At 32.7% G+C, this 72,089-nt stretch overlaps 1 protein-coding gene across 1 annotated transcript; it reads left to right on the top strand.

Annotated features, from left to right (window-relative positions):
• The first annotated feature begins 23,661 nt into the window (after window positions 1-23,661).
• On the top strand, window positions 23,662-40,615 carry LOC130975536 (LOB domain-containing protein 18-like). The gene is made up of 2 exons (XM_057900321.1): window positions 23,662-24,012; window positions 40,226-40,615. Exons 1-2 carry the CDS (start codon window positions 23,662-23,664, stop codon window positions 40,613-40,615), a joined length of 741 nt encoding a protein of 246 aa, XP_057756304.1.
• Window positions 40,616-72,089: the final 31,474 nt, after the last annotated feature.

Here is a 72,089-nt window from a genome sequence, read left to right on the forward strand (position 1 = left end):
AAATATTTCGTACTTCTGTTTTCAAAATTGATAAAAATTACAGTGGAACATCTGCTGCCAATACATCTCTTCTTAGATAGCAATAAACTCATGCTCTTTCCGAAACTCTTTTTGGAGGTCTTTAAAAAAGTAATTTTGGCTTGAGAATAGCTTTGTATTAATCCCTTTTAATCTTTTCAAGATCCATTTTTTCTTTTTAAAGATATTTCTAAAGACCTCTTTATTCCACATTTTAATATTATTGATAAAGTTGACAATATTCTGCAGAAAGTTATTGTACTTATCCCAACTATTCTTCACCAGGTTGTTGAATTCTTTGTGAAGGAACCAAGATGCTAAAAATCTAAAAGGTCTTTCTATTTGGTTGTTAATAGTACCTCTAAAATCTAGAAAAAATAGGAATATGATTAGATTTTAATTTAGAAAGATGTCTACTCCCAAGATCTAAGAATTTATTTGCAAACTTAAAATTACTTAAAAAATAATCAAGTCTTCTTTTACTATTTTTTTGTAGCGTTGTCAGATAAAAGGAGGACCGAAGAAGTCTAAATCTTTTAATTCATAGCAATTTAAACAATTAACAAACTTAATTATGAGTATCTTAAGAGAGATGATGAGAATCTCCCTAATCATTAAGAGAAAGGATAGAATTAAAATCGCCTCCCAAGCACCAAAAGCCATTGATGCTAAGATAAATTTCTTCAATGTTTCTCCATAACAAATTTCTATTTTTCACTTAGAAACTGTCGTAAATCGCTATAAAATTCTAAGAAATTCGGCTTTCACTGGATTGCCATGTGAATAAATTATTTATGCGTAACGAGGGTCCTGATATTTCATGAATCTTTCATCCATAAACACCAAATTTCTCTTAAAAAATCTTCTGTCTCACTAATGCTCGAAGAGTCAAAGCCTAATTTTCTAATAATATTCTCCACTTTAATTCCTGAAATGTGAGTTTCAAGTAAGATATAAAACTTAAAGTTATATTTAATTCTGAGATCTTTAATAATGATGTGGAAAATTTTTGACGAGATTCCTCTACAATTCCAAATAAAAATATTCATAATAACAAAGATAAAATAAGGAGAATCCTAAGGATAAAAATTCTCTATCCATAGTCGAAGTAGTCAAATTTTTATAATATTGGTAGACAAATTTGTCTGCATATCTTCCCTACTTGAGAATTTTTCTTTATGGGTAGAGTAGCTCTCGTTCTTTGTGCACTCGCCTAGGTTGTTTTTCTCTGGTTCTAGTGGTTTGTCTTTTAGAGATCTCATATCATGAGCCATAGGACCCTCCCATCATTTTAGCAATGATGACTTTAGTTTGGTTGTCTAAACTACCATCCATTGGAATGTACATTCCATCATGCTGCTTATTTTTGTATATTTCTTAGTTTAATCTACTAAACTAACTCCAATATTCTTTGTATCCTTCACATTCTTTCTCCAAATTCTCATTGATTTTTTAATTAGCAGCTAGCACGATATTTTTTTCTTGTGATTCTGACTTAGAAATTCCTTTTTTGATCTGAAATGGTGACTGTACTTTGGTAGTGTCTACCTCTTTTCCTTTAAAAATTTTAATGCTAACAAAATTTTTCTGTTGTATTGGATTGTTATTTGCATTACTATTTTTAATTTGCTAGAATCTTTCCGTAGATTTTCTTGTTTTTTTTCTCTTGAAATCTTGACCTGCTAAATATTAACTTTGTACTGTGATTCTTCTTTAGGCTGATACTATTTTTCTTTTTCATTATTTATGACATTTAAGACCTCAAATATGGTGGAATAATTTTCTTTCTTTTCGGTCTGTTTTACCTCCCCTAGTTTTTGTTTATTTTTTTTATTGTTGCCTCTTATTAACTATCCATGGTCCATAAAGATTTTCTTCCTTTGATTCAGGAATATTATTCTGATTTTGTGCCTTGTGAAAGCTCCTAGTTCCATTAAGCATATTCTACAGAATAGAATTACCATTAATAGGATTAATGACACCATGTGTGAATGCTGATCCAGATTTTTTGCCTTCTATTGATCCAGATTTTTCGCCTTTGTTTTTTTCTTTCTCTTTTTGGCCTTCATTTACGTCAGCTGTTGCTGGTTCTGATAATCAAAATGAGTTTCGTTCATAAAATTTTGATTATCAACACCAATAATCACACATTTTTTAGATAAATTTTCATGATTTTTTAGACAAACATTCACCTTATTATGATCATATTTTCAGTAATTGAAACAAATTAGATGTAGTCTCTCGTATATTAATATGAATTTTTTTTCAAGACTGAGAAAATTGTAACTAATTGGTTTAAAAAAATAAAGAGAATTTAAGGCAGAGAATTAGAGGGATTCGAGTTTTTCATTGGATTGCCACGTGAATAAACTATTTATGTGTAACGAGGGTCCTATATTCCATGAATCTTTCATCCATAGACACCAAATTTCTCCTAAAAAATCTTTCGCCTCACTAATGCACCAAGAGTCAAAGCCTAATTTTCTAATAATATTGTCCGCTTTAATCCCTGAAATGTGAGTTTCAAGTAAGATACAAAACTTAAAGTTATATTTAACTCTGAGATCTTTTGACGAGGTTCCTCTACAATTCCAAATAAAAATATTCATAATAACAAAGACAAAATAAAGGAAATCTTAAGGATAAAAATTCTCTATCCATAATCGAAGTAGTCAGGCTTCTATAATATTGGTAGACAAATTTGTTTGCATCTCTTCCCTACTTGAGAGTTTTTCTTCATGGGTAGATCAGCTCTTGTCCTTCGTGCACTCACCTTGGTTTTTCTCTAGTTCTAGAGGTTTGTCTTTTAGAGATCTAATATCATGAGCTATAGGACTCCTCCCATCATTTTAGCAATGATGAGTTTAGTTTAGTTGTCTAAACTACCATCCATTGGAATGTACATTCCATCATGCTGGTTATTTTTATATATTTCTTAGTTTAATCTGCTAAACTAACTCCAATATTATTTGTATTCTTCACATTTTTTACCTAAATTCTCATTGGTTCTTTGATTATCAGCTAGCACAATATTTTTTTCTTTGAATTTTGACTTAGAACTTCCTTCTTTGATCTGAAATGGTGACTGTACTTTAGTAGTGTCTACATCTTTTTCTTTGAAAATTTTAATGCTAACAAAATTTTTCTGTTTCACTATTTGATTGTTATTTGCATTACTATTTTTAATTTGCTAGAATCTTTCCTTAGATTCTTTTCCCCCATTTTTTTTGCTCTTGAAGTCTTGGCCTGCTGAATATTAATTTTGGACTGTGATTCGTCTTTAGGCTGATACTATTTTTCTTTCTCATCGTTTATGACATTTAAGACTTCAAATATGGTGGAATAATTTCCATTCTTTTCGGTCTGTTTTACCTTTCCTGATTTTTGCTTATTTTTTCATTGTTGCCTCTTAACAACTATCTATGGTTGATACAGATTTTCTTCCTTTGATTTAGGGATATTATTCTGATTTTGCATCTTGTGAAAACTGCTGGTCCCATTAAACATATTCTACAAAATAGAATTATTATTAGCAGAATTAATGACACCATATGTGAATGCTGATCCAGATTCTTTGCCTTCTACTGATCCAGATTCTTTGCCTTTTATTTTTCTTTCTCTTTTTGTCCTTTATTTACATCAGCTGTTGTTCGCTCCAATCATCAAAATGAGCTTCGTTCATAAAATTTTTATTGGTAACACCTATAATCGCATCCTCTTTAGATAAATTTTTATGATTTTTCTTTGGACAAACATTTACCTTATTTTGACCTTATTTTCAGTAATTAAAATAAATTAGATGTAGTCTCTTATATACTAATATGAATTCTTTTTCCAAGATTGAGAAGGTTGGAACCTATTGGTTTAAAAAGTAAAGAGAATTGAAGACAGAGAATTAGAGAAGATGAATGAGATAGTAATTATATACTCAAATCTCTAGTAAGAATTTTATATTCTACAAAAGATTATTGCATAAATCTGTCATAAATTAAACTAACATCCGCTTGACATATAAAACAATATATTAGGTTCAAATTAGTTCAAATTGAAAAATTATAAGAATGAGAAACTATTATTCAACCAATTATTATTATTATTATACTCTCATATGCAATTTTTATACACAACTTTCCATAGTAAAATTATCATTATATTAAATTACCAAAACTAAGAGAAGAAAACTGCATATTGAATTGAAAATAAATTCTCTAACTACCATAGCTCATTATTAGATATGATTTTAATTAAATTTTTGACATTTTGTATTGAAGAGAGGGAAGACAAAAAAAATCAGTCACTTTCAACAAATTCTATTATATACTTTTTCCAGGTCAATTTTGATAAAACCTTTTTCAACCTTCTTATTTTTTACGGAGTTAATAACTTTTTGTGCTATTAGAATGTTATTTGCACTTATTTTGTTAGTCACAAAACTAGATTGAGTGTTGAATATGATACTAGACATAAAATATTTTAAATGACCAGCAATAATCTTAGTAATAATTTTATAACAGACATTACAAAGTCTAATAGACCTAAAATGACAAAAATTTTCAGAAGAGTGTATTTTTGGGATTATAAAAATAAGAGTTTGATTAACCCTATCAATGCTATTTGGATCCCGAAACACCAATTTAACCCATTCAAATAAAGAGTCAACCATACATTCCAAGATTCTTGGTAAAATTTAGCTGGTAACCCATCATTCCTGGGAGCTTTCTAACTTTTCACACACTTCTTTGCCAATTTAGTAATAAACACACACTTCTTTGTCAATTTCAATATAGTCATTGTCCTTTAGTATAGAAAATATTTTTTAAATAGAAAAAATATATATAATAATGTCATTAGTATAGAGATTTTTAAAAAAATTGACTCCCCAATCTTTAAGCATATCTATATTATCCACCCAAACCTCATCTTCAGACTTAATTACCATGACTCTATTTCTCTCATATTTTCTATTGGCTTTTTGATGAAAATATTTTGTATTTCTGTTCCCGAAGTTGATGATACTGCAGTGGAACATCTTCTGCCAATTCATCTCTTCTTGGATAGCAATAAACTCATGCTCTTTCCAAAATTCTTTTTGGAGGTATTTAAAAAAAGAAATTTTGGCTTAAGACCAATTTTGAATTAATCCTTTCTAATATTTTTAGGATCTATTTTTTAAGATATTTTCAAAGACCTCTTTATTTCACATTTTGATATTATTGATAAAGTTGTCAATGTTCTGCTCGATGTTATTGTCCTTATCCCAATTATTCTCCACCAAGTTGTTGAATTCTTTGTGAAGGAACCAAGGGGCTAAAAAACGAAAAGGTCATTTCACTTGGTTGCTAATAGTAGCTCTAAAATATAGTAAAATAGGAAGATGATCAGATTTTAATTTAGAAAGATGTCTAATTTCAACATCTAAGAATCTATTTGCAAACTCAAAATTATTTAAAAAATAATCAAGTCTCTTTTTACTATTTTTTTGTAGAGTTGTCAGATAAAAGAAGGACGTGAAAAGTCTAAATCTTTTAATTCAAAGCAATTTAAACAATTAACAAACCTAATCATGAGTATCTTGAGAGAGATTATGAGAATCTCCCTAAACATTAAGAGAAAGAATAGAGTTAAAATTGCCTCTCAGGCACCAAGAGCCAGTTGCTCCATAACAAATTTCTATTTTTCACTTGGGGGCTGTCATAAATCACTGTAAAATTCTAAGGGATTCGACTTTTTTATTGAATTGTCATGTGAATAAACTATCTATGCGTAACGAGTGTCTTAATATTCCATGAATCTTTCATTCATAGACACCAAATTTCTCTTGAAAAAATTTCTGACTCACTAATGCTCCAAAAGTCAATGACTAATTTCCTAATAATATTCTCCGCTTTAATCCCTAAAATATGAGTTTCAAGTAAGATACAAAATTTAAAGTTATATTTAACTCTGAGATCTTTATAATGATGTGGAAGACTTTTGACGAGGTTCCTCTACAATTCCAAATAAAAATATTCATAATAACAAAGACAAAATAAAGAGAATCCTAAGAATAAAATTTCTCTATCGAAGTAGTCAAGTTTTTATAGTATTGGTAGACAAATTTGTCTACATCTCTTTCCTACTTGAGAGTTTTTCTTTATGAGTAGAGGAGCTCTTGTCCTTCGTGCACTTGCCTTGATTGCTTTTTTCTGGTTCTAGAGGTTTGTCTTTTAAAGATCTCATATCATGATCTATAGGACCCCTTCTATCATTTTAGCAATGATGACTTTAGTTTGGTTGTCTAAACTACCATCCATTGGAATGTAGATTCCATCACGCTTGTTATTTTTGTATATTTCTTAGTTTAATCTGCTAAACTAACTCCAGTATTTTTTGTATTCTTCACATTCTTTTTCCAAATTTTCATTGGTTCTTTGATTAGCTACTAGCACGCCATTTTTTTTCTTGGAATTTTGACTTAGAACTTCCTTCTTTGATCTGAAATGGTGACTCTACTTTGGTAGTATCTACCTCTTTTTCTTTGAAAATTTTAGTGCTAATAAAATTTTTCTATTTCACTATTTGATTGCTATTTGCATTACTATTTTTAATTTGCTAGAATCTTTTCTTTGATTTTCTCCTTTTTTTTCTCTTGAAGTCTTGGCCTACTGAATATTAACTTTGGATTGCAATTATTTTTTAGGCTGATACTATTTTTTTCTCATCATTTATAAAATTTAAGACCTCAAATATGATGGAATAATTTTCTTTGTTTTTGGTCTGTTTTACCTTCCCTGATTTTTGTTTATTTTTTCGTTGTTGCCTCTTAATAACTATTGATGGTCCATACAGATTTTCTTTTTTTGATTCAGGGATATTATTCTAATTTTATGTGTTGTGAAAGTTGCTGGTCACATTAAACATATTCTACGAAATAGAATTATCATTAGCAGAAATAACAGCACCATGTGTGAATATTGATCCAGATTCTTCGCTTTCTATTGATCCAGATTCTTCGCCTTCAATTTTTTCTTTCTCTTTTGTCCTTTATTTACTTTAGCTGTTGCTGGCTCCAATCATCAGAATGAGCTTCGTTCATAACATTCTTATTACCAACACTTATAATCGCACCTTCTTTAGATAAATTTTCATGATTTTTCTTTGGACAAACATTCACCTAATTTTGACCATATTTTCAGTAATTGAAATAAATTAGATGTAGCCTCTTGTATACTAACATGAATTCTTTTTTCAAGACTGAAAAAATTTAAACTAATTGATTTAAAAAATAAAGAGAATTGAACACAGAAAATTAGAGAAGATGAATGAGATAGTAATTATATACTTAAATCTCTGGTTAGAATTTTGTATTCTACAAAAAATTATTGAATAAATCTCTCTTAAATTAAACTAACATCTGTTTAATATGTAAAGCGATATATTAGGTTCAGATTAGTTCAAATAAAAAAATTATAATAATGAGAAACTATTATTCAACCGCTTATTATTATTATTATTGTTATTATTATTATTATTATTGTTGTTGTTGTTGTTGTTGTTGTTGTTGTTGTTGTTGTTGCTGTTGTTGTTATTGTTGTTGTTGTACTCTCATATGCAACTTTCATATATAACTTTTCATAATAAAATTATTCTTATATTAAATTACCTAAATTAAAAGAAAAAAATTGTATATTGAATTGAAAATAAACTCTCTAATTACCATAGCTCATCATCAGATATGATTCTAATTAAACTTTTGATATTTTGTATTGAAGAGAGGGAAGACAAAAAAAATAAGTCACTTTCAACAAACTCTGTCATATACTTTCTCTAGGTCAATTTTGATAGCCATAAAACCTTTTTCAACATTCTTATTCCTCATGAGGTTAATAACTTTTTGTGCTACAAGAATGTTATTTGCACTTATCTTGTTAGTCACAAAATTAGATTGAGTGTTGTATATGGTACTAGGCATAAAATATTTTAAATGGCCATCAATAATCTTAGTAATAATTTTGTAACAAAAATTATAAAGACTAATAGACCTAAAATGACTAAAATTTTTAGGAGAGTGTATTTTTGGGATTATAGAAATAAAAGTTTGGTTAACCGTATCAATGCTATTCGGGTCCTGAAACACCAAGATTGTTGGTAAAATTTAGCCGACAACCCATCATTCGTAGGAGCTTTCCAGTTTCCCATATTAAAGGCTGTTGTTTTCAATTTAGTCATAAACACGCACTTCTTTGTCAATTTTAATATAGTCATTCTCCCTTAGTCTAGAAAATATTTCTTAAACAAAAAATAGATATAATAACGTCATTAGTATATAAATTTTTAAAGAAACCAACTCCCCAATCTTTAAGCATATCTATATCATCCACCCAAGCCTCATCTTCAGACTTGATTTGCATGACTCTGTTCCTCTCGTGCTTTTTATTAATTTTTTGATCAAAATATTTTGGAATTTTTCGAAGTTGATGATATTGCATTGGGACATCTGCTGCTAATGCATCTCTTCTTGGATAGCAATAAACTCATGCTCTTTCTAAAGCTCTTTTTGGAGGTCTTCAAGAAAGAAATTTTGGCTTAAAGATAGTTCTGTATTGATCCCTTCTAATCTTTTCAGGATCTGCTTCTTCTTTTTAAAGATATTCCTGATGACCTTTTTATTTCACATTTTAATATTATTAATAAAGTTGACAATGTTCTGTAGGAAGTTATTATTTTTATCCCAACTATTTTTCACTAGATTGTTAAATTCTTTGTGAAGGAACCAAGGGGCTAAAAATCTAAAAAATTTTTCCACTTAGTTACTAGTAGTAGCTCTAAAATCTAGCAAAATAAGAAGATAATCAGATTTTAATTTAGGAAGATGTCTAATTCTAACATCTAAGAATCTATTTACAAACTCAAAATTACTTAAAAAATAATCAAGTCGTCTTTTACTATTTTTTCATAACAATGTCAGGTAAAAGAAGGACCTGAAAAGTCTAAATCTTTTAATTTATAGCAATTTAAACAATTAACAAACTTATGAGTATCTTGAGTGAGATTATGATAATCCCCCGAATTATTAAGAGAAAGGATAGAGTTAAAATCACCTCTCAAGCACCAAAAACCATTGATGTTGAGATAAATCTCTTTCAATGTTGTTCCATAACAAATTTCTGTTTTCCACTTGGGGGATGTCATAAATCACTGTAAAATTTTAAGGGACTTGACTTTTTCACTGTATTGCCATATGAATAAACTATTTATACATAACGAGAGTCTTGATATTACATGAATCTTTTATCCTTAGACACTAAATTTCTCCTGAAAAACCTTCCGCCTCACTAATACTTCAAGAGTCAAAGTCTAATTTTCTAATAATATTTTCCATTTTAATCCCTAAAATGTGAGTTTCAAGTAAGATACGAAACTTAAAGTTATATTTAACTCTGAGATCTTTAACAATAGTGTGAAAAACTTTTGACGAGACCCTTCTACAATTTCAAATGAAAATATTCATAATAGCAAAGATAAAATAAATAGAATCTTAAGGATAAAAATTCTCTATCCATAATCGAAGCAGTCAAGCTTCCATAATATTGGTAGACAAATCTATCTGCATCTCTTTCCTACTTGAGAGTTCTTTTTTATGGGTAGAGCAACTCTCGTCTTTCGTGTACTTGTCTTGGTTGTTTTTCTCTAGTTCTGGAAGTTTGTCTTTTAGAAACCTCATATAATGAGTCATAGGACCCCTTCCCATCATTTTAGTAATGATGAGTTTAGTTTGGTTATCTAAACTGCCATCCATTGAAATGTACATCCCATCATGCTAGTTGTTTTTGTATATTTCTTGGTTTAATCTGCTAAACTAACTCTAATATTTTTTGTATTCTTCAATTTTTTTCCTGATACTCATTGGTTTTTTTATTAGCAGCTAACATGACATTTTTTTCTTGAAATTTTGACTTAAAACTTCCTTCTTTGATCTGAAATGGTGATTGTACTTTGGTAATGTCAACTTCTTTCCCTTTGAAAATTTTAATGCTAGTAAAATTTTTCTGTTTCACTTTCTGATTGTTATTTGCATTATTATTTTTAATTTATTAGAATATTTTTTTTAGATTTCCTTCTTTTTTGCTCTTGAAGTCTTGACCTATTGAATATTAACTTTGGACTGCGATTCCTCTTTAGGCTGAAACTGTTTTTCCTTCTCATCATTTATGACATTTAAAACCTCAAATATGATGGAATAATTTTCTTTTTTTTGGTCTATTTTACCTCCCCTGATTTTCTTCCTTTAATTCAGGGATACTTTTCTGATTTTGTGTCATGTGAAAACTGCTGGTCCAATTAAGCATATTCTATGGAATAGAATTATCATTAATAGAATTAATGTCACCATGTGTGAATGCTGATCTAGATTCTTTGTCTTCTATTGATCTAATTTCTTCGCATTCTATTTATTCTTTCTCTTTTTGACCTTTATTTACGTCAGTTGTTGTTGGCTCCGATTATCAGAATGAGCTCCATTCATATGATTCTAATTACCAACATTTATAATTACATCCTTTTTGTATAAGTTTTCATGATTTTTCTTTGGGCAAACATTCACCTTATTATAACCATATTTTCAGCAATTGAAATAAATTAGATATAACCCCCTTGTATACTAACATGAATTCATTTTTCAAGATTGAGAAGGTTGGAACCAATTGATTTAAAAAGATAAAGATAATTGAAGACAGAAAATTAGAAAAGATGAATGAGATAATAATTATATCCTTAAATCTCTAGTAAGAATTTTAGATTCTGCAAAAGATTATTGAATTAAATCTCTCATAAATTAAACTAACATCCGCTTGACATATAAAACGATATATTAGGTTCAGATTATTTCAAATTGAAAAATATAAAAATGAGAAACTATTATTCAACCACTTATTATTATTATTATTATTATTATTATTATTATTATTATTATTATTATTATTATTATTATTATTATTATTATTATTATTATAGAATATACTATACATTTTTTCTCTGATACTCATTGATTTTTTAATTAGCAGCTAGCACGATATTTTTTTCTTGAGATTTTGACTTAGAACTTCCTTACTTGATTTGAAATGGTGGGTAGTGTTAACCTATTTTTCTTTGAAAATTTTAATACTAGCAAAATTTTTCTGTTTCACTATTTGATTGTTATTTATATTAGGTTTAATTACTCTGTTAGTCCCTATAGTTTCGTAAAATTTTTAATTAGGTCCCTATATTTTTTTTCCTTTTAATTGAGTCCTTGCACCAAAATTTTTTTTTAATTGGGTCCCTACACTTTTTTTTTCCTTTTATTTAGGACCCTATACCAATTCTTTTTTTTTAGTTGGGTCCCTATAAAATTAAGCCAATTACTACTAAGAAGGACTTAATTGAAAAAAAAATTAGTGTAGGGACTCAATTAAAAAGAAAAAAAGTATAGAGACCTAATTGAAAATTTCACGAAACTATAGGGACCAACATAGTAATTAAACCTTTATATTATTGTTTTTAATTTGTTAAAATCTTTTCTTAGATTTTTCTTCTCTTTTTCCTCTTAAAGTCTTGGCCTGCTTAATATTAACTTTGGACTGCAATTTCTCTTTAGGTTGAGATTATTTTTCTTCTTCATCGTTTATGATATTTAAGACTTTAAATATGGTGAAATAATTTTCTTTATTTTTGGTCTGTTTTACCTCCCCTTATTTTTCTTTCTTAAGAACTATCCATGGTCCATACAAAATTTCTTCCTTTGATTTAGCGATATTATTCTGATTTTGCATCTTGTGAAAGCTACTAGTCCCATTAAATATATTCTACGAAATAAAATTATCATTAATAGAATTAACGCACCATGTGTGAATGCTAATCTAGATTCTTCACCTTCTATTGATCCAGATTCTTCGCCTTCTAATTTTTCTTTCCCTTTTTGTCCTTCATTTACGTCAGCTGTTGCTGGCTCCGATCATCAGAATGAGTTTCGTTCATAAAATTCTAATTACCAACATCTATAATCGCATCCTCTTTAAATAAATTTTCATGATTTTTCTTTAGACAAACATTCATCTCATATTTTCAGCAATTGAAACAAATTAGATGTAGTTCCTCATATATTAATATGAATTTTTTTTCCAAAACTGAGAAGATTAGAACCAATTGATTTTAAAATATTAAGAGAATTGAAAGATAGAAAATTAGAAAAGATGAATAAGATAGTAATTACACTACAACAATTCCGGCAGATAGCGGTGGCCGGTTTGCAGCGATTGTAGAAATCCGTCGCTAAATATAGAATAGCAGCGGTTAGTCGTTGGAGTTGCTATCCGTTTCACATCTAGCGGCGGTTAGGATCAACTGCTGCTAAATGTAACAAAATTGCACACATAGTTGCTGAACCAATACTTAATTTTAGCGGTGGTTTTATTCCAACCACCGCCAAATTTGCTTCATTCCTCACTCTCATATTTGGATGCAGTTTCGTTTTTTAAAACTAAGAGAATATAAATTACTTTATTTCTCATTAGTTTCATCAATGTTGTTCTGAATTAATGTTTCTTTCACAAATTTAGAAAGTTTTTTTGGTAAATAATTTGGGTTTGCTTGTATTTAATTTTTTGATATAGTCTAATTAGTTAATTTTGATCAATTTGTTTGAGTCACTGTTACCTAAACCGTGACACCAATTTCTGGATTTGTTTTATATATAAAAGATTAATCACTTTTGCATTTCATTTTTAGGTCTTTTAGGATTCTTTGTTACATTTTCTTATTTTGCATATGTATATAAAAAGCTTAGTAAAAACAATAAAATTCTCCAAGAAATTTATCTATAGGGCACCACTCCAATTGATTGAAAATTTTTGTGTTGAACTTGCTTGAACTATACGTTGTGGAACATGATTTTTGAGCTAAGAACACAAGCATGTGAGTTTTGAGCCTAATTGTGTGGTTACATCTTATAACCACTTATTTCTATTCTTGTGTGCATTGTTCTCTTTCTATGATTGTAATCTTTAATTTATTTGATTCTTTATGTCCATTATTCAATGTATACATGCATTTATATGATTGAGGCCATTGTTTCATTTAGCTCACCTACCCAAATAGCCTACCTTTCATCAACCATTGTTAGCTAACTTTGAGCCTATTTTAACCCCTTTGTTCTTTAATTTAGCACATTACAAGCTTTTAAGTGAAAAATAATAAATGTCCGTAATTTGGATCTTTGATTAGCTTAGGCTAGTGAGTGTGTGTATCATTCAAGTGTGAGGAAACTTGGGACATTGGTTGGGGTAAAAGGGTGATTTTGCTTTTTGTTGGAAATATTGAGAATTGGGTACATACTCATGTGTTAATTTAATGTAAAACCATATGCATTGACGCTCTTGTATATATTTTAGTTTGAAAAAAATGATGATAAAGAAAAAGAAAAAGAATATATATATATATATATGAATGAAAAATAAAAGAAAAAAAATAGAAAAGAAATAAAAAAGAAAAACAATAAAAAGGGGACAAAATGCCCCAAAATAAAGTTCAATAAAAATCAGTGCATATGGGATGTGAATTGAAAAGAGAAATGCATGAGTGTGTGGAAAAAGTGAGGTGGGTAGTTAAGTTAGCTTTCAAATTGTATAGGTTGTTATATAGGTTAGGTGTGAAGCTTAAGTTTATCAAAGATTCAAATTCTAGTCCACTTAACCATATACAATCCTACCTTGACCCTAACCCCATTACAACCTTATGAAAAGTCCTCATGATAATTGTATGCATGCATGAAATAACTGTTGATTGTTAGATGAAAAACAAATCTTGGAAAGCATGATTAGGGGAGAATTGAGTGAATAAACTCCAAACACTAGAGTGATTAGAGCGGATACACATCCGGTGAGGGTTCGATTGCTCAATTACATGTTTTCACCTAAAATCATCATTTTTCTTGCAAGTTTGTAAAAATCTTCAATAACTCAATTCAATTGTGGATTTGATTTGATTGCTATTACTTTAGCCCTTATGCTTATATATGTTTTCTTGGGAATTGTTTTATTTTGACTAAGTAGTTGCATTCATTTAGATAAATTTCATGTAGATAGGTTGCATTTAATTAATTTGCATTGATTAAATGTTGGTACCCTTTGTTTCTTTCTTAATTCTAGCGTGAGGACATGATTGGGTTAAGTGTGGGAGGTTGATAAACCCCATTTTTAGGGTTTATCTTGTGCTTAATTTAGGGGATTTTATCACATTTTCTCACATTTATTCAATGAAATTGCATGGTTTCATGATTTTCTCCTAATGTGTACTTAAGTGTAAAAACATGTTTTTAGGCCTTTAATTTGCTAATTTTAATTCATCTTTGATTCCATTAGATGCCTTGATATGTTTGTTAGTGAATTCAGGATGAAAGGCTAGGGATGGATCAAAGGAATGAAGAGAAAAGCATGCAAAGTAGAGAACTCATGGAAAATAAAGGATTTGGGGAGCATTCATCGATGCGCACGCGCGACAGACGCGCAAACGTGAATGAGAAGTCGCATGGCGACGCGTACGCGTAACAGACGCGTACGCGTGGATGGAAAATGTCAACGACGCATACGCGTGACCCATGCGTACGCGTCGATGCTCGCACGTGACCTCATTAAAGTGAAAACGCTGGGAGCGATTTCTGAGCTTCCCAAGCCCAGATCCAACTCATTTCTTGGGGCTATTACATGCAGAATTCAAGGGGGATCAAGGGGGTGATTCACACATTTTAGTTTTAGAGAAAGATGTAGAATTCTAGAGAGAGGCTCTCTCCTCTCTCTAGATTAGGGTTTTTTATTTTCCTTTTTAGATCTAGATCTATTTCTTCCCTTACTTTAATTTTCCTTTTTTGTTGTTCTAGTATTTTACCTCTCTTGTTGTTTCCTTTATTTTGTTAATTTTAGTTTATAAACTCTTTTGTTGATTTCCATTTCCTTTTAATGCAGTTTATGATTTCCATGTCTTTTTATATTTGCTTTGGTTTCCTATTATTGGTCTCTTGCATTTGTAGTTATAGTTTCCTTTAATTCTTGTAATTTATGCTGTTTACTTTTATTGCCCACTAGGTGTTTGATGAAATATTTTTTTAGTCATGAGTTAGATTTTTATCCTCTTGACTTGTGTTGAGTAATTAGTGACTCTTGAATTATCAAACTCTCTTGTTGATTGATAGTTGGAAGTTGCTAGTTGACTTGAATGCTACTAAAGCTAGTCTTTCACTATGATTTGACTAGGATTTGTGGTCTCAAGTTGATATCCACTTGACTTTCTTTCATAGTTAGAGGTTAACTAAGTGGAGCAATGGACAATTCTTGTCATAATTGATGATGATAATGAGGATAGGACTTCTAATTCTCATTCCTTGCCAAGAGCTTTATTAGTTGTTATTTTATCTCTTTTGCTATTTACATTTCTTGTTCCTTATTCCAAAATCCCAAAAATACTTGTTCTGTAGCCAATAACAAGAACACTTCCCTGCAATTCCTTGAGAGACGACCTGAGGTTTAAATACTTCGGTTTATTTTTATTGGGGTTTGTACTTGTGACAAACTAATTTTTGATTGAGGAATTGTTTGTTGGTTTAGAACTATACTTGCAACGAGATTTCATTTGTCAAATTCTTTACCGACAACAATTTTCTATTCATCATGCAATTCTATATTCTTCATTTCCTCCTTTGATGCAATATCCAACTCAAGAACATAGTTGTTTCTGAAGCGCGTCTACATAATACCAGATATAGTTTATATTATTTTTTTGTAAAATACACTACTTATTTACAATGAAATTTTTGAATTAGGAATCTATTCTTTCACCTTCAATCAGCAAGTATTTCAGAAGAACTATTTCCAGATGCACATGTCACAAAAATATACCCAAACCTCTTTTTGTACATTAATCCCCATTTATGAAGTTTCTACACATTTGAATGTTAACATAACAAATATTATTCCAATACATTTGGTTTTCGTATATAAACTTAACATATACATTATTCAATTAATCAAAAATTGTATACCTAATGAACGAACCTGCATGGTATAATTGTTTGCCATTTTTAAGTATTTATTGAAACAAGAGCGTCCTGATGTAGCCTCCAACCAACACCTAACATTCACTTTACGAAACCATATGTCTCTAGCAACAGCAATTGCATGTTTCAACGATGAGAATGGTGAGGCTACAGCCATTTCTGTAGTAAATGTCGGGCTTGCACAGCATGATGAAAAGTCATTCATTTCCACTTGCCTTGTTATTCCATCATTTTAAAATAACTACTATTTATTAGTCATAACAACATTAAAATTAGTTAATAATTATTAGATATGTTATGTTTAAATAAAACTGACATTAAGAACAACAGCATCAAACAATATAGATACCTCATTCTGGAATAAATGTAGATAAACAAAAAATGGAAGAAATGGGAAAAAGCTTTAATTTATTAAAGCTGTTAATCTAGTAAAGAGTTCATTGAAATACGAAAATGCAAATCGTGATGTAACCAGACAACTATATACAAAAACTAATTGATAACTTATTAAACACACAAATCTTCTTTAAAAATTACGTTGTACAATCATATGTTTCATTCTGCAACATCATCAATATTTTCAGAAACATTGTCTGTGGGGTTTTCTGTATCATCATCCTTTGCCAACTGTAACTCTCTAATGTCCTCTGTCGTTGACATGTTTAACCCTGGCTGTGGAGAGAAACCAACTTCAGCTTCTTCATTCTCTTCTCCCATGTCATACAAGTCTTGTGGCTTCACATGAACAACTACGCTCTATTCTTTATCTACTTCATCGTCCACATAGTATACAAGATGAGCCTCTGATGCCAATATGTACGGTTCATCGTCTTCTCGATCACCAGTGTGTATTGAACGAGAGAAGTTAACACTAGTAAGACCCAAATGATCTTGTTTGATTCCTCTAGTAATAGTCGTATCCTCCCAAATACACTTGAACAGCACAACTGAGAACCGACAGTTGTAATTCAATTCGATTATGTCTACAATTTTGCCATAATATGGAACACTACCAATAACCACTTTTTGGTCACGCATGCTTGCATAACTTCGTGTATTAGACGAGACATATACTCCACTATTTTGGGATTTCATCCCTTCACCCTTTTCCATAGTTCTAAACTTATACCCGTTGACATTGTACGCCCCATAACGTCTTGCTTGTAGTCTGGGTCTACATGCGAGGCATTTAATCTCATTTGAATACTCAGTGCTCTCCATCGGAACCTGCTACCATATAACAGCCATTTAATCTCATTAAAGTATTATAGTATGTTTCATGCTATCATTTGACCTTGGCATAATGCTTACTGTATGCTAACCTCTTGCTTGAACCACTGAACAAATTCCTTGTGCACAATGCTATCTATTTTTTATTGCGACCTTGTTTGACCTCGTAGCATTCTCTTTGTTTTTTGTCTAAATGAACTATTTGAAATAGCACAACATTATTCACTAATAATGAAAGGCTTAACAGATTTATCTCCGAGAGTTTAAATTTAACATAAGATCACTTACTCAGTAAATTCAGAAACAGCCTTGCAGTTGGTTAGCACGTGACGATGTGCTTGATGTTGTTCCATCTGGCTTAGCTTAAAATGAGTTGCAACCCCTACCGCCTCTCCAATTTTCGGGAACATTGTTTCACAGGCATCAGGGATCACTCCACTAGGTTGATCGTCAACTCGCACCGGTCGATTCATCCTAGTCTCAAGATCATCTAGATATCTAGAACAAAAGGTTAGAATCTCCTCAGATAAGTATCCCTCTGTAATTGAGCCTTTTACTTGACCCCTGTTGCGCACATATTGCTTCAAACGTCCCAGATACCTTTCAATGAAAACAATTTCATATGAGTAGTACAATTTATTAATGAAACCGCATGTTGTAAACAGGTTTACATAGGAACTAACCTCTCTATTGGATACATCCACCGATAATGTACTGGGCTACCAGTTTTTACTTCTTCTACAAGATGCACGATAAGGTGTACCATGGCTGTGAAGAATGATGGAGGAAAAATCATCTCCATACGACACATGGTGTGAACAACATGATTTTAGAGTTCATCAAGCTGTAGAGGGTTAACGGCTTTCCCACAGAGTGCTCGGAAAAATGATGAAAGATCGGCAATTACAGTACCCACATTGGCAGGTAGTGCATTCTTGACCAGAATTGGAAACAAATGTTCTATCAGAACGTGACAATCATGACTTTTCAAACCATACAACTTACGCTGTCGCAAGTCAACACAACGCATAATGTTGCTTGAATAACCATCGTGAAAGATGACATGTTGAAGAGTCTTCAGAAATATATCCTTTTGTGCATTTGACATGGTAAAAACTGTAAAAGGATATTTTCCACCTTCGCGCGGCCACAATTCCGGCCTTATGCCCATGTATTGTAAATCCTTTCGAGTTTTCAGATTGTCCTTTGACTTTCCACTATCGTTTAATATAGTGAACACTATGTTATCGCAGACATTTTTTTCTATGCGCATAACATCTAGGTTATTACGTAGCATATTTTCTTCCTAGTATAGGAGTTCGAAGAAAACACTGTTCTTCTTCCAGTTTGATTCACCCATGTTGGCATCTTCACCATTGCATCTTTTTTGTCCTATGACATTTGTCATCTTTCCAAATGACACGTGAACATTTGATTGTTGTCTTAGGATATCTGTTCCAGACAACATCTTTGGGGATCCCTGTTTTCTACTTGCCCGTCAAATCTTAACTGGTCCAGTCTAAATTTATGACCCTGACTTAGAAACCGATGATGATCCATAAAACGCCATTTTTGACTATACGTCAATCGATGTGCCTTAGCATCAAAATTACAAATAGGTCATGCTAACCCGCTGTGCGTGTTCTACCCTGATAAGTTTTCCAATCCTGAAAAATCGCTAATAATCCACATCAATGCCGCAAACATCTTGAAAGTGCTTTTCTTGTTAGCGTCGTACATTTCTACCCTATCCCATAATTGCTTCAACTCATCAACTAGGGGCTGCAAGTAAATATCTATGTCATTTCCTGGCATTTTAGGCCCAGGAATAATCATAGATAGGATAAACGAGGTCTGGTTCATGCAAAGCCATGGAGGAAAGTTGTACGGGATAAGAATAACCGGCCAAATAGAATACTTTGTGCTCATATTCCCAAAAGGATTAAATCCATCGCTAGCTAAGGCCAGGCGAACACTACGTGGGTCTGATGAAAAAGAAGGATTTTTCTCATCAAATTTTTTCCAAGTAATAGCGTCCCTAGGATGCCTCAAGAAATCGTCACTATTGTGACCCTCCTTATGCCACAACATGTCTTTAGATGTTTTGCTGCACATGAATAACCGTTGCAGTCGCAGTATGAGCAAAAAGTACCGAAGAGTCTTTGCTGCTATTGGTTTCCCATTTCTCCTGACTTGAGTTTTTAGCTTGAGAATAGAACCCTTTCGCGTCTTTTGCTTCCATCTTGAAGTCCCGCAGCGTTTGCACCTTGTCAAATTCTTGATCATCACCCCGGTATAACATGCAATCGTTTGGGCATGCATCTATTTTCTTGTATTTAATACCCAGCTTCCTAATAATCTTTTTGGCCTCATAGAATATTATCGAAAGTTTAGTGTGCTCAAAAGTATCTCGTAACAAATCTAGGATCATTGACATCGCCTTGTCACTAACACCACACATGCACTTTATATGGTAAAACTTTACTAGAAATGATAGCTTCGAGTATTTTGAATATTCGGGATATAGTTCTTGCTCTCCATCTGCAAGTAAATCATTAAAATTCCTTGCGGCACGACTTGGCCCGTCATATAAATTCGGAAATTCTTGTTCATTATCGTCAACATCTTCATCCATTGTGGTGTCATCGGCGACGTGTGGAATTGAGAATTCAAATGCCTCGTTGACCATTTGTGTCATTGGATTTACTTGGGAGAGTGGATTATCATTTATGCACGTACACCTTGTGCCCTCGTCAGAGGATTTTTCGCCGTGACGAATCCAGATAGTGTATCCGGGGGAAACGGCCTCATCAACAGGTGGTCGTACACATCTTCTCTTGTTTGCATATAAGTTCAAAGCCACACTTTGAACAAGGACATTTTATCATTCCATCGGACGATGCATTAGCAAATGCGAAGTCTAAAATATTATTCAATCCTTAATTATATTCTGCACTGTCTCATAGCTCTAAAATCCAATTTTTGTCCATATCTAATATAAAGTAACAAAATTTTATAGTTCTTAATGTAAAACATACAAACTATTGGAATTATAACTATTTTCGTAAACAATGATAATATATTAAACACATAGCTCATTTAAAAAAAAACACAAGATAAATATTAACATTGATTTATGTATTCAACTCACACTCTGTGAATTTCTTCAACCATTTTTATTTTTAAATATTAAAATTTTGAACTTGAATTTCAACACATTCTTTCAAATTAGTAATCTTATTGTCTTATTTATAAAAGGTAAATTCACATCGTCATTATTATTTATTATTCTCATGGTATCTACTATGAGGTAGAACGTTAGTACGTTAATTAGTACTAGTAAAATTAAATGGAGTTATCTATTTATTTATTTGTTTGTAATTTTTATATTTGTTTGTAATAACAAGATAATCTTTATTTTATAATTTTTTGCTATTACCCTAATTTTTTAAATTTTGCCTACTGATTCGTAATATTTAGGGCAGACCACATAAAGTGTGTTTGATAATTACGTTAATAGTTGATATTTTGCATATATTTTTTTCTCCTCAAATTGTTTACTTGATTCACATGAATATGTTGGTTATTATTGGTCTTAATAATTTTCTTTGTAATTTTATTATCATCATTAATAACTTTTTATTATATTTTAACCATTTTTATTTTTTGTTATTTTATTTTTTAATTTTTTTGTTAATGTAAATTATTGATTTTGTTAAAAACACAAAATAAATAAATAAAAAATGTCTATACATAACAATAGAGTCACAAGTAACATAATTTTATCGCTCAAAATAAAATAAAATTAAATAATACTGCGAGTTTTAGTACAATTATAAATTCATTTTTGTTTGATATTGTAAAATTTATAAATTAAACTCTTGTGTATAGTTTACTATTCTAATTTTTTTTATAATATGTGAAATTATTCATATTAACCATGATCAATTAAATAAAAAATTAAGTATAGTGTAAAAAATTAGAACCCAAAACACCCATGCAAATAAAGTTATTAAGAGTGCTAAAAAGAGAGTACTAATTTAAATTTATTTTTTATAATGTAACAAATAATTATTAACATTTACTACAAACAGAAAAATTATTGACTTTTATGTTATCTTTAATTGGCTAAATAAATAATATTATAAAATTGAAAAATTATTGACGTATTAAAATAGAGTACTATAAAGTAACAAAAAAAAAAAAAGAATACTATAAAAAATACTAAAAGACTAAATATATTTAAAAAAATATTATTATAATTTAATTTTATAATTCTTTAGTTATTAACTAATTATAATGCAATAAGTGATTTTAATTAATATTACTAAAAAATATGCATTCTACCAACGTTAATGTTAATCTACAATTATCAAACATAAAACATATTTTGTTATAATAAATCATAAATTTGTTTATATACTCAAATCTCTCATAAAAACTTTGTATTTTACAAAAAATTATCAAATTAAATCTCTCATAAATTAAACTAACATCCACTTGACATATAAAATGATATATTAGGTTCAAATTAGTTTAAATTAAAAAACTATAAAAATAAAAAACTATTATTCAACTACTTATTATTATTATTATTATTATTATTATTATTATTATTATTATTATTATTATCTCATATGTAATTTTCATACACAATTTTTTATAATAAAATTATTTTATATTAAATTATTTAAATTAAGAGAAGAAAACTGCATATTAAATTGAAAACAAAATCCTTAAACTATTATAATTCATCATCAGTTATGATTGTAATTAAACTTTTGGCACTTAGTGAAGAGATCGAAGACAAAAAAAAATGAGTCGATCACTTTCAACAAACTAGTCCTGAGATTGAAAAAAAGAAAACCTAAGAAAAAAGTAAAATGGACCTGCCGCTTAGAAGAAGCATAGTGGCAATTCGTATGCATTACACGTCTCTCTCTCTCAATTTTAAACAAATTCCTATTTTATGATAAATATCATACATCATCAATTTATCCTCGAACATAAATCCAAAAGCAACCTCCTTCCAGTTTTAATTTGATGTGATCGTAATCAAACTTCATGATTTCCAAGAAGTTTATGAATCGTAATAATCTTCATTCCGACGTATGCATTGTTGCACTCACCACGTGATACAGCTATATACGGTATGTAGGGTGTGTATGTTTTTTCTGAATGAAATAGGTCAATGAAAGAGGGAAAGAAGCATGAATTATGTTGAATAAATAATTGTCTAGGTGGAATGGAAAATAAGAAAACCAAAACGGAAATTTTGAGGGTAAAAAACAGAGAACTAGTTGACCTGTAAATGGATATATATTTTATCCTAGTACTCTATATTTTTATTTAATAATAATAATAATAATAATAATAATAGCAAAAAAATATCTTTTATGAATGATATGTGATAAAGAATATTTTAAAATAAAAAATATAATTTCTATTATAATATAAAGTAAATTTGATGATAACTATAATTGTGGTGGATATATATACATAATAGTTTTAAAATCTGACAATATTTATAAAATATAACTATAAAATTAAGGTAATTTTTTTACCTTTTTAACAACATTTTTTAATTTAATTTTATCACATTTTTTGTATTTTAAATTAAAAAATATTATCAAATAGTAAAAAAATATAATATTAATTTTTTTATTGAAGTATGCTATTAATTTTAACTAATACTTTTTAAATATTGTCAAAGTTTTATAATTGTTGTAATTATTATAATTATAATCATCATAGAATATGCTATATATAATAAATAAGAAGATATATAATAGATTATATATTATAAATTATTTATTATCTATAATCTATATATTATTTATTTTTGTATATATATAATATAACAAATTAACAATTCTGTTAGATAATCAACAAAAATCTAATCAATAACAAGCAAACAAGCATTTTTAAACTTCACTTCATATTTATTAATTATCATTAATTAATTATTATTTAAATTTTAATTTTTAAAAAATAAATTATTCATTATTCATTATTTACCTATATTTTTCATAATACAAATGTATGTAAGGTGGCCATGTAACTCATGTTTTCCTTCACGCAAATGACCAACTTTGGAGATTAAGGCTTTTCTCCCTCGCGTGGCTGTAAAACCACCTTCATTTTTTTTTTCCATTTAAACCCCCACTCATAAATTTTCTAGCCCCACCAGCCCCATTTTCTTACATATTAATACCCCTCTTCGCTTCTTCTCTTTCCTTATCAAATATTATTATGCTTGCATTAAAACCCTAGCTTTTCCCATAGAGGTATCTATATACATATAGTCATCAAAAGAAAAGAGTAGTAGTGAGGACGTTTACCGATTAGACATGAGTGCAAGCACAAGCCGTGGCGGCGGCGGCGGCGGCGGTAGCAGTGGCGCTAGTGGGAGTGGTACCAAGGGTAGGGGTAGTGGCGGTCCTTGCGGCGCTTGCAAGTTTCTGAGAAAGAAATGTGCTCCGGGATGTGTCTTTGCGCCGTACTTTGATCCTGATCAAGGTGCAATCTACTTTGCATCGGTGCACAAGGTTTTTGGGGCTAGCAACGTTGGTAAGCTTCTTTCCAAAATTCCAGTTCATAAGAGGCTTGATGCTGTTATTAGTATTTGTTATGAAGCACAAGCACGAATGAGAGATCCTGTTTATGGATGTGTTGGTCAAATCTGTACCCTTCAACAACAGGTACTATTTATTTTCAAATTTTCAATTGAGATTACTTGTCATATAACATAAATTAAGATGATTACTCATCTTACTTTATTTAGCATTTATTTTACACTACAACAATTAATGAATGCTAAATAAAATAAATTATGATGAATTTTGGCTAAATTTTTCTTGTTATTAAATATTTTCGTATTTAAATTTTTCAATTGAGATTACTCATCATATAACATAAATTAAGATGATTATGTGATCCATCTGAGGTTGTGTTCTTCGTAGTTCATGCATATATATATCCATAATATTCATTGTTTGCTTCCTTTGGCTATCTTAATTCTACAATAAGCTAATTAAATAAATATTTAGGTTTTAGTAATCTCATCTTTTTTATGTATTTTTTCACCTTGACTCGGGAATAAATAAATTTTTAACGCACAAAATATATAATTATGATAGAAAATACAAATTAAAAATTGTTATATTTAATTTTTAAGGTAATATGTTGAGTGTATAAAAAATATTATTTTTAATGCTATATATTTCGATTCATTTTAGTATAATTAAAAGTATTTTAAGGACATGATGAGTTACAATAAGGAAATAAATTTCTAAAAGTAAAAAATAAAAATACAAACTATCCATTAACTTTTATAATACATTTAACGCATGAACAATTTAAAAAAAAATATAATTAATTTATATTTTTTATTCAAGATTTCAAATTTAGAATACTTGTTAATTACCAAGACTTTTCTGAATATACATTAAATTTTAAGAATACGAAAACAAAACCAAATTTATAGTAGTCTTGTAACTTCTTTCATTTTAATTTGTTTGTTAGCAAATAAATGAGAATGGATTAACAACCCCCATTTTCAGATGTTCACACCGCTTTTGGATGGTTTTCGTGCCATTTTTGCACAAATTAAGTGAAAGCACGAAAGGAGAGACTGAAATTGAATATACTACTTTCAATTTTGTATATGTTGATGAATATATAGTAATTTGTTTAGGAAAGCCTCTAATAAACGAAGTTTAATTTATGTTTTAATTCTAAGATGAAAACTCACATACAAATTAATATTTAAAAATCGTTAAATAATTTAATAAATTTGATTAAATTATCATCTAATAATTTTTAACTATTAATTTCACACGAAAATAATTATATATAAATTTTCACCTAATTCTAATATGTAAATAAAAAGACCTCTCTAATCTGCACTAGTATTCCTTCAACACAATACCTTATTACCAGAAGTGCTTTGTGTGCACCGGAAAATAAAATAGAAAAGAAAAGAGAAAAAATGTTAAAAAATAATATTTTAATTTGTTTTTTATTTTTTTTTATAAAATTTTAAAAATAAAAATGTAAATCAACCGCATCTTAAAAATTACTAGTGAGTTTCTAAACATTTCAATGAAATTAAGTCACAACTCTTAATTAAATTATTAGACCGGTTAACAACAAATTCAGAAAAAAAAAAATGATCAAATGATGAGTGGTCGGATGTAACATGAATTTAGTTCTTGGTTTTTGCTGGTTTTAGGGGGATATGGTCGATTAATTTCTAGGACTTAATTAAACAACATTATAGTCACTGTCTTTAATTTTTTTTTTCTCTAAAAGGACCAAAATATATGTATTCTGATCTTTTTTCTCTTAAAATGAACATAAAAATAAAAATGAATATCACCTTTTATAACTCTTAATCACATTCATTTTCTTTCGAACAAAGCTACGAAATCAACGTGTAACTCTAGCTTTATTATCAGACATGCAAACGTAATTTTAGTCTCAATTAATCAATAGAATTCACCTAGTGAGTTAGAAATTTGTTGCATTTCTAAGACAATTTTTCTTTTGAATACAGTTAGAGTAATACTTTAAATGAATTAATCAGTTTCTATTTTCTAAAAAAATATAAAACTAATTTTTTTAAGAGTATATACATACATAATCTCCAAAATTTTGTGTGTTTTGACATTTTTATTCCAAAAATTTTTTTTTACGTTGAGATTTCTAAACTTTACAAAAATAAGACATATAAATCTTTTTGTCACATTTTCAAAAATTTATTTATCCAATTGAAAATAATAGGCCTGAGTTAGTGGTAGAACTTAAAACAAAATTTTGGAGGGGACAAAAATTTAACATTAAAATTTAATAATAATATTATTTATATTAAAATAAAATTTGTAAATATAATTATTCTTTAAGTTTGTTACTAATAAGATAATAAATAAATAATTCTACAGATAAAAAATATAAAATAGTTTATAATTGTACTCTTCGAATCTTTAGTGACTTGAAATCTTCAATAATTGAATCAGAATTAAATTTTTCAACAATTTCTTTCTCAATTTCTTTTTTTATTATTTTCATTGCTGAAAATAATTGCTTGCTGTAAAACTGGAAGCGTTAATAGGAAACAAATCAATCTATCAACTAAGAGAACTACTTGTTGAATAAAGAGATGCGAAATACGAATAAAGAAGCTGCTAGTGAACCTGGATACTTTAAGTCATAATAAAGTATTTAAGCCAATTGAACTATTTTTTATTTTTTTAAAAAAGTACTACTAATTTTTTTATAAAAAGTTTGGGGAAACCATAATCCCCATTATCTTAACTAAACTCCGCCCCTAAGTCTCACTAACGTACAATTTTTTTGAGACAAAATTCTCCTATCTAAAATTTCTTACTATTTGGATATATACTTTTTTTTTAAAAAGAATATTAAAGATTAATTACATTTTTATTAATAATTAGATATCTAATATTTAAAAAAATAGAGATCAAATTATTATTATTATTATTATTATTATTATTATTATTAATTAATTAATTAATTAATTAATTAATTAATTAATTAATCCGATATAAAATTGTTATTGGTAAATTTGAGATATATGTATTATGTGGTTTCTGAATGAACATCAATGGGGATTGTATATTACACATGTAAATATGCCATGAATTAATGTTGTCCATACTCAAGTTGCATGAGATGGCTTAACTGTAGGCTTAACTGTAGATCAAAATTTCTTTTTTACAAAAATTAAGTTGGGTTTATAAGATACAAAATCATCTATGTGAAAAGCTCTTACATAAAAGAAGCGCACTAAATGTTATAAATTATTCGTTTAAACTTTAAACTTTGAAAAATGATGATTCATAGTATGTATGTCTTTTTTATAATAATTTTCTTTTGAATAAAGTTATATAATTCAAATTTATTACTTTATAAATTAACACATTTTTTCTTATGATTTTAAAAAGTTGGGATGTTCTAAGTGTGTACATAAAAAGTCAGTTATTAAATTAGTTATCGGTATAAAATATATATTAAAATATAAAATAATATTAAAAATAAATTAAATAATATATGTATTTATATACAAATATCTAATATTAATTTAATAATTAATTTTTTATGTGTACATAGTATTTTGTTTGAAGATATTTAAAAAATATTTTTTAAAATTAACTTGTGTTTATTACAACTAAAAAGTTAATAAAATCTTATATATTAATAAATATTTAGATTTACTCTTAATTAAATTATTGATGTAAAATTTTATTTGCAATCAAATTTTTTATTTATGTCTATTATAATTATTTTAAATTTTAAAATTATTTTTCTAAATACATTATTGTTGTTTGTATATATTTATTGAAAGTTATTTTTAATTTACTAAATATAAATACTACTATTTTAAAAAATTATCTTTTTAAAATTAACTTTAATCAACCTCTTACGAAAAGTAAAATATTTATCAAATTAAACATAAAATTTATTACAAGTTTGATACATAAACATATCCCATAACGAGACCTTAATTAAGTGAATGAAACTCTCTAATAATGAATCATGAAGAGAGAATAATAAAAGATGTAAAGGGAAAAAAGTTTCTAAGAGTATAATATTAGTGAGTATCAAAAAGCTATTACTATACAAAATTCAAATTCATAGTTTCATTTTTTTCTTCGTAAAATATAATTAGGCGAAAACTCAAGTACAGTTAATTTCATATAAAGTTGATAACTAAAATTCGTTAAATAATTTAAGAAATTTGACTAAATTATCATTTAACAACTCTCAGCTATTAATTCCAACTATACCTGAATTTTCATCTATAATCATATTATAATCAATTATCTAAGTGTCTTTCTTGTATAAAGATCTTGGTTTACATAACCATTCTTAATTGCTATGATAGGATCTTTTTCTATGATGTATGTTGTTAAACTTGCTTATGCTACTTATGAGTATTGGTTAACAATAATAATTTCTCCCGATGAAGTGGGTATCCGCAAGGATTTACCTGTCGAGAGATGGATTTGGAGAGTATTTTCTACTCATGAAAACAAAGGACGAATATCCGATTAATAAACGGGGTAGTGAAGGTAGGAGAAGAAGTATCCTCCCCGTGGATATTTGTTTAATACCCATTAGTATAAAATTACTATAATATCTCCAATATATATATATATATATATATATATATATATATATATATATATATATATATATATGCCTCTCTGGTGGCCGTTGTTTCGGTGGCTAGTGGTGGCTATAGGTTGACCAACCAATGAGAAACTGACATTTGGAGTGTGGTATATTGTCCTCAAGCCTTGTATTAATTTGCTAGTTACGGTAAATCTTGGTTAGTTTCGTAAGGCTAGTGGTGTAAATAAGTGATTAGCCAAGGGATATGGATGTCATTTAGTGGAATAGCCTGTTGGTGATTGAGGGCGTGGCTAGCAACCACCAAAAATGGGCGAGATGTGCAATGGACATTGTTAGAGAAAATCAGCGCGCGATGGAGGAAGGCCACGTGGTTTCGATGCCAAATTTTGTGGGCTTAATCACTCTAGCGGCAGGATCTCCGTTCTTCAAGGACATCAAGCACCTGAGACATATGAATGATGGAGACAGCGAAGCTTTTCATTTGAAGAGAATACCAAGCACTGCAAATCAAGCTCGAGGGTGGCAGAGAGGAGGCTTGAGGACCTCGTTAGCGCAGTGGCGGTCCAAACCACCAACAGAGCCAGAAAACTCCAGTGCACACCAGAGATCAAGCGGCAACGACAAGCAGCATAGACACATGTAGCAACACCTTCTGTTGAGGCAGACTAGGTCGGATCTAGGTGCATCAATGATGGCGGGATGGAATGGGTGGATATCTTCTTGTAGCAAGTGTAGAGGGAAGGCCGGCAAGGAAGGTGGAGCAGATCTATGGTGGTTCAGTAGAAGAAATGGGTTGGAATTGGGTAAGCTCTCTCAGTTCGGGTCGAAACCTGATCTGTTTCACTCAGGACTAGTTTTTAGCCCAAATTTGAATACCAAAAAGACAAGAAAAAGTTGATTATCCACATCTATATTTTCAAGTTTTTTCGTGAAAGTAAAACCGCCACGTGTTACGTTATTACAAGTTCATCACTCTTAGCCACCATAGCCATGGCTTTTCCCAAGCCATTAGAGATGACACCATATATATATATATACAATTAAAAACCCCTAGATTTTCTTATCTTCCTCACAACCTCACCCTTGCAACCGCCCCTCCCTCGCTCTCAGTCTCTAGAATCACATATTCACCCATTCTCAATCTCACTCTTACATAATCAAAGCCTCCACTCCTCAGCCTCATCTTGTCATCTCCTCAACCTCATATTCGTCGGCATTTTCCTGTTTCTCCTTCTCAAGTCAACCACATTACTCTTATCGTCAATGTTGTTCTGCATCGCACCATTCATCACCGCTTCCAGCAATGTTGCCGCCTGTGAATTGTCGCTGCCTGTAGATTGTCGCGTCTTGGTTGTTTCCTCCTCCATCTCATCTTCTCTGCTCATCTTTTTCTTTTTATTTTCTATTTTCTTCTTCCAATCTTTCTTCTTATGCAAAGTTTCAATCTTTTCAGTTAATCAAAGATTTGAGATATTCTCATCTCTTTGGAAGGAAAAGAAAGAAGAATCTTTGAGAACAATGAAAATATTCTATTTTGCATTCTTTTAGTTCTATTCTGTATTTTTGTGCATGTAATATATTTTTATTGTGTATTTAATGTTTATTTTCTCGCCAAATCTAGATCTAGAATGGATAGGAAACAAATCTGATTTAGTTATGGTGTAATCAAATAATATTTTCTCAAGCCTGCGAGAGAGGATTGACACCGATAGGGAATGGTTATGGTACCTCGACTGTTAAAGATAGGTATTCACTTGCTTGACTGACAAGGAGAAGTCTGAGAGAACTTACTCGAAGTGGGTTTCTACTTGCTTGAGAAAAATCCATACGTGTAGCACTCAGTCATCATTTTATCATCCAACATGCTTCTATCTAAGTGATTTCATAAAATATGGAATGGATATGTATTGCAAGAGGGTCGATTCATGATTCAGGCATTCCAATATTACGTGTGTAAGGCAGAAGCTTCCAAAAATGGTTTTCCAAAAATGGGTGATCAAAAGATCGAATCATTATGCGTATCTTGGTGGTCGTTACTTTTGGTGTTCTTTCTTTTTGGCTGACTCATCTTCCTGTTCTATTGATCAGAAGCATCCAACAGTGCCGCATTGTCACGTGATCCAAAAAAGGTGGTCCAAGTTGTCAACTGGGTGGCGAAAATACTGCCCAGTTGGTGGGGAGGTACCTACCTTGGGTTTCACACAACCTTCTTAATGAATGTTACGTTTACAATAGAATATGACCAACGCTTTAGAGAAATGATAGTAGTTCTTTGCGGTATGTTTCAAGATTAGAAACCTAGGAACCGCTCATCACAAAGTAGGCCAAATATGCGGTGGACTGGTGGTAGTGGCTTGAAATAAAATCCGAATCATTTTGATAGAATATGAAACCTTTTTTATGACATTTTAGTTCCTGAACCAATTTTAAAAATCCTAATCCCCAAATTGACTTCTCTTTTTTCAGACCTTTTGTTCTCTTTTCTTCGTAGCTATTTTGCATACCTTCTATTCTCTATATTCAAATGGCTAGTAGGAATAACGCAGCTGGGAGCTAAAAAAACCTACGCTTTAATGGAAGCGATGCTCGGAGAACCACAAAAAACGGAGCATGTCTTTCTTTATTTAACAGTAATTTCTACTCTAACTCCTTTACTAATTCCATGTACCCCATCTGACATTTCAACCTCTTTTTCAACTTCATCATCAAAAGCTTTTCCTTGCCTTTCATTTTTTGCAATAAGCTTATCCAACTGTACTTCAAGCTTTTGAGACAAGATTTTATAATCAAAATCCTCCTTAATTTTCAACATATTTTCAACTTTCATAGCTTGAAAATAAAATACACAGTAATCTGTCTACCAAAAAAGCAAACCAAGTCAAATATTAATAATGTTTTTAGTTTCATATTACAGTAATAGTAACATATTAAGAACTTTGATAATAAGTCAATCAGAATCTGTGATGAATCGATGATTGAATGAGGAATAAATGATTTCAAATTATTAGAAAAAAAACAAATATTAACTAGCCATTAGATAGGATATGCAAATTAAGATAATAATAATTTTAACAACAGTAGATAAATGCATTGATAAGAATAAAGGTAGAATCTAAAATAATCAATTCATTTAAGAGAGGGTTATCTATTTATAAATAAAAAGGATATCAAGTTTAATATCTTCAACAACATTATTAAAACTATAAGTAAAATATAAATTCCTATATTCTGGGTCCTAGAATGCAACTCAAGGGATGAATATATGCAACTATTAACTTCAGGGACTGCTTTAAGGCTCGAATATAATTTCAAGGACCACTTTGAGACTTAACTCTTAGGAGAATAGGTTGCTTTAAATCATTGTTTGCCTACTAGCCCATGCCTCTACTTACCTAATTGTTCTTTACATTTCACTACTTTACTTTATTGGTGTAGTTATGTATCTCTTTTTGTTCCAATCGACATCTTTGATTCTAAAACAGAGCCATGTACTATACCTCCAAAAGAAATGACTATGTTATCTCAAGGTGGTTTTATTTGCGGATGTTTGTGTAGAACAAAGTTGTTCTTCAGAGAGGGTATTAAATTGACTTATCACTAGTGTTAGAAAAAACACAAAAGCCCATCATCATAAGAGAGCATTTGGTTGTTGTCTTTGTCTCTCTGAGATATGGACATGGTGACACATGTTCTCTGTTGGTTCAATGAGACACAATTTTTAGATAGACATGGAAGGACACAAATAGAGACAAAGACACAAAACTTGTTTCCATCCAAATAGTTGAGTCATTGAGACATAATTTATGAGACACTAATATTTCACACTCTATACTTATTTAATTTTCAAATTTCCAAAATTTTATACTCTCATTCTCCTAAACTTATCTCCCTCCTACTAGCATCTTCCACCTCTCTCCAACTCCTTATTCTATTTTCTGTGGCTCATCATTCTTTCTTCCATCCTCCATCTTTCCTCTGCCACTATCTTCGCCTCCATCACTGTTCCTGTAACACCCCGTTACCCTAAGCCTTACCTCTAGCCGTAAAGCAAAGGATAGCAAAGTGTCACGACAGTTTTAAAGCTTACAATATATAATATATATTCAAGAATTTTTATAACTAGAAGCTCGATGAAGGAATAACAGCTCAAAGTCGCATAAAGTGGAATTACAAAATATGATGCGTTCATACACGATAACTAAAATGCGTAGGCACAGATAGAACAGGATATAATATATATAAAACCTTGTAGATAACTCCAGGATACACAAGGTAGTACTTAATTTAAACAAGACAAATATATAAGTGTGAAATACCAAAAAGAGTTTTGAAGTTTAACTGAATACAATAGAGTTTTGAAGTTTAAAACTACTTATACAACTTATCTCTCAAATCAAGCCTATAAGGCCATAAAGTCTAAAATAAAAAGGTGAGAGAAAGTATTACAACAAAATAATCAAAATACCATAATATATCATAAGATCCTCCGCTCCGTCACAATCTCGCAACTCACCGAGGTGGGTTATGACCTGCATCTGAAAAACAACAACAACATATGGTATGAGAACCAGATGTTCTCAGTATGGTAACAGTTCCTGATATATAAGATGTAAGGTTTCGGGATACCAAAGGCAATCCTAGAACTTCACACCGATACAGATATTCGAGCTTAGAATAAATAAATAACTCAAACCATAAATAAGGTATTCTATCTTAAGGGATTTCTAACTAACATAGCACCGCTGTCCCACAGCCTTCGCCAGCCTAACCTCCTTGCGATCCCATTGCCACCTCCTACCGAGTCTCCTAAATCCCAGTAGGAAAACACAAGTAATGCAGACAAGTAAAGCACAAGTAGAGTACATGTACAACAAATAGAACAATTAGCAAGTAACATGTGATTCATTTAGGCATAATAGAAATTAAGCAAAGCACACACACAGGTAGAAGATGTATATAATGAATGCCTTTTCTATTGGCTTGTGATATCACTTGTCAGTCCATAAATGCCAACCCGACACATCCTCCCGAATGTAGCCTTCCTGCCACACCCAGAGATATAGGCTCTGCACACTCATGCAGCAAAAAAAATCTGCCACGCTGGAGATATAGGCTCCACACACTCATGTAGCAGGGAGTCTGCTACGCCAAAGATATAGGTTCTGCACACTCATGCAGCAAGGAAGGAAACAACAACAACTGTCTCATCATAAATCATTCCCAAGATATAGTGTTGAACACACTCTTGCAGCAGAAAAACTGCCACACCAGGGATATAGACCCTGCACACTCCCATATAATCCAATAATTTCATCATTCCTTTCCAAGTTCTTAACTCATCATAACCATCACTGGTTTCCAACTTCTCAAATTCATCATAAGTATTCCCATTCCTCAAAAATCTCTTCAACCATGTACTTCGCAACTTAGCATTCACCAACATGACTCATCGATAATCATCATCTAACAACATATATGTCATCACATTCAACTCATTCAACCTTTATCCAAACCATCATCAAGCATAACATTATATACAACTAATCATACAATCACATCATTCAAACCGCTCTAAGGTCAACTAGCCTAAGGTTCACGAAACATTACATATTACATAAAAAAACCGAAATCATACCTTGGCTGATTTTCACGCAACTCAAAACACCAAGCAAAGCCACCAAGCTCAAAAACCACCAAGCATCACTCCAACAAACTCTAAAACTCAATTTAACATCATACAACATATCCCATCAAACCTAGGGTTTACAAAAACAACTAGACACAAGTGTTTAGTAAAATCTTACCTTACTCAATGATATTAGGGATAAAATCCAACAATATTCCAATGCTAGATCACCCCTAAACAAACAAAATCACAAAACTTACTCAAAAACCAAACCTAAAAATGCAAAATTATTAGGGCTGGAAACTGGAGGTTGATTTTGGAGTTCTTACATACAAATTTTCATTATAAATGATGGGCTCGATGAGAGCTTCGCGTGGCCATAAATGGCTCGTCAATCGGAGCTCTGTAGCTCAAGTTATGATCAAAACAAGGTTTGGGTGAATAGTAAAACCCCAAACCCTTCTCTTCTCTCTTCTCACCATCCCCCCCTCTCTCTCTCTCTCTCTCTCTCTCTCTCTCTTATTAAAAATGAGATTGAATGCCTCTTAGTTAGGATATTTATATGTTGGACTTGGGTCCGGTCCAACCCGCTAACTGTTTTTGGTCCGTTTGGCCCATTTTGGGCCAAAATCTTTAAGATTAGTGTCCGATTTTCGATTCTAAATTATTTTTGTTCTTTCAAAACAATAAATTCAATTTTTCAAAATCTTATTTTTTAAAATACGTGGTACCGGACAGACTAGAGCCGGTACTAGTACGTATTTTTATAAAAGTTTTCCACAAAAAATATATTTTCCCACTCAGAAAAATCAATTGAATTTAAAATTTACCTTTTTATTTTCAAAATATCATTTCTATATTTTCAAATCTTTTCTGGGCAGTATAAAATTATTTTATTAAAACGGTTATTCTGGTTCTTATAGTTCCCTCTGAAACCGTCAGTGCCACCACTGTTGTCGTGTCTTCCTCTCTTTGTCCTTCCCTTCACTCTCCACCGCCCACTGCCGCCTTTCTCCCTTTTCCTCTTCTCGTCGCCCTCTCTCCTACACTTCCTCTTCGCCCATTGTGCTTTGATCACCCTCTCTTCTCGATGATTTCAAAGACTTGAGTGTGGAGTACTACGAGCGTCTGCCACTTCGGATGACGAAGGACGGTAGAGACACAGTGGAGGTGGAGGTGAAGGTGTATTTCGAGTACATATGATTTGGGGAAGGACTATGGAGAAGAAGGATTGTAACACCCTAATATTCAAATCCTTATGCTTGAGTCATAAGTCAATGATAATAAGGTGGTATGACTCTCAAGGGGGATTTTTAATACATAGTTTATAAGTATAATTGAAAGGAGTAAATATAAAATCGCAAATTCGTGACACTCACGCATCGACATCTAAAGATAAAGCATGAAGTCAAAAGTGATATACAGTTAAAGGCATTAAGGAGAATAAGAGAAGGACAATATATAGATATATAACATAAGTAAATAGCCACTAGCCGCGACCTGCGAAGTTTAGGCCGGCTAGGGTATAGTATAACAGTAGTTGACAACAGTATCTCCTAATCTCTCCCAAAAGAAACATAAAAAGTCTCTATAGGCAAGTTCAAAAGAGTTCAATACATAATATAGGTTTTTCAAAATAAAGGTGGGGAGATTCTAAGCAAAATATAAAGTAGAGAATATAAAGATCTTCGCCGTCTCTCAGATGAACCACAACTCACTTTTGAGCACCTGAACCTGTATTTGAAAAACAATAGATATATACGGAATGAGAACCCCCAACCCATGGGTTTCCAGTACGGTAAAAGTGCCAAATAAATACAATGCATTATAATAAAAACTCACTAAGCATCCTAAACTTCCTTTCACCAAATTTTCATCCTATGTTCTCGCTAATCCATAAATAGGCAACTGTCATAAGGGAATGCTAAATCTAATTCATCTTTCTCATGCTTCCCAACTTTCTAACTCACCAACAAATCAGAATCAGAATCATAAATAAAACCATCACCAGTTATTCTGTCTCAGCAATTCTATATCAATACTTCATATCCTCACTTGGAGCAAGTGAAATCACTTTACTGCGTCCATCCAGGGAGCTCAAATTATCTCATTTCTACCTGGAGCAGTGAAATCACTCCACTGTGTCTACCCAAGGAACTCAAATTACCTCATTCTATAATCATCAATATAAATTAATCATATCATTACTCCATCTCAACAAGAACAGCCCTCAGCGTCAATCGACACCAGTATGAGGAACCTCTCAGTTGTACAAACACAAGCAATACAGACAAGTAATACACAATAAGGTACAAGTAGAATAAGTAGCACATAATCAGGTAGCATAGCATATATGATATAGCAATTCAAAATAAATAGGCAAACCCAAACAATTCAAACATATGCAAATGATGTATGCCTGCCCTATGACTGATGATATCATCTGTCAGTTATATAGCCAACCCGACACGTCTTGGTAGCTAACCATGGACAGAAACACCCATGCAGAGAAAGTGGACTTCAGCTACAACCCCTTTGCTGCTATCCGTTAAACATAGAGCCAGTGAAATAACCACTATTGTGGCTACTACCCAGGCGGGTGTTTAAAAGCTCATGTTGGAGCGAGTGGAATCACCACTACTGCCGCTACTACCCAGTCGTCACAATTTGTGACCTGGAGCAAGTGGGACGAACCACAACCCTTGCTATTGCCCAGGATCTAAAAACATACATTCATTCAGTTTAAAATCAATCATCATTGTTATCAAATCTCAAACATTAACCAGGAGCAAGTGGAACGAACCACAACCCTTGCTACTACCCAGGTATCACAAATATACATTCATTCATTATCACTCTTCATTATTACTAATTTTCAAACAAGGACCCGGAGCAAGCGGGACGAACCACGATCCTTGCTACTATCCAGGTATCATAGACATACATTCATTCAAAACTCCATAATTAAACTCATTTATCATAATTCTCCTTCCCCATCTCATATTCGGAGCAAGTGGACAACGCCACTGCCTACTACCCGGGGTCACACGTTACATTCATTTTCAAACCATCATTTCTGCACTTCCTCAATCAAGATTCATTACTCCAAGTCTTTCTTCATCAACAAGTTATCACATTCCCTAACTTCTTCTCATTACTAGGAATACTATAAAAATTTAGCAGTTAAAGGATGAAAATGGAGGCTTAGAAGTCTGAGATTCGGCTTTAAAAACTCAAAAATTAATTTTTGCTGAAAACAGGGTCACGCGTGCGCGTCGCCCACGCGCACGCATAGGAAGTAGAGAGGTAGCATGACGCGTGCGCGGCAGTTACACGTATGCGTGGATGCATTTTGTGCTCCTCGCACAAAACCAGCACGCTACCATCACAACTCTCTGGAATTTATACCATGCACCTGCATCAATACAGCGATGCATACGCGTCAGCCAGGTGCACGCGTGAGAGAGTAAAAATCGTGAGTGACGCGTGCGCGTTGGCCATGCGTGCGCGTCGGAGTACGTTTTACCAAAAATTTACTAAGTTTAAAAAGCTGCAAGATTATATTTTCAAGCCCCAAACTTCCGACGGGCAAAACTTTTTCGTTTCAAATCATTTTCTACCCGTTCTTCGAACGGCATAAATATCTCGGATCCAATTTTATTTTTAAATAAGCTTGATACAAATCGGGGATCTGGAGACCAAGTTATGCTCCGCCAAAGTAGACCAAAATCACAAATTTCATAAAAACCAACAAAAACTAAATTTTCAACACAAACCAATTTCAAACCTTTTCAAAACCAACAAAAACTTACCAAAATCAACCTCAAGCCTCCTCAACTCATATTTTTAACATTCTCATTAAATTCAAATTCCACCAATCCACCATTTTTACCAATCTCAATCAAATAACTCAATTTCAAACAAAATACCATATCATATCTTTCATTCCACATCCCAAGTTCCAACAATACCAATTCCATCAACCCCAATACATATAAGTCTATATCATCATATACAACTCACATACATTATCAACAAAGACATTAATTCTTCCCTCAAAACCAATAACCACATAGTCCATACAATCCATTGTAACCAAATAACAACAATCACAATTCCATTCAATCTCATATGACATCACACAATACACACATCACTTACTTTCATTACCTCTTTCTGGCCTCCGGCTCAAATTCACAATTTAAATGTATATTTCACAAACTAATATTCATTATCTAATTCATCAAATTCTCAACACACCAAACATTCAAATTCACACAATTCTCAATCCAATCAATAATTTACATTACATATCAACTATATATATTAGTACCAACTATTTACACATTCCAAACTTAATCCTAGGGGCATCTAGCCTAGGAATTCTCATCACACCACACGGTACTTAAATAAAACTTAAACTGTACCTCTTGTAGCCAAAATAATTGAGCTTCTTCTTGGAAGTCTCCACCAACTCTTAGCTCTAAGCCTCACCAAGGCCCCATAAGCAATATCAATCTTTCAATTGTGCACCAAAATCAACCAATACTCTAACATAACCAATTTCACACTTATAATCAACCTAGGGTTCATGAAAATGATAAATCACAAGGTTAGAGGATTTCTTACCTTATCCCACTGAAGTTTGTGATAAATATCACCCATGGCTCATACTAGAGTACTCTTAAATAACTAAAATTACAAGATTTCCTCAAAACCCAAATTAAATTCGAATTTAAAGAGAAAAATAAAATCTCGGCAGAAGACAGTAGAATACTCACCACAAAGCTTAGATAGAATTATAGAGGATGAGAAGAGCAATGCGTGGCCATAAACGGCTCGTCAATCGGAGTTCCGGAGAGAAAGTTATGGTGATTTGAAGTTTGGAAAGCTAAGTTTTCTTTCTCTCTTCTCTCTATCCGCCCCCTCACTCATTCTCTAGGGTAAATGAGCTGAAATGCTCATAACTAATGTTTATATATGTTGTGTCTTGGGTCCACTTAGGCCCGGTTCACTTGTTTTAGTCTGTTGGCCCAATTTTGGGCCAAAATCTTTAAGATTAGAGTTTTAAATCATATTTTAAATATTTCTAGATTCCCAAATTATAATTTCTCATTTTCTAACCTTATTTACTTATAATTAATTTATTCAGCTGCAGTACCTGATATATCTCAGCCGGTATTGCCGGTCAAATTTTTAGTGCGCATTTTTATTCAAAAAACTATGTTTTTCGACTCAGAAAAATTCACTGAGTCCACATATCATATTTAAATTATCAAATTCCAATTGCTAAATTTTCTAATCATATTCGCTCTTATTTAATTTATTATTTAATTAATTACGGTTTGACTGGATTTTACAAGAGTAAGGTGGCACTGAAAGAGATCTCTATCTATTTCTATTATTTTTTTAATAGAAAAATAAAAATTATTGAATTGATTTTTGAAAGAGATCTTGTTGGTAATAATAATTTGTGTTGATGTTTAATTATTTATTTATCTTTTGATTAGATGATTTATTTTAGGTTATGAATGATAGAGGAGAAAAATAGGTGGTGGTAGATGAAAAGTTTGAGTGATGATAGTAAAAATAGAAGATGAGGATATTATAAAATTTTTAAGATTTTGTGTGTTTTATGTATTTGTTTTGCCAAACATAAAATATGTACATATATTTTGTATTTATGTTTTCTTAATTTATATCTCAATGTCTATGTTTCAGTGTATATACTAATCAAACAGAGTCTATGGATAGTATATGCAAATTTAAAATAAACATGATAGAAAGTTAGAAACAGCCTACCATAATAGTATTCGATTGATCATGATGGAATTTATAATAGGATAAATAAAAAATAAGTAGCTATTTAGGTATTACCGAGATAAATTTTGAGAGAAATAAATAGTATAAATAAAAGATTATATAATTATAAAGAAAATAGTAAAGTCGTGATGAATTTTTTGTTTATTAGGAATTTTTTTTGCTTAAAGTAAAGAGAATTTAGAATTGTGTTCTTAATTAGTCATACTATTTCTCCTATGACTAATTTTCATATAAACATCATTAAATACTTAGTCAACAATGTAATATTTTTTATTTGTGACATTTTCTGATCTCTTTTTTTTATGTAGGTGTTGGCTTTACAAGCCGAACTCTCATCCTTACAAAATCATCTTGCTACAATGGAGATACGACAACCGCCACCAATTCCTCCAACGCAAGGAGTGCCAACATCACCTATTTTCTCAGTTGCGGACTTACCAACGGTTGTAGATGTTGCCCCCACCACCTTATCAATGCCGGCCACTTTTGATCCATCTTCCCACTTTGATCCAGCAACTTGGGCTGTGTATCAACGGGCCATGATGGACCCAATAGGCCCAACTGCTAGTGGTGGTGTTGATCTCCAAACAGTTGCACGTGAGCTCATCAATAGGCACGTGCCTCCGCAAGCACCACCTCAGACTTCTGATTCCAATGTTGCATCGACGTCAGCTCCATCGCTTAGTTCTTCTAAGTGATCAAAAACATATTTACATCTTTGAACTTTAAGCAACTGATCTTTAATTTTCGTCTTGTTAATCATAGATAGTTATGAAGGAATGTTTGAGTTTTCTTAGGTGGATGTTTCGTTGAGAAAATAAATCATAGTTACTGTATCGATAGTATATCATTATCCTTAGACCTTCCTCTTTTAGTTTTTTCTGTAAAAACACTGGGCAGTGAACTTATTAGTTATTAATACAGATGTGAAATATTTTTAAAGTGTAAAATTTTAATTTTCTTTTAAGTAGAAACTCAAATAAAAATGCTTTGAATTGTTTTAATTTAAGTGAAGATACAAATTTAATATTAACAAATATTATATTATTAATTTACCCAAAAAATAATTTGTTTATCTTATAAAAACGATTACCGACTTTTTTTTCCAATGTTAATATTTAAATTTGTATTATCACGTGAATACAACTTTAGATACAAAATATGGCCCCCCAAAATCAACATAGAAGAAATCGTTATTCCATTTATTCATACATAATAAACAAAAGAAATAAACCTGTTTTCATGACAAATTCAACACACACAGAGCAAAAGTATTTAATAAACATAAACTGATAAACACTTAGAAAGAGAGTGAAGGGAGAAAAAAGAGGAAAGAAAATAGGAAGAAAAATTATTATTTTTAATATTTGATTTAAGAAAAAAATTATAAAAGAAAAGGCAAATAATATAAAAGAGATCGTGGGAATAACTGTATTTTAATCTCCTTTTATGTTAGATGAACAAGTGATAAAAAATTTGTTATATTATTTTGTTGTAATATTATTTTTTTAATATATTTTATAATATAAAAGTAAAATTATCTTTTATAATATGTTTTTATTAACTAAATATTTTAAAAAATAAAAATTTACTTAATTTTTTTCTCTTTATTTCTTTTTTATTTATTTATTTTCTTTCAACCAAATAAAACTTAAGTCTAAAAAGTATTATAATATTAACATGTGTGACTACAACGAAAATAAAAAGAAAACACTAATAATTTGATCTTGAGAACCCTAGTTGAAATGCAGAGGCAGAATTTTTAACAAGTGTGTTCGAAATAAATACAAAATATATTAATAATTTGATCTAGTACAATTTTATTTTATAAGAATAAATACTGTTTGATTCATAGAATTTGGAATAAAAATCAAAATTGTTTCTAACTTTTTTTTCGTTCAAAATAGTCTTTAACGTTATGTTTAATATTAAACTATGTTTTTAAACACAATAATTTTTAAATGATAGAAATACCTCTTTATTTAGTTTCAATTGCATCACATCGACGACCACACCACTACTTCCCTCTCCATAGTCACCACCATGAATAATAGCATACTTCAAAATTTTCAAATTCAACAACAACAACAAATAGCTTCTCTTTCAAATTCAACAAAAAAAAAAAAAAAGGATAGAGAGAGCCTCATCCATTCCTCAGCGAAAAAGAATCGAAAAAGTTTCTTGCTAGTCTTTCACTGGTGGCGACAACTGTGTGGTTGTAGTAACAGTAAATGTGGATGGACGACAAAAGGGTAACGTATCACAGCAGTAGTGGCACTGCACAGAAAAAGACAAGGGACAACATAGAAACAACAATTTCACGCATTGAACCCTAAATTTTGCTTTCCTTTTCAAATTTCAATTTTCATTTGGTTGTAGAATTCAAGAGAAAAAGACAATATCCTTTTTAATTTGACTTCTTCTAGTTGTCTTTTTTATTTTTTTTCTCCTTCTTCAACCTATTTTTCTTGTTCATGTAAAATTTTATCATTTTTTAGTCTTTGTTGTGTGTGAATTCTTGTAACCTTGAAATTTTTGTTACGAAAGAGTTGACCTGTTGGATTTTACTTTTGATTTGGGTGACTGTGTATTTCTCCATTTTAGAATATTGTATATGTAATTAGTTGTTAAGTGTTATTTGAAATCATTATTTACTTTTGAGAAAGTATAAGGGCCGACACACCCACCAGTCAACGTAAAAATTTCTTTAAAAATTAATTTTGAAATTTTTTAAATATCAGACTTTGAATAATTAGAATTAGTCAACGTAACCTCCTTGAAACGCAGGGATATTCACACGTCAACCTTCCTTCCCATGCGTCAACCTCTAGTTGCGCAGACCCTTTGCTGACACTGCATCTCTGCCGCCGCTGGAAGGAGTTCTCGTGTGAGTTGCACCTGCATTCCTTCACGTCGCCGCTGTTGGGAGTTTTGCACGAGTGGCATGATCATCCCCTTACATCACACTCCTCCATTGCGCCACCGTCGGTCTTTCTTCATCTTCTTTCAATATAATTTGAATATTTTTCGATATAATTTGGATGATTTTTTTGGTATATTATAGATGTTATTTTCCATGTAAAGTGGATACCTTTTTTGATATAATTTGGATATTCTTTTATTATAAATATATGTATAATTTAATTTATTTTCAATGTGTATTTGTATTCTAACATGTATTTTATACTTGTGGCTGATTTTGGTATACACATAGCATAACTCTTAAAAAAATAAAGATCAAATTATTATTATTATAAGAAATTAATTAATCCGACATAAAAATTGTTATTGGTAAATTTGGGATATGTATTATGCGGTTTCATAATGAACATCAGCATAGATTATTTTACATTACACATGCAAATGTGGCATGAATCTTACTTGGTAGAGTTGACGTTGTCCATACTCGAGTTACATGAGATGGCTCTTTAACTGTAGATCAAAATTTCTTTTCCACAAAAATTGAGTTGGGTTTATAAGATACAAAATCATCCATGTGAAGCTCTTACATAAAAGAAACTCACTACATATACCAGACTTTTATGTTATAAATCATTTATTTAAACTTTAAACTTTGGAAAATGATGATTTATATCATGTTTGTCTTTCTTATAATAATTTTCTTTTGAATAAAGTTATATAATTCAAATTTATTATGTTATAAATTAACACACTTGTGCTTATGATTTTGAAAAGTTTGGATGTTCTAAATATACATAAAAAATTATTTACTAAATTAGTTATCGGTATAAAATACATATTAAAATATGAAATAATAATAAAAATAAATTAAATAATATATATATTTATATACAAATATCTAATATTAATTTAATAATTAATTTTTTATGTGTACATAGTATTTTGTTTGAAGATACTTAAAAAATATTTTTTAAAATTAACTTGTGTTTATTATAACTAAAAAGTTAATATAATCTTATATATTAATAAATATTTAGATTCACTCTTAATTAAATTATTGATGTAAAATTTTATTTGCAATTAAATTTTATATTTATGTCTATTATAATTATTTTAAATTTTAAAATCATTTTTTAAATACATTATTGTTGTTTGTATATATTTATTGAAAGTTATTTTTAATTTACTAAATATAAATATTACTATTTTAATTTTTTTTAAATAAACTTTAATCAACCTGTTACGAAAAATAAAAAATTTATCAAATTAAACCTAGGACTTATTGCAAGTTTGGCACATAGACATCATCTCCCATAACGAGACTTTAATTAAGTGAAATTCTCTAATAATTAATAACGAAGAGAGAATAATAAAAAATATAAAGTGAAAAAATGTTTATGAGAGTATAATATTGGTGAGTATCAAAAAGCTATTACTATACAAAATTCAAATTCATAGTTTCATTTTTTTTTCTTCATACAATATAATTAGGTGAAAATTCAGGTACCGTTAACTTCATATAAAGTTAATAACTAAAATTTATTAAATAATTTAACAAATTTGACTTAATTATCTTCTAACAACTGTCAACTATCAATTTCATACAAGGTTAATTATACCTGAATTTTTATCTATAATCATGTTACAATCAATTATCTAAGTGTCTTTCTTGTATAAAGATCTTGGCTTATATAATGATTCTTGCATATTGATTGTTATGATAGGAGCTTCTTCTATGATACATGTTGTTAAACTTGCTTATGCTACTTACGAGTATTAGTTAAGAATAATAATTTTCTTGATAAAGTGGGTATCCACAAAGATTTACCCGTCGATGGATGGATTTGAAGAGTATTTTCTACTCATAGAAACAAAGAACGGATATCCAATTAATAGACAGGGTAGATAAGGCAGGAGAAGAAGCATCCTCCTTGTGGATACCCGTTTAATACACATTAGTATAAAATTACTATAATATCTCCAATATATATATATATATATATATATATATATATATATATATATAGGCATCTCTGGTAGCCGTAGTTTTGTGGCTAGTGGTTGCTATAGTTTGACTAACCAATGAAAAACTGACAGCTGGAGTGTGGTATATTGTCCTCAAGTCTTGTATTAATTTGCTAATTATGGTAAATCTTGGTTCGTTTTGTAAGGCTAGTGGTGTAAATAAGTAATTAACCAAGGGATATGGATATCATTTAGTGGAATGGCCTATCGGCGATTGAGGGCATGGCCAGCAACAACCAGAAATGGGCGAGATGTGCAATGGACATTATTAGAGAAAATCAGCACGCGGTGGAGGAAGGCCACATGGTTTCAGTGACAAATCTTGTGGGCTTAATCACTCTAGCGACAACATCTCCGTTCTTCAAGGACATCAAGTGTATAACCCATAAATTAGAATTTTATCTAGAGGATTTAAAATGTAATTTTTATGACTTAATATGATAGAGAAAATTAAAACGAGAATTTTGATACCAATTTTAAAGAAATCGGCCCAAGATTGGACCGAATGTGCCAAACCGGGCCAACCGAACCCATATTGGGCCCTTGGCCAAACCAAGCTCAAGCTAAAACCCTAAAACAGCTCTCTCTCTCTCTCTCTCTCTCTCTCTCTCTCTCTCTATATCTCTCTCTCTCTCTCTCTCTCTCTCTCTCTCTCTCTCTCTCTCTCTCTCTCTCTCTCTCTCTCTCTCTCTCTCTCTCTCTCTCTCTCTCTCTCTCTCTCTCTCTCTAAACCCTCAAACACGCTGAAATGCAAGGAAAGTGGGGGAAGAACACTCTTCCAAAGTTCTAACTCTCACTTGATCTTCAAACCACCATAACTTTTGATCCGAAACTCCGATTGACGCACCATTTGTGACCACGCGTTCACCGTGACGAGCTCTACAAAACTCACTACTTTGTTCTTGAGGTAAGCCACAATTTTAGTTCAGTTTCTTCAGCCCTTAAATTCAATTTTTTGGATAAAAAGTGTTGAGATTTTGGACTCTTTGATGTTATAAGATCCAACTAGGTTGAAGGAGAGGCTTAATCTTGTCTCTTTGATCCTTGGGTGTGGTAAGATTCTCAATCCTAGTAAAATTTGTTGGTTTATAATGTTTGGGTATTGAGTTGTTGTGTTTGGATGTGATGATTGTGGCTTAGGTAGTGTGTATGTGAATATTAAAGCTTGATTGAGGTCTTGGAGAGTTTGGAATAAACTTTTGTGTGCTAAAAATTTGTTCTTGGAGGTGTTGAAGCTTTGAGAGCTTGTGAAAAAGTGATTTGGAGGTGTTCCGGGTTAAGCAAGAAAGCGGCTAATGTATGGTCTCAGTTTTCTGTATCTAAAATGTAATGTGGTGTGAAAACTTAGGCTAGAGACCCATAAGATAGAATTTGGACTATTGATGTTGTAAATTGGTTGAGATGAATTGTGTTGTTATGTATGTAAATAGTAAATTTTGATGTTTGATGGTATAATGCATGAGAGATTTGCATATTTTGACATATGCTCAATGATTGGTTGAGATTGAATTGTGTGTGGAACCATGTTGGTGGTGAGGATGATATTGGTTGTATGTATTGATGGTTGATAGTAGTGGTATTGTTGGAAATTAGTATGAGGAAATATATATAATATGATATTGTGTTTGAAATTGAGTTATTTGATTGAGATTGGTTAAAATGGTGAATTGGTTGTTGTGAATTTGATAAAAATGTTAACATATGAGTTGAGGAGGCTTGGGGTTGATTTTTGGTAAATTTTGATTGGTTTTGAAAAGGGTTGAAATTGGTTTATTTTGAAAATGGACTTTTATAATAACAAAACCTAAACTATTTATTTATAAAAATATTATCATATAAAAATCTTATTATTTTACAACTACAAATTCTATAATTTAAATATAGGAAATAATTCAATAATTGTAAAATTAGATAAAATTCTAATTTAAATATCCAAACATCATTATTTTTAAATTTCTAAGATTTTAAATAGTAAATAGGAAAATAATCCAAAATTATAGAGTTTGGATAAAAACCTTAATTTATTTCAAATCCAGTTAATTAAAACTACCTTTAATTATCTTTAATAAAATAAAATAATTTATAAAATTAAAGCTGTAAGTAAATATATAATTTGAAATTAGTTCGTAATAACTTTTCAAATGTTCTGTGTCTTACACCGACCACCTTTGATCCATCTTCCCACCTTGATCCAGCAACGGCCCAAGCTTCTTGGGATGTGTATCAATGGCCATGATGGACCCACGCCAATACATGGCTGTTGCCAGCCCAATAGGCCCAACTACTGTTCGGGGTGTTGATCTCCAAACAGTTGCATGTGAGCTCATCAATAGGCACGTGCCTCTGTAAGCACCACCGCAGGCTTCTGGTTCCAATGCTGTATCGACATCGGCTCCATCGCTTAGTTCTTCTAAGTGATCAAAAATATATTTACATCTTTAAACTTTAAGCAACTGATCTTTAATTTTCTTCTCGTTAATCATAGATAGTTATGGAGGAATGTTTGAGTTTCCTTAGGTGGATGTTTTGTTGAGAAAATAAAATCATAGTTACTGTATCAATAGTATATCATTATCCTTAGCTCGTCCTCCTTTAGCTTTTTCTGTAAAAGTGTTGGATGAACTTATTAGTTATTAATGCAGATGTGAAATGTTTTTAAGGGGTAAAATTTTAATTTTCTTTTAAGTGGAAACTAAAATAAAAATGCTTTGAATTATTTTAAGTGAAGATAAAAATTTAATATTAACAAATATTATATTATCAATTTACCCAAAAAATCATTTGTTTCTCTTATAAAAATTATTACCGACTTTTTTTTCCAATGCTAATATTTAAATTTGCATTATCACGTGAATACAACTTTAGATACAAAATATGGCCAACCAAAATCAACATAGAAGAAATCGTTATTCCATTTATTCATTCATAATAAGCAAAAGAAATAAACCTGCTTTCATGACAAATTCAACATACACACAAAGAGCAAACGTATTTAACAAACATAAACTGATAAACACTTAGAAAGAGAGGAAAGGGAGGAAAAATTAGAAAGAAAATAAGAAGAAAAATTATTACTTTTAATATTTAATTTAAGAAAAAATTATAAAAAAAAAGTCAAATAATATAAAAAAGATCGTGGAAATAACTGTATTTTTATCTTCTTTTATGTTAGATGAAAAAGTGATAGAAAATTTGTTATATTATTTTGTTTTAATGTTATTTTTTAATATATTTTATAATATAAAAATAAAATTATCTTTTATAATATGTTTTTATTAACTAAATATATCAAAAAAAAAAAATAAAAATTTACTTAAATTTTTTCTCTTTATTTCTTATTTATTTATTTATTTTCTTCCAACCAAATAAAACTTAAGTCTAAAAAGTATTATAATATTAACATGTGTGACTACAACGAAAATAAAAAGAAAACACTAACAATTCAATCTTGAGAACCTTGGTTGAAACATTGAGGCAGAATTTTTAACAAGTGTGTTCGAAATAAATACAAAATATATTAATAATTTGATCTAGTACAATTTTATTTTATAGGAATAAGTACTCTTTAATTCCTAGAATTTGGAATAAAAATCAAAATATTTTCTAACCCTTTTTTCGTTTAAAATAGTCTTTAACATTATGTTTAGTATTAAACTATGTTTTTAAACACAATAATTTTTAAATGATAGAAATACCTCTTTGTTTTGTTTCAATTGCATCACATCGACGATCACACCACTACTTCCCTCTTCATGGTCACCACCACCAATAATATCACACTTTAAAATTTTCAAATTCAACAACAACAACAAATAACTTCTTTTCAAATTTAACAATAACAAAAACAACAAAGAAAAACAAGATAGAGAGAGCCTCATCCGTTCCTCAGTGAAGAAGAATCGAAAAATCTTTTCGCTAGTCTTTCACTGGTGGCGGCAACTGTGTGGTAGTGGTAATAGTGAATGTGGATGCACGACGGAAGGGTAACACATCACAACAGTAATGGCATTGCACAGAAAAGGACAGGAGACAACATAGAAACAACAAGTTCACGCATTGAACCCTAAGTTTTGCTTTCCTTCTCCAATTTCAATTTTCGTTCGGTTGTAGAATTCAAGAGAAAAGGACAATATCCTTTTTAATTTGACTTCTTCTAGTTGTCTTTTTTATTTTTTTTATCCATCTTCAACCTATTTTTCTTGTTCATGTAAAATTTTATCATTTTTTGGTCTTTGTTGTGTGTGAATTCTTGTAACCTTGAAATTTTTGTTTCGAAAGAGTTGAACTGTTGGATTTCGCTTTTGATTTGGGTGACTGTGTATTTCTCAATTTTAGAATATTGTATATGTAATTAGTTGTTAAGTGTTATTTAAAATCATTATTTACTTTTGAGAAAGCATAATGGCCAACACACCCACTAGTCAACGTACAAAATTTCTTTGAATATTAATTTTGAAATTTTTTAAAAATCAGATTTTGATTAATTAGAATTAGGCAACGTAACCTCCTCGAAATGCAGGGATATTCTCACGTCAACCTTCCCTTCCATGCGTCAACCTCTCGTCGTGCAGATCCTTTACTGACACTGCATCTCTACCGCCGCTGGAGGGAGTTCTCGTGCGAGTTGCACCTGCATTCCTTCACGTCCCCGCTGTAAGGAGTTTTGCGCAAGTGATGTGATCATCCCCTTACATCAGACTCCTCCATCGCGCCACAGTGGACGCGTCCTCCCTCGCATCATCGTCCTCCATCCCGTCACGCCCTCCACCACCTTCGTTCTTTCTTTTTCTTCTTTCAGTGTGATTTGGATTCTTTCGATGTGATTTAGAGATTTTTCATGGATATTTTTCAATATAATTTGGATGTTTTTTTGTATATTGTAGATGTTTTTTTCCATGTAAAGTGGATACCTTTTTTTGATATAATTTGGATATTCTTTTGGTATAAATATATGTGTACTTTAATTTATTTTGAACGTGTATTTATATTCTAGCATGTATTTTATACCTATAGCTGATTTTGGTGTACACGTAGCATAATTCTTAAAAAAATAAAGATCAAATTATTATTATTAGAAATTAATTAATCCGATGTAAAAATTGTTATTGGTAAATTTGGGATATGTATTATGCGGTTTCAGAATGAACATCAACATAGATTATTATATATTACACATGCGAATGTGGCATGAATCTTACTTGGTAGAGTTAACATTGTCCATACTCGAGTTGCATGAGATGACTCTTTAACTGTAGATCAAAATTTCTTTTCTACAAAAATTGAGTTGGGTTTAGAACATACGAAATCATCCGTGTGAAGCTCTTACATAAAAGAAGCGCACTACATATACAAAACTTTCATGTTATAAATCATCCGTTTAAATTTTAAACTTTGGAAAATGATGATTCATATGATGTATGTCTGTCTTATAATATTTTTTTTGAATAAAGTTATATAATTCAATTTATTACGTTATAAATTAACACACTTGTGCTTATAATTTTGAAAAGTTTGGATGTTCTAAGTGTACATAAAAAATTATTTACTAAATTAGTTATCGGTATAAAATATATTTTAAAATTTAAAATAATTTTAAAAATAAATTAAATAATATATGTATTTATATACAAATATCTAATATTAATTTAGTAATAAATTTTTTATGTGTACATAGTATTTTGTTTGAAGATATTTAAAAAATATTTTTTAAAATTAACTTGTGTTTATTACAACTAAAAATTTAATAAAATCTTATATATTAATGAATATTTAGATTTACTCTTAATTAAATTATTGATGTAAAATTTTTTATTTTTTATTAATAAAAGTATTTTTCTAAATATATTATTGTTGTTTGTATATATTTATTAAAAGTTATTTTTAATTTACTAAATATAAATACTACTATTTTTTAAAAAAAATTATTTTTAAAATCAACTTCAATCAACCTCTTACAAAATGTAAAATATTTATCAAATTAAACTTAAGACTTATTGCAAATTTGGCACATAGACATATCCTATAACAAGACCTTAATTAAGTGAAACTCTCTAATAATTAATCATGAAGAGAGAATAATAAAAAATGTAAAGGGAAAAAAGTTTCTAAGATTATAATATTAGTGAGTATCAAAAAGCTATTACGACTATACAAAATTCAAATTCATATTTTCATTTTTTTTTCATCGTACAATATAATTAGGTAAAGACTCAAGTGCAGTTAACTTTATATAAAGTTGATTAACTAAAATTCGTTAAATAAATTAACAGGTTTGATTAAATTGTCATCTAACAACTCTCAACTATCAACTTCAACTATACCTGAATTTTCATCTATAATCATATTACAATCAATCAGCTAAGTGTCTTGTATAAATATCTTGGCTTATATAACCATTCTAGCATATAGATTGCTATGATAAGAGCTTCTTCTATGATGCATGTTGTTAAACTTGCTTATGCTACTTACGACTATTGGTTAAGAATAATAATTTCTCCCGATAAAGTGGGTATCCGTGAGAATTTACTTGTCGAGAGATAGATTTGGAGAGTATTTTCTACTCATGAAAACAAAGGATAGATATCTGATTAATAAACGGGGTAGTGAAGGCAGGAGAAGAAGTATCCTCCCCATGGATATTCGTTTAATACCCATTAGTATAAAATTACTATAATATATATATGCGTCTTTGGTGGCCGTGGTTTCGGTGGCTAGTGGTGGCTATAGGTTGACCAACCAATGAGAAACTGACAGTTGGAGTGTGATATAATGTCTTCAAGCCTTGTTTTAATTTGCTAATTACGATAAATCTTGGTTCGTTACGTAAGGCTAGTGGTGTAAATAAGTGATTAGACAAGGGATATGGATGTCATTTAGTAGAATAACCTGTCGGCCATTGAGGGCGTGGCCAGCAACCACCAGAAATGGGCGAGATGTGCAATGGACATTATTAGAGAAAATCAACGCACGGTGGAAGGAGGCACGTGGTTTCAATGTCAAATCTTGTGGGTTTAATCACTCTAGCGGCATGATACAAAAATTATTGTTGATCTAGAATTATCTTAATAGATACAAGAACTTCGTTATAAGCATAACTCCAAACCAATAAACAAATCTCACATCAAATTTAATTTGGTTTTGTCACAAGTACAAATCCCAATAAAAATTAACTGAAGTATTTAAATCTCAGGTCGTCTCACAAGGAATTACAATGAAGTGGTCAATTATTGGCTATGAAGGAATAAGGGATTTGATTTATAAAAAGGCAAGAAAATAAATGACAAGAAAGTAAAATGACAAGAACTAATAAAATAAAGGAAAAGAACTCTTGGCTAGACATAGGTAATTGAGATCACCATCCTTGTCTACAAAACCATATATTGAAAATTATGATGGACCAACCCATTAAGTCTACTCTTATGCTTGAAGTAAGTATAATGTCTACCTCAACGCATTAAGTACGTCAAATAGGCTTGATCAACATCAATTCATAAGTCCTAACCTAGCTACTAATTAACTTAGTAGTAGGCTAGAGTCAATGGTTATCAAATTGACCACTAAGAGTTCTCAAATCACCAATTCAATGAGACCCAATGACTCAAGGTCACTCAATTCCCTTAGCCTAGGCCAAGAGTAAGAAAACTACTCAAAAACTAGTGTAAACATTTTATCAAGCACCTAGAGTGCAAGAAAAATAAATATCACAAAATGCAAGAATTAATGAAACTTATAACTAACATAAGCAAGAAATCAACAATAACAATGAAGATAAACATCAAAGAGGACATGGAAACATAAAATTGCATTAAAAGAAATCAAGATCCAACAATGGTTCATCAACATAAAAGAGAGCTAAATAAGGGAATTAACAAGTAAAACTAGAAGAGTAAAGATGTAACAACAAGAAATTGAAAGGAAAAATTTAAATCAATATAAGAATTAAAAGTTGGATTTAAGAGAATTTGATCTAAACTACCCTAAATTCTAGAGAGAAGGGAAAGCTTCTCTCTCTAGAATTCTAACCTAAACCATGATGAAAACTGAAACTATGACTACTTGGTTCATTCTTCTTCAATCCTTGGGTTCAATAGCATTAGAAATGAGTTGGATTGGGCCCAAAATGCTTCAGAAATCGCTGGCCACGAGTTGCTTTTAGTGAGTCACGCTGATCCACCCATGCGTGCGCGTGGAATGACGCATAAGCATCTCTAAACACCAGGAAACTATGGCAAATTTTATATCATTTTGAAACCCTAGATGTTAGCTTTTCAACGCAACTGAAACCGCCTCATTTGGATCTCTGTAACTCAAGTTATGATCGAATTAGTACAAAGAGGTTAGGCTTGATAGCTTTGCGATTCCTTTATTGCTTCATGAGTTCTCCCACTTTGCATGCTTTTCTTCATTCCTTCAACCAAATATTTGCCTTCTAATCCTGAAATCACTTAACAAATATGTCAAGGCATCGAATGGAATTAAAGTGAATTAAATTTAGCTATTTTAAGGCCTAAAAAGCATGTTTTCACATTTAAGCACAAATTTAGGGAGAATTACAAAACCATGCTATTTCATTGAATAAATGTGAGAAAAGTTGATAAAATCCCCTAAATTAAGCACAAGATAAACAACAAAATTGGGGTTTATCAAACCTCCCCACACTTAAACCAAGCATATCCTCATGCTAAACTCAAGAAAGAAGCAAATGGTATCAACATTTATTCAATGCAACTAACTATATGCAACCTTTCTACATGCAATCTATGTATATGAATGCAATTACTTAGTCAAAATAAATCAACTCCCCAGAATACATATATAAGTACAAAGTCTAAAGAAATTGCAATCAAATCAACCCACAATTGAATTGAGTTATTAGAATGATTTTTACAAACTTGTAAAAGAAGATGATCATAGGTGGAAACATGTAATTGAGCAATCGAACCTTCACCGGATGTGTATCCGCTCTAGTCGCTCAAGTGTATAGGGTTGATTCACTCAATTCTCTCCTAATCATGCTTTCCAAGATTTATTTTTCATCTAACAATCAACAATTATTTCATGCATGCACACAAATATCATGAGGTCTTTCCCATAGGTTATAATGGGGCTAGGGTCAAGGTAGAATTGTATATGGTCAACTGAGCTAGAATTTGAATCTTTGATTAACTTAAACTTCCTATCTAACCTATATAACAACCTATACAATTTCAAAGCTAACCTAACTACCCATTCTTCACTTTTCACATACTCATGCATTCTCTTTTCAATCACCACACATATATATTGATATTATTAACTTTACCTTGGGGCATCTTGTCCCCTTTTTATTGCTTTTATTTTTCTTTCTTTTTTTATATTTTTTTCTTTCGATATATATTTTTTTATTTTGTATATTTTTTTCTTTTTTTCCAATAAAGTATATACAAAAGTATCAATGCATATAATTTTACATTTAATTAACACATGAGTATGTACCCAATTCCCAAAATTTTGGCAAAAATACAAAAACACTCTTTTATCTCTACCCAATGTTCCCAATTTTCCCCAAACTTGAATGATAAACACTCTCACTAGCCTAAGCTAATCAAAGATCCAACAAGGGACATTTATTGTTTTTCTCTTTAGGTTTGTAATGTGCTAAAATTAAGAACAAATGGGTTAAGCATAGGCTCAAAGTTGGCTAACAATGGATGATAAAAGGTAGGCTATTTGGGTAAGTGAGCTATTTGAAACAATGGCCTCAATCATATAAGTGCATGTATACACAAAATAATGGACATATAAAATCAAACAAATCAAAGATTATAATCATAGAAAGAGAACAATGCACACAAGAATGAAAATAAGTGGTTCCATGATGTAACCACACAATTAGGCTCAAATCTCACATGCTTGTATTCTTAGCTCAAAAATCATGTTCCATAATGTATAGTTCAAGCAAGTTCTAAATTTTTTTTCAATTTTTTTTTTCAAATCAATTGGGGTCTCCCTATAAATAAAATCCTTGAAAAATTTTATTATTTTGACTAAGCTTATTATACACACACACACACACACACACAGATATATATATATATATATATATATATATATATATATATATATATATATATATATGCAAAACAAGAAAATGCAACTAAAAATCCTAAAAGACCTAAAAAAAATGAAATTCAAAAGTGTTGGGATTAGAAACTTGTCACCCAAAAACGCCGAGTGGTCGGACGACCAACCCCACACTTAAAAGTTTGCACCATCCTCGGTTCATTTAAAGATGAGCAAGGGGGTACGGCAACTTTTCAGGTTGCTACCTTCAGCTGGTAGGTCAACCGGTTATTGCGTGTTCTTCTCCCGCTTCTGTTTTTGCTTATGATGACACCTCTATGAAAAATAGAAAAGAGGATAGTGAGAAAAGTAAATACAAAAGCAAGGAAGCATAAATTGTTGGAATGAGATAAATCACTAGAATTGAGTGAGTGAATTAATGTGACATTAATGAAACAAGTATGTGAATTCTAAATTAGGCGCCGTTTAGAACACACACACATTATCATAGAAGGCTATGTCACAATTACACAAAGGAAGTATGCACTCACTTATTCTAGTGTGCTTGAAATAGTTTAAAAGACTTGTAGGTTAAGTCAACCAAACAAGTAGTGAAGAAGCATGAGAGCACTCAAGCAAAAATCACATAATTGTGAGTTGGATAATGAATGAACATTGATTGATGTGTAAGTAAACTTAGTAAACAAAATGGTGTATGAAACTTACACAACAATCAATGACACATATTAAAGTTGTTGCAACACCTAAGTGACATAGAGGTGAAACACACGAGTGCTATGGAACTTAGGAAAAAAAAGATTGAAGTGAGGATCAATTACATAGCAAGCATGGTTCATAAAGCTTAGAAAGCTCAAAAATATGTCACTAGGTAAGCTTTCGATCCAATTCCACAATTCTACAAATCTCAATGCATGAAATAGGTGATGTGAATAAGGGTGAATCCTAAACAAGCATCACCTAAAAAAGATTGCATTGATAGTGTACAATTGCCTAACAATGGATGATGAATGCATGGTGGCGAAAACATGCAATTCAAAAGTTTAGAAGCTCAAAAGCAATGTCAAATGTACTTGGCGTTCACAAATGTTACGCATGAAGAGTTCACAACCAAGTAACAAAATATAACCTCAATGAAGAAATCCAACAATGAATATCAAAAATAATTATGCTAACATAGCATTCAGTTAATACTAAGCAGCAATAAACAACAAACAAGATTTATAATCCAACACTTATAATGAAAAATAGAAAATTAACAAAAATTAAAATAACTAGAGAACTAACTAAAAGAAACGGTGTTAAATGGTGTTTGGTAGTGTTGGATGATGGTTGAAGGAGGGAAAGAAAAGAAGAGAAGAAAGAAGAAGGAAAGAAATGGAAAAAAGAGAAGAAATGAAGGTGGTGAGACAGGGCACTCCACGCGTACGCATGTAGTGACGCGCGAGCGTGGAAGCGTGAAATGGGAGCGACGCATGCGCGTGAGTCACGTATACGCGTGGTGTGTTATTCAGATATGCGACGCGTACGCGTGGGTTGGTTTTGTGCTAGAGGCACAAATCCAGCACGCCACTCGAATAACTCTCTGGTTTTAGTATGGAAGGTGAAATTTTTGGATCTACGCGTACGCGTGGGTGATGCGTGCCCGTGGATGGTCGAAATTCTTGGTGTCACACGTACGCGTGAGTGACTCGTACGCGTGAAATGGTGCTCTATTTTTCAAAATTTTTCTATGTTTTTTGCACCAAACCAAGCATTCCAAACCTCCAAACAGCTACCAAAACATCATAAAACCTTATTTAACATACTAGACTCCCAAACAAACTCAACAAACCAAACAAAACATGAAATTAAACTAATTTTACCAACATGTACAAAAAGAGAAAAGGAAAGATGTTACCATGGTGGGGTGCCTCCCACCTAGCACTTTTGTTTATTGTCCTTAAGTTGGACTCATGGGGAGCTCTCTATCAAGGTGGCTTGTGCTTGAATCCATCCTTGAACATCCACCAATGCTTGGACTTCCATTGTGCTTCATCATTTAAAGTTAATAGCTCCAAGCTTTGATGGAGTTCTTCACAAACCATGGGCTCCCAAAGTTGATCCTCCTCTAGTAATCCGGGATCCCATACTTTATTTTCACACCCTTCTTGAAGTTGATTATGATAATCCTCTCCGGGTGGCAAGTGGTGCACAAAATTGCAATCGCACTTTTGCAATTCTGCACAACTAACCAGCAAGTGCATTGGGTCGTCCAAGTAATAGCTTACGTGAGCAAGGGTCGATCCCACGGAGATTGTCGGCTTGAAGCAAGCTATGGTTATCTTGTAACTCTTAGTCAGGATATCAATAATTCTCAAACTTAATTGAGAAGAGTAAAAGAACATGAAATGAATACTTGTTTTGCAGTAATGGAGAACAGGTTGAGGTTTTGGAGATGCTCTATCTTCTGAATCTCTACTTTCCTACTGTCTTCTTCTTCATGCACGCAAGGCTCCTTCCATGGCAAGCTATATGTAGGGTTTCACCGTTGTCAATGGCTACCTCCCATCCTCTCAGTGAAAATGTTCAACGCGCTCTGTCACAGCACGGCTAATCATCTGTCGGTTCTCAATCAGGTTGGAATAGAATCCAGTGATTCTTTTGCGTCTGTCACTAACGCCCAGCCCTCAGGAGTTTGAAGCTCGTCACAGTCATCCAATTCTTGAATCCTACTCAGAATACCACAGACAAGGTTTAGACCTTCCGGATTCTCTTGAATGCCGCCATCAATTCTAGCTTATACCACGAAGATTCTGATTAAGGAATCTAAGAGATATTCACTCAATCTAAAGTAGAACGGAGGTGGTTGTCGGGTACACATTCATAGGTGAGAATGATGATGAGTGTCACGGATCATCACATTCATCAAGTTGAGGAACAAGTGATATCTTAGAATAGAAACAAGCGTGATTGAATGAAAAACAGTAGTAATTACATTAATCCATCAAGACACAGCAGAGCTCCTCAACCCCAACCATGGGGTTTAGAGACTCATGCTGTAGAAGGTACAGTATGAAACATGTAAAGTGTCATGAGGTACAGATACAATGTCAAAAGGTCCTATTAATAGTGAACTAGTAGCCTAGGGTACACAGAAATGAGTAAATGACATAAAAATCCACTTCCGGGGTCCACTTGGTGTGTGCTTGGGCTGAGCATTGAAGCTTTCATGTGTAGAGACTTTTTTTGGAGTTAAACGCCAGCTTTTGTGCTAGTTTGGGCGTTTAACTCCAATTTTTGTGCCAGTTCCGGCGTTAAACGCCGGGAATTCTGAAGCTGACTTGCAACGCCAGTTTGGGCCATCAAATCTCGAGAAAAGTATGGACTATTATACATTGCTGGAAAGCCCAAGATGTCTACTTTTCAACGCAATTGAGAGCGCATCAATTGGGCTTCTGTAGCTCCAGGCAATCCACTTCGAGTGCAGGGAGGTCAGAATCCAACAGCATCCGCAGTCCTTTTTCAGCCTCTGAATCAGATTTTTGCTCAGGTCCCTCAATTTCAGCCAGAAATTACCTGAAATCACAGAAAAACACACAAATTCATAGTAAAGCCCAGAAAAGTAAATTTTAAATAAAAAATAATAAAAACATACTAAAAACTAACTAAAATGTACTAAAAACATACTAAAAACAGTGCCAAAAAGCGTATAAATTATCCGCTCATCACAACACCAAACTTAAATTGTTGCTTGTCCCCAAGCAACTGAAAATCAAATAAGATAAAAAGAAGAGAACATACTATAGACTCCAAAATATCAATGAAACTTAGCTCCAATTAGATGAGCGGGACTAGTAGCTTTTTGCCTCTGAACAGTTTTGGCATCTCACTTTATCCTTTGAAGTTTAGAATGATTGGCATCTATAGGAACTCAGAATTTAGATAGTGTTATTGATTCTCCTAGTTAAGTAAGTTGATTCTTGAACACAGCTACTTTATGAGTCTTGGCTATGGCCCAAAGCACTCTGTCTTCTAGTATTACCACCGGATACATACATGCCTCAGACCAATAACTGGGTGAACCTTTTCAGATTGTGACTCAGCTTTGCTAGAGTCCCCAATTAGAGGTGTCCAGGGTTCTTAAGCACACTCTTTTTGCCTTGGATCACAACTTTATTTTTACCCTTGCCTTTTGGTTTAAAGGGCTATTGGCTTTTTCTGCTTGCTTTTTCTTCTTTTTTTTGGATCTCACTGCTTTTTCTTGTTCCAAGAATCAATTTGATGATTTTTCAGATCCTCAATAATATTTCTCCTTTTCCATCATTCTTTCAAGAGCCAACAATTTTAACATTCTCAAAACAACAAATTCAAAAGACATATGCACTGTTCAAGCATTCATTCAGAAAACAAAAAGTATTGTCACCACATCAAACTAATTCAACTAGTTTCAAAGATGAATTCGAAACCCTGTACTTCTTGTTTTTTTGTGATTAAAGCATTTTTCATTTAAGAGAGGTGATGGATTCATAGGACATTCATAGCTTTAAGACATGAACCTTAAATTTTATTAATCAAGAATCAAAAATAGATATAAGATAAGACTAATAGTAATAGAAAAGAAAATTTTAAATGACTCTAAAATAGACTCCTAATGATAAAAGTCATCACAGAGTTAGGACTCAACAACCTTGATTTTGAGATGTGGATGCTCCCTCAACTTGTAGGGTGTTTGACTCTTCACGGGAAAGCTTTTGGCGCTTCAGCTCCTGTAGCTCACGCCCCTGCTTCTCTTGTTCCTTCAGCAATTTGCAGAGCATGAAGTTTTGATTCTGCTGTTCTTCCTTAATTTGTTCCATAGCTTCTTGCAGCTTGGCAACAGATGCTTCTAGGCTGGCCCAGTAGTCAATTTCAGGAAGTTCAGGGAGGAACTCCTGAGCCCTTCTTTTGATAGAGTTATCTTGCATTTGTCCTTCCATTGACTTCTTGGTGATTGGGTGTTCAATTGGGATGAATTCATCTACTCCCATCCTCACCCCAGCATCTTTACATAGCAAAGAGATTAAGCTTGGGTAAGCTAGTTTGGCTTCAGTGGAATTCTTGTTTGCAATTGTGCAAATCTCACAAGCAATCGGATGATGAACCTCCACCTCTTTTCCCAGCATAATGCAATGAATCATCACTGCTCTCTTGATAGTGACCTCAGAATGGTTGCTAGTGGGCAATATAGAACGCCCAATGAAGTCTAGCCAACCTCTTGCAATTGGTTTGAGATCTCCCCTCTTGAGTTGGTTTGGGACACCTTTTGAATTGGTTGTCCACTTAGTTCCAGGGAGGCATATGTCCTCTAAAACTTGATCCAACCCTTTATCTGCTCTCACCATTCTCCTATTAAAGGATTCAGGATGATCTTGCAGTTGAGGCAATTTGAAGACCTTTCTTATTTTGTCCAGATGGAAGTAAATAATTCTCCCTCTAACCATGATTTTGTAGGTATGAAAAGTAGTTCCAGTCATTCTCTGCTTATCTGTCAGCCACAGATTTGAGTAGAATTCCTGAACCATGTTTCTTCCAACCTTTGTCTCAGGGTTGGTTAGAACTTCCCATCCTCTGTTTCGAATTTGCTCTTGGATCTCTGGATATTCATCTTCTTTCAGATTGAATCTGACTTCCGGGATCACTGACCTCAGACCCATTATTTTGTGATAATGGTCTGCATGTTCTTTGATTAACAACTTCTCTTGACTCCAAACATTCTTTGGATTATTCTCTTTCTTGCCTTTTGAATTGGTTTGTTTTCCTTTAGGAGCCATGATCTTGATAAATCTTGGCTTAGTGATCACGGGAAAGTACACCAAACTTAGAAGTTTGCTTGCCCTCAAGCAAAAGAAAGGAAAGAAGAGAGAGAGGAGGAGAGAAAATTCGAATGGTGGGGAGAGGGGGGTGGCCGAACATTTATTTATAAGGGAGGGGGAGAGATTTCGAAAGTTTTGGAGGAGATTTGAGAAGATATGGAAAGAATTTGAGAAAATAATTGAGTTTTTGAAGAAGATTTGGAAAGGATGTGAGAGAGATTTGAAGAATGATTTAGAAATTTGTTTAATTTTTGAAATTTGAGGGTGAATGATGAAAGTTTGTATTGTGTTTATGTAGAAAATTATGGATCAAAACAAGAAAGTTTGAAAAAAGTTGAAGTGGAAAACAAAATCTCCTCTCCCTGCCTTTTTGGCGTTAAACGCCCAGAATGGTATCCATTCTGGCGTTTAACGCCCACTTGGTGGCCATTATGGGCGATTAACGCCCAGCCAGGTACCCTGGCTGGCGTTAAATGCCAGAAACCCCTTCATCACTGGGCGTTTTGCTAAACGCCCAGGATGCTGCAAACATGGCGTTAAACGCCCAGAATGGTGCCCATTCTGGCGTTTAACACCCAGAATGGTACCTTTACTGGCGTTAAACGCCTAGAATGGTATCCATTCTGGCGTTTAATGCCCAGAGCACCCTTTACTGGCGTTTTCTTGCCAGTAAGCTCCTTTTCTCTGCTTTTTTTACTGAATCCTTCTGTAACTCTGTGAATTCCTTCAATTTTGATGATCAACCTTGCAGAATATGTATCAAACTTAAACAAAACAGATAATCTGCTAATGACTGGGTTTCCTCCCAGCAAGCGCTTCTTTATTGTCTTTAGCTGGACCTTTACTGAGACTTATTCAAGCCTCAGTTTTGAGCATTCGTGCTCAAAATTGCTTTCAAGATAATGTTTGATTCTCTGTCCATTAACAATGAACTTTTTGTCAGAATCAATATCTTGAAGCTCAACATATCCATATGGTGAGACTCCTGTAATCACATACGGGCCCCTCCACCGGGATTTCAGTTTTCCTGGGAATAGTCTGAGCCTAGAGTTGAAGAGCAGAACTTTTTGTCCTGGCTCAAAGACTCTGGATGACAACTTCTTGTCATGCCACTTCTTTGCCTTTTCCTTATAAATTTTTGTATTTTCAAAGGCACTGTGTCTGAATTCATCTAGCTTATTTAGCTGGAGTAGTCTTTTTTCACCAGATAACTTAGCATCCATGTTTAGGAATCTGGTTGCCCAGTAGGCTTTATGTTCCAGTTCCACGGGCAGATGACAGGCCTTGCCATACACAAGTTGGTATGGAGAGGTTCCTATAGGAGTCTTGAATGCTGTTTTGTATGCCCACAGAGCATCATCCAAGCTCTTTTCCCAATCCTTCCTACGGGCAATAACAGTCCGTTCCAGGATTCTTTTTAGCTCTCTATTGGAGACTTCAGCTTGCCCATTTGTCTGTGGATGATACGGAGTTGCTACTTTGTGGCTAATTCCATATCTGACCATAGCAGAGTACAGCTGTTTATTGCAGAAATGAGTGCCCCCATCACTGATTAGTACTCTAGGAACACCAAACCTGCTGAAGATGTGTTTCTGTTGGAATTTCAGCACGGTCTTAGTATCATTATTGGGTGTGGCAATTGCTTCTACCCATTTAGATACATAATCTAATGCCACCAGAATATAAGTGTTTGAGTATGATGGTGGGAAGGTACCCATGAAGTCAATACCCCATACATCAAACAATTTAATCTCTAAGATCCCTTGTTGAGGCATGGCGTAACCATGAGGCAAGTTACCTACTCTTTGGAAACTGTCACAGTTACGCACAAACTCTCGGGCATCCCTATAGAGAGTGGGCCAGTAGAAGCCGCATTGGAGGACCTTAGTGGCTGTTCGCTCACTTCCGAAATGTCCTCCATACTGCGATCCATGACAATGCCATAGGATCCTTCGTGCTTCCTCTCTAGGTACACATCTACGGATCATTTCGTCTGCACATCTCTTGAAGAGATATGGCTCATCCCATAGGTAGTACTTGGCATCTGAAATTAATTTTTTTCTTTGCACCCTGCTGTACTCCTGAGGTATGAACCTCACAGCCTTATAGTTTGCTATGTCTGCAAACCATGGAGCTTCCTGAATGGCAAAGAGTTGCTCATTTGGAAATGTCTCCGAAATCTCAGTAGAGGGGAGAGACGTCCCAACTACTGGTTCTATCCGGGACAGATGATCAGCCACCTGGTTCTCTGTCCCCTTTCTGTCTCTTATTTCTATATCAAACTCTTACAGAAGCAACACTCACCTTATGAGCCTGGGTTTTGAATCCTGCTTTGTGAGTAAGTATTCAAGAGCAGCATGGTCAGTGTACACAATCACTTTTGACCCTACTAAGTAGGATCTAAACTTGTCAATGGCATAAACCACTGCAAGTAACTCTTTTTCTGTGGTTGTGTAATTCTTTTGTGCGTTATTTAGAACACGACTAGCATAATAAATGATGTGCAGAAGCTTGTTGTGCCTCTGTGCCAACACTGCACCAATGGCATGGTCACTGGCATCACACATTAGTTCGAATGGTAATGTCCAATCTGGTGCAGAGATGACTGGTGCTGTGACCAGCTTGGCTTTCAGGGTATCAAACGCCTGCAGACACTCTGTGTCAAACACAAATGGCGTGTCAGCAGCTAGCAGGTTGCTTAGAGGTTCTGCAATTTTTGAAAAATTCTTTATGAACCTTCTGTAAAATCCTGCATGCCCTAAAAAGCTTCTGATTGCCTTAACATTGGCAGGTGGTGGTAATTTTTCAATTACTTCTACCTTTGCTTGATCCACCTCTATTCCCTTGCCTGAAATTTTGTGCCCAAGGATAATTTCTTCAGTCACCATAAAGTGACATTTCTCTCAGTTTAAGACCAGGTTAGTCTCTTGACACCTTTTCAGGACAAGTGCTAGATGATCAAGACAGGAGCTGAATGAGTCTCCATACAATGAGAAGTCATCCATGAAGACTTCCAGAAATTTCTCTACCATATCAGAGAAGATGGATAGCATGCATCTCTGAAAGGTTACAGGTGTATTACACAGACCAAAATGCATTCTTCTGTAGGAAAACACGCAAGAAGGATAGGTGAATGCTGTTTTCTCTTGGTCGTGGGGATCTACTACAATTTGGTTGTAACCTGAATAGCTATCCAAAAAGCAGTAAAAATCATGCCCCGCTAGTCTTTCTAGCATTTGGTCTATGAATGGTAAAGGAAAATGATCCTTTCTGGTGGATGTATTGAGTCTTCTGTAGTCAATACACATACGCCACCCTGTAACTGTTCTTGTAGGAACCAGTTCATTCTTTTCATTATGAACCACTGTCATCCCTCCCTTCTTGGGAACAACTTGAACAGGGCTCACCCAGGGACTATCAGAAATAGGATAAATAATCCCAGCCTCCAGTAATTTAGTGACCTCTTTCTGCACCACTTCCTTCATGGCTGGATTTAGCCGCCTCTGTGGTTGAACCACTGGCTTGGCATTATCTTCCAATAGGATTTTGTGCATGCATCTTGCTGGGCTAATGCCCTTAAGATCACTTATGGACCACCCAAGAGCTGTCTTGTGTGTCCTTAGCACTTGAATTAGTGCTTCCTCTTCCTGTGAGTTTAAAGCAGAGCTTATAATCACTGGAAAAGTGTCACCTTCTCCCAGAAATGCATACTTCAGGGATGGTGGTAGTGGCTTGAGCTCGGGTTTAGGAGGCTTATCCTCTTCCTGAGGAATTTTCAGAGGTTCTTTTATTTTCTCTGGTTCCTCCAAGTCAGGCTGAACATCTTTAAAGATATCCTCTAGCTCTGATTTGAGACTCTCAGTCATATTGATCTCTTCCACTAAAAAGTCAATAATATCAGTGCTCATGCAGTCATTTGATGTGTTTGGATGCTGCATAGCTTTGACAGCATTCAACTTGAACTCATCCTCATTAACTCTCATGGTCACTTCCCCTTTTTGTACATCAATGAGAGTTTGTCCAGTTGCCAGGAAGGGACTTCCTAGGATGAGAGTTGCACTCTTGTGCTCCTCCATTTCCAGCACTACAAAGTCAGTTGGAAAGACAAATGGCCTAACCTTGACAATCATGCCTGATGGATATTTAATGGAGCCATCAGCAAGTTGGAAACATATCCGGGTTGGTTTGACTTCTTCAATCAACCCGAGCTTTCTGATAGTGGATGCAGGTATTAGGTTGATACTTGCTTCAAGGTCACATAGGGCTGTCTTGGTACAAGCGCCTTCTAATGTGCATGGTATCATAAAGCTTCCTGGATCTTGAAGCTTCTCTGGTAAGCTTTTCAGAATGACTGCACTGCATTCTTCAGTGAGAAACACCTTTTCAGTTTCTCTCCAATCCTTCTTATGACTTAAGATCTCTTTCATGAACTTAGCATAAGAAGGTATTTGCTCAAGTGCCTTTGCCAACGTAATCTTTATTTCAAGAGTTCTGAGATAGTCTACAAAGCGGGCAAATTGCTTATCCTATTCCGCTTGGCGGAGTTTCTGAGGATAAGGCATTTTGGCTTTATACTCTTCAACCTTAGTTGCTGCAGGTTTATTTCCTACAGAAGTGGTTGGAGAAGCCTTCTTAGAAGGGTTACTATCAGCACTCTCAGGTGTCTGATTCCTCATTGGCGTTTGAACACTAGGATTGGGTGAGGAATGGGCGTTTAACGCCAACTTTTCCCCCTTTTCTGGCGTTTGAACGCCAGAACTGGGCAAGGAATGGGTGTTTAACGCCAACTTTCCCCCCTTTTCTGGCATTTGAACGCCAGGAGTATTCCTCTCTAGGCTCTTACTGTCCTCAGAGGAATTTTGGACAGTGGTTTGGTTATCCTCTGTCAGTTGTTCCTTCCTTGGCTTTTTGCCACTTTGAGCAGGGTTATTCAATGTCTTCCCACTCCTTAGTTGAACTGCTTGGCATTCTTCTGTTATCTGTTTAGATAGCTGCTGTTTTGTCTAATTCAACTGTGATTCTATATTCTTGCTAGCAATTTTGGTTTCTTGGAGCATCTCTTTAAATTCTGCTAACTGTTTTGTCATCATGAGTAGTTGCTGATTAAGCTCAACAATCTATTCTTGAGGATTAGGATCAGTAGTTACTGCCATAGCTTTTTTTTTTGTAGAGAACTCATTGCTCAAGTATAGATATTGATTTCTAGCAACCGTATCTATGAGCTCTTAAGCCTCTTCAATCGTCTTCCTCATGTGTATAGATCCACCAGCTGAGTGGTCTAAAGACATCTGAGCTTTTTCTGTAAGCCTATAGTAGAAAATGTCTAAATGTACCCACTCTGAAAACATTTCAGAGGGGCATTTTCTTAGCATACCTCTGTACCTCTCCCAGGAATTATAAAGGGATTCATTATCCTCTTGTTTAAAGCCTTGGATGTCCAGCGTTAGCTGTGTCATCCTTTTTGGAAGGTAAAATTGATTCAGAAATTTGTCTGATAACTGTCTCCATGTTTTTATGCTTGCTGTGGGTTGGTTATTCAACCACCTCTTAGTTTGATCTTTTACAGCAAATGGGAACAGTAGTAGTCTATAGACATCCTGATCTACCTCTTTATCACGTACTGTGTCAGCAATTTGTAAAAACTGTGCCAGAAACTCAGTAGGTTCTTCCTGTGAAAGACCGGAATACTGGCAATTTTGCTGCACCATGATAATGAGTTGAGGATTTAGCTCAAAGCTGCTTGCTTTAATGGGAGGTATACAAATGCTACTCCCATATGGACTACTCACTTCCACTTAGGTCCATGATGGAGAAAGGGAGATGATATGGATTGCAAGTAGATTATTAAATAAATTTTTTTTGACCGAAAATGGTGAAATAAAACAAACGGAAAATAGAATAAAATTTTAGAAAATGAAATCAAAGCAAATTGAAAACTAAATCAATTAACTACTTAAAAAGATTTTGGAATTGGCAATTGAAAAGATATGATTGAAAATTATTTTGAAAAAGATTTGATTTTCGAAATGAGGAAAGAGAAGAACAACAAAAAGACACCAAACTTAAAATTTTTTTAGAAAATCAAACACAAATTTTTCGAAAACCTAAAGGAAAACACAAAGAAGACACCAAACTTAGATTTTCTAAAGATAAAAAAGGGACTAAGAACATGCAAATTTGAAAAATTAAAAGAAAAACAAAAGCATGCAATTGACACCAAACTTAAAATATGAAACTACACTCAAATAAAAGACTCTAAACCAACAAAAATAAAACAGTCCTAATCTAAGCAACAAGTTAAACCGTCAGTTTTCCAAACTCGAACAATCCCCGGCAACGGTGCCAAAAACTTGGTGCACAAAATTGCAATCACACTTTTGCAATTCCGCACAACTAACCAGCAAGTGCATTGGGTCGTCCAAGTAATACCTTACGTGAGTAAGGGTCGATTCCACGGAGATTGTCGGCTTGAAGCAAGCTATGGTTATCTTGTAACTCTTAGTCAGGATATCAATAATTCTCAAATTTAATTGTGAAGAGTAAAAGAACATGAAATGAATACTTGTTTTGCAGTAATGGAGAACAGGTTGAGGTTTTGGAGATGCTCTATCTTCTGAATCTCTGCTTTCCTACTGTCTTCTTCTTCATGCATGCAAGGCTCCTTCCATGGCAAGCTGTATGTAGGGTTTCACTGTTGTCAATGGCTACCTCCCATCCTCTCAGTGAAAATGTTCAACGCGCTCTGTCATAGCACGGCTAATCATCTGTCGGTTCTCAATCAGGTTGGAATAGAATCCAGTGATTCTTTTGCGTCTGTCACTAACGCCCAGCCTTCAGGAGTTTGAAGCTCGTCACAGTCATCCAATCCTCAAATCCTACTCAGAATACCACAGACAAGGTTTAGACCTTCCGGATTCTCTTGAATGCCGCCATCAATTCTAGCTTATACCACGAAGATTCTGATTAAGGAATCCAAGAGATATTCACTCAATCTAAAGTAGAACGAAGGTGGTTGTCGGGCACACGTTCATAGGTGAGAATGATGATGAGTGTCACGGATCATCACATTCATCAAGTTGAGGAACAAGTGATATCTTAGAATAGAAGCAAGCGTGATTGAATGAAAAACAGTAGTAATTGCATTAATCCATCAAGACACAGCAGAGCTCCTCACCCCCAACCATGGGGTTTAGAGACTCATGCCGTAGAAGGTATAGTATGAAATGTGTAAAGTGTCATGAGGTACAGATACAATGTCAAAAGGTCCTATTAATAGTGAACTAGTAGCCTAGGGTACACAGAAATGAGTAAATGACATAAAAATACACTTCCGGGGTCCACTTGGTGTGTGCTTGGGCTGAGCATTGAAGCTTTCATGTGTAGAGACTTTTCCTGGAGTTAAACGCTAGCTTTTGTGCCAGTTTGGGCGTTTAACTCCAATTTTTGTGCCAGTTCCGGCGTTAAACGCCAGGAATTCTGAAGCTGATTTGCAATGCCGGTTTGGGCCATCAAATCCCGGGCAAAGTATGAACTATTATACATTGCTGGAAAGCCCAGAATGTCTACTTTCCAACGCAATTGAGGGCGCGCCAATTGGGTTTTTGTAGCTCGAGAAAATTTACTTCGAGTGCAGGGAGGTCAGAATCCAACAGCATCTGCAGTCCTTTTTCAGCCTCTGAATCAGATTTTTGCTCAGGTCCCTCAATTTCAGCCAGAAATTACCTAAAATCACAGAAAACACACAAACTCATAGTAAAGCCCAGAAAAGTAAATTTTAAATAAAAACTAATAAAACATACTAAAAACTAACTAAATTGTACTAAAAACATACTAAAAACAGTGCCAAAAAGCGTATAAATTATCCGCTCATCAGCAAGCAAGCCGAATTTTCATGAAGGTACCAAACTACCCTCCTAGATCCATCCAATTGAGTACTACACCAATCCATGCTCCTCAATTTTGAGCTTCCAACCATAATGAGCCTAGATTTACAACACCAACCACTAAACATTCTCCTCTTACACTTCATTCCACAAAGTGTCCTAAGTTGGCAATCCGTCTCAAGCAAACCAAATTCAAGTGGGATAACAAAGGCAAGAGTAATGAGTTTTACCCACTCAAATGAAGGATTGGATGGTAACACAGGTGGAGGAGTTCCCAACGGTCTTGATAAATCATGTTCCACTCCCGTCCATCCTCTCCTAGAGGCTTCCACCACTTGGAAAGGTGCTTCAAGCTTTACCTTTTGCTAAGCTTCCTCAAGTTCACACTCTTCTTCACCAATTTCTCCTAGCTCTTCCCCACCACTCAAATCATAAATATAAGGTTGAGTGAAATCTACCTCATCATCAATTCCAAGCATAGTGGGGAAGGATTCCTCAAACTCAAAAGGATCATATGTTGATGCGGAATCATCATAGATGAGAGGACTCGTTGCTTGTACCACTTCTTCCAATCTTTCTTCTTGGTAACTTTTTTCCAATTTCATCTCTTTTTTATTGCTCACCAAACGCGTGAGAAGTGAGGTATCTTCTTCTTTAATCTCTGTATCAAACCCAATGGGAGAGGATTCAATTGTAGATAGAAACTCATCAATGATTAAATCCATCCCTTGATCAACCTATTCAAAGACTTCAACCATGATGTGTATTGGAGGTTGTACACTATCCTCCTTAATATCAATATCAAGCTTCATGGAAAAGGGCTCTTCAACTTGAGATTCCTCTATGTACTCAACATATCCTAAATACCCAATCACTACTTCCTCTTGTTCATTAATCTCTACCTTCTCCTCCTGCTGCACTTCTTTCTTTAACTCATCTTCCTCACCTTGAAGCTCCAATTTCACTCCCTCACCAATCTCATTGATTGCCTCTCCATATTCAACAATGGGAGTGCCTTGATCGCACAAGCTTAGGTAGGATGAGACTATGTTACTAACGGCCTCTATCATGATAGCCATCTAGGCTTCTGACTCCTTAAACTCCTTTTCTGGCCCCTCTTGTTGCCTTAGGATATAAGATCTAAGATCTCTTTGTTTTAACATGAGGGTGTAGAGATCTTCATTCATGGGAGGTGGTGTAGGAAGAGATGGTTCATTATTTGAGGGAAAGGTATTATAGTTGGAAGGTGGTTCATATTGGTGAAAGTCTTGAGGTGGTATATATAGAATTTATGGTTCTTGGGAGTATTGGTGTTGGAATGGTAGTGGCTTTAGACGTGGTTCATATGGTGGTTGGTATGGTAGATATGGGTTTGATCATATGGAGGTGGATGGTGGTATGAGACTTGTGAGTATGGTGGAGGGCTATATTGAGGAGGGGGTTCATATGCATATGATGATTATGGTTGACAACCACAATGAGGGTCATCACACACATTAGATTGATATACATCAAAAGTTGGATTGTACCCATAAGAAGCCGGAGGAGGTTATTACCAAGAAGGTTGTCCATAAGCTTGGGGCTCCTCCCACCTTTGATTCCCAAATCCTTGATGTACATCCCCATTGAAGCTTCCATTTCCTACAACATAGTTGTAACCACGCTCAAAGCCAAAAGGATGAGAATTCATAGTGACAGGAGAAAGTAAAAACAAATACTAATAAGAAACAAAGATAGCAAAATCCTACAACTAGCAAAAACTAACAAACAAACCAAAAAAAATCAAGCTATTCATAATATATACAATAGCCAATAACATAGCACCATTACAATTTCCCGGCAACGGCACCATAAATTTGATACGAAAATTATTGTTGGTCTAGAATTCTCTTAATAGATACAAGAACTTCGTTGTAAGCATAGCTCCAAACCAACAAACAAATATCACATCAAATTTAATTTGGTTTTGTCCCAAGTACAAACCCTAATGAAAATTAACCAAAGATTTAAACTTCGGGTCGTCTCACAAGAAATTGCAATGAAGTGGTCAATTACTGGCTATGAAGGAATAAGGGGTTTGATTTATAAAAAGGCAAGAAAATAAATGACAAGAAAGTAAAATGACAAGAACTAATAAAATAAAGGAAAAAAACTCTTGGCTAGACATAGGTAATTGAGATCACCATCCTTATCTACAAAACCATATATTGAAAATTATGACGAACCAACCCATTAATTCTACTCTTATGCTTGAAGTAAGTATAATCTCTACCTCAACGCATTAAATACGTCAAATAGGCTTGATCAACATCAATCCATAAGTCCTAACCTAGCTACTAATTAACTTAGTAGTAAGCTAGAGTCAATGGTTATCAAATTGACCACTAAGGGTTCTCAAATCACCAATTCAATGAGACCCAATGACTCAAGGTCACTCAATTCCCTTAGCCTAGGCCAAGAGTAACAAAAACTATTCAAAAACTAGTGTAAACATTTTATCAAACACCTAGAGTGCAAGAAAAGTAAACATCACAAAATGCAAGAATTAATGAAACCCATAACTAACATAAGCAAGAAATGAACAATAACAATGAAGATAAACATCAAAGAGGACATCGAAACATAAAATTGCATTAAAAGAAATCAAGATCCAACAATGGTTCATCAACATAAAAGAGAGCTAAATAAGGGAATTAACAAGTAAAACTAGAAGAGTAAAGATGTAACAACAAGAAATTGAAAGGGAAAATTTAAATCAAAACAAGAATTAAAAGTTGGATTTAAGAGAATTTGACCTAAACTACCCTAAATTCTAGAGAGAAGGGAGAGCTTCTCTCTCTAAAATTCTAACCTAAACCATGATGAAAATTCAAACTATGACTACTTGGTTCATTCTCCTTCAATCCCTGGGTTCAATAGCATTAGAAATGAGTTGGATTGGGCCCAAAATGCTTCTGAAATTGCTGGCCACGAGTTGCCTTTAGTGAGTCATGCTGATCCACCCACGCGTGCGCGTGGAACGACGCGTACGCATCTTTAAACACCAGGCAACTATGACAAATTTTATATCATTTTGAAACCCAGATGTTAGCTTTCCAACGCAACTGGAACTGCCTCATTTGGACCTCTGTAGCTCAAGTTATGATCGATTTAGTACATAGAGGTTAGGCTTGACAACTTTGTGATTCCTTCATTGTTTCATGAGTTCTCCCACTTTGCATGCTTTTCTTCATTCCTTCAACCAAATATTTGCCTTCTAATCCTGAAATCACTTAATAAATATGTCAAGGCATCGAATGGAATTAAAGTGAATTAAATTTAGCTATTTTAAGGCCTAAAAAGCATGTTTTCACACTTAAGCATAAATTTAGGGAGAATTACAAAACCATGCTATTTCGTTGAATAAATATGAGAAAAGTTGATAAAATTCCCTAAATTAAGCACAAGAT

This window comes from Arachis stenosperma, chromosome 4 (assembly GCF_014773155.1).
Source record: "Arachis stenosperma cultivar V10309 chromosome 4, arast.V10309.gnm1.PFL2, whole genome shotgun sequence".
Lineage (NCBI taxonomy): Eukaryota > Viridiplantae > Streptophyta > Magnoliopsida > Fabales > Fabaceae > Arachis > Arachis stenosperma.

What these genes read in the sequence shown, in the direction of transcription:
- LOC130975536 (XM_057900321.1), top strand. Translation starts at nt 23,662, where the DNA reads ATGAGTGCAAGCACAAGCCGTGGCGGCGGCGGCGGCGGCGGTAGCAGT. An exon ending in TCTGTACCCTTCAACAACAG is followed by an intron (nt 24,013 to 40,225) that starts GTACTATTTATT and finishes TTTTTTATGTAG; the next exon opens with GTGTTGGCTTTACAAGCCGA.